Source organism: Lolium rigidum, chromosome 2 (genome assembly GCF_022539505.1).
Source record: "Lolium rigidum isolate FL_2022 chromosome 2, APGP_CSIRO_Lrig_0.1, whole genome shotgun sequence".
Classification (NCBI taxonomy): Eukaryota; Viridiplantae; Streptophyta; class Magnoliopsida; order Poales; family Poaceae; genus Lolium; species Lolium rigidum.
The window spans coordinates 270,664,773-270,736,237 of record NC_061509.1 but is presented as its reverse complement, the minus strand read 5'-3'; the positions used below and the strand labels follow the sequence as shown (position 1 = coordinate 270,736,237).

Genomic DNA, 71,465 nt, shown 5'->3' with positions numbered 1-71,465 from the left:
CAGATCCTGCGTGGCTCGCGAAGCCGCGTCAGATCTTTCACCGATCTCAGCGCCAAACCGGATCTTCAAGAGATCCAGATTTGTATGCTTGTTCCTGTGTCTCCTTATCTGCAGGTTTTCTCTACATCCTATCTACGCATCTCGTTTCTTCTTCATCTGGATATGTATCATTGTTCTTGTGTCTCCTTAATAATCATTGGTGTTCCTTTCTCATATTTGTGGCGAGGTCATCAGCCTAGGCATGAAGATGGCGTGCAGATGCGCGGATGTGATGGTGTCGTCATCTAGCCTTCGAATGATAGAATGTAGATTGAACGCGATAGAGAACTTGTGCACAGCAGAGAGGTGCTCAATAGATTAAGATTTTTGCTTTTTAGTTGTAGATCTGCTGAACAGAGAGGGGCTCAAGAGATTAGCTCATTTTCTCCTTTTTATTAGCAGAATTTACATTAACCCAAGGGGGTAAGTTGTTGCATTACAATTTGATGTAAGTGAATGAAATAAATTAATCTTAATAACCTGAATTCATTATTTGTTAACTGCAATGGAATAATATTTTTAGTGCTAATTGTGATTAACTATTTTTGCCATTGATTTGTGAAATGAAACACGTAAAGTTGTGCCGCATCTTATTTGTGCACGCACTGCCCTAAATCATCTGCCGCCTGTTAACGTATCAAGGCGGTTGTTCTTGTGTCTCCTTAATAATCATTGGTGTTCCTTTCTCATATTTGTGGCGAGGTCATCAGCCTAGGCATGAAGATGGCGTGCAGATGCGCGGATGTGATGGTGTCGTCATCTAGCCTTCGAATGATAGAATGTAGATTGAACGCGATAGAGAACTTGTGCACAGCAGAGAGGTGCTCAATAGATTAAGATTTTTGCTTTTTAGTTGTAGATCTGCTGACCAGAGAGGGGCTCAAGAGATTAGCTCATTTTCTCCTTTTTATTAGCAGAATTTACATTAACCCAAGGGGGTAAGTTGTTGCATTACAATTTGATGTAAGTGAATGAAATAAATTAATCTTAATAACCTGAATTCATTATTTGTTAACTGCAATGGAATAATATTTTTAGTGCTAATTGTGATTAACTATTTTTGCCATTGATTTGTGAAATGAAACACGTAAAGTTGTGCCGCATCTTATTTGTGCACGCACTGCCCTAAATCATCTGCCGCCTGTTAACGTATCAAGGCGGTTCAATCTTAGTGATGTGTACGAGAGGACGCGAAAGATAGTCATGTGCCATGTGAAAAAAGAACCGTTAGGTCTGTAGTTTCCCTGACACAGTTTTCCCTCACACGATGTTTTTATCGGGCTAGCGTGAGCATGGTGATTATGGACGTGCTTCAATATTTAAAAACGCTACACCGCATTTCTTGTTAAAGTGGACGATGAGTCAGACTGGAATTGGTCTAGCAAATTATTACCACGAAATATGGTAGATGTATATACCTGATTCATTATACAGATTCATGCTCCATGTAGTATATACAATGTTCAAGAAATCATTAATTGTAACTTATCAGTAAGCCCCAAATTAGAGGTTGATCGTTTATCGGCAGATTAATCGATTTTAATATCCCAGGTTTAGATGCTAGAAAAAGAGAGAACACCAGAGTGTGCATTTCATTCATGCATATAAAATCCAAGAAATTTTTGCGCGTTTGTTAAAACTGTCAAAGGGATCGAGGTTTCTCTTGCATCGGGGGAATTGAGTTAGTCATCGATGTGAGTGCGGCAAATTTTGACATGACCTTTGCGAATTCTGTGTTTTTTGGGGGAACAAATTTGAATTCAAATCAAATATGGATAATATGAATTCAAATAGAAATTGAATTTAATTTGAATTCCAAACTATAATATGAAATACAATATTTAAAAGTTAACACATTTGATAATTCAAAATAGATAGATAATTTAAATCTTAGTACAATTATCATAATTCAATCTTTTACAAGCTCCAAAAGAAATATAAGATTACAAAAGTAATAAAGAGGAAATCCTAAAATAAATCTTCATCTTCCAAATATCTCTCAATCTTCTTATCCTTTCCCTGCAAAAGAAACAACAAAGACAACGAAATGGGGAGTTATGTTAAAATGTATGTCTCCATATTTATGGAGACATTTTTAATATTGGAGTCTAGCTAAAGGGAATAAGAACTGTCTTGATCTCCAAATGGTGATTAGAGAGAATTTATTCATCTTAGGCAGCATTAGGGACAAATGAGATCATGCAAGGGACTTGGGTCAATTCTGGATCATGAGGCAACAATGATTAAAAACAACCAGGGACTAGAGCAACACTGCTTGATCCATATCAAAAGGAAACAAGAATTGGTTTACTGTTTGAGGCAACAGGGCAACCAATTTTATTCCCTCTAATCTAGCTAGAAACCATAAAGCCCACGTGTTTTAAATTAAGTAATCCACCATTGACATTAAAGTGAACCATTAGACCACATATTAAAATTCAGTGGTATAATGCTAAGCTCACATGCCAACAGACCAATACAAGTAATACATTTGGCAGTGTCAGAAATAAAGGACACCATGAGATAAGCATGAGCCAGTCATGCCTTGTACCTGAGGCAAAGGAAAGGAAAATTGGAGGCCATAAGATATATTTATATGGATAAGGAAGATCATAGCCGAAGCTTGCACTAGGGGAAAGACAAACCAGCATAGGTAATTGTACTATCACATGATGTCACTACAAGATCCTTAGTCATCACATGCAATCAATGTGGTGTCACAGCTAGAGCAGCAGTATAAATAGTACAGCAGTAGCACTAGTAGTTTTGCTAGCTGATACGTCCCAAACGTATCTATAATTTCTTATGTTCCATGCTACTTTTATGATGATACTCACATGTTTTATACACATTATATGTCGTTATTATGCATTTTCCGGCACTAACCTATTGACGAGATGCCGAAGAGCCGCTTGCCGTTTTCTCGCTGTTTTTGGTTTCGTAAATCCTAGTAAGGAAATATTCTCGGAATTGGACGAAATCAACGCCCGGGGGCCTATTTTTCCACGAAGCTTCCAGAAGACCGGAGGGGAGACGAAGTGGGGCCACGGGGCGCCGCCACACTAGGGCGGCGCGGCCTAGAGGGGGCCCGCGCGGCCCTAGCGTGTGGGGCCCCCGTGACTCCTCCGACTCCGCCCTTCCGCCTACTTAAAGCCTCCGTCGCGAAACCCTCTGTACCGAGAGCCACGATACGGAAAACCTTCCAGAGACGCAGCCGCCGCCAATCCCATCTCGGGGGATTCAGGAGATCGCCTCCGGCACCCTGCCGGAGAGGGGAATCATCTCCCGGAGGACTCTTCATCGCCATGATCGCCTCCGGATTGATGTGTGAGTAGTTCACCCCTGGACCATGGGTCCATAGCAGTAGCTAGATGGTCATCTTCTCCTAATTGTGCTATCATGCTCGATCTTGTGAGCTGCCTATCATGATCAAGATCGTTTCTTTGTAATCCTACATGTTGTGTTTGTTGGGATCCGATGAATATTGAATACTATGTCAAGTTGATTATTAATCTATCATATATATTGTTTATGTTCTTGCATGCTCTCCGTTATTAGTAGGGGCTCTGGCCAAGTTTTTACTCTTAACTCCAAGAGGGAGTATTTATGCTCGATAGTGGGTTCATGCCTCCATTAAATCTGGGACGATGTGACGTAAAGTTCTAACGTTGTGGATGTGTTGTTGCCACTAGGGATAAAACATTGATGCTATGTCCGAGGATGTAGTTACTGATTACATTACGCACCATACTTAATGCAATTGTCTGTTGCTTGCAACTTAATACCGGAAGGGGTTCGGATGATAACCCGAAAGTGGACTTTTTAGGCATAGATGCATGCTCGGATGGCGGTCTATGTACTTTGTCGTAATGCCCTGATTAAATCTCATAGTACTCATCATGATATTTGTATGTGCATTGTTATGCCTTCTTTATTTGTCAATTGTCCAACTGTAATTTGTTCACCCAACATGCTATTTATCTTATGGGAGAGATACCTCTAGTGAACTGTGGACCCCGGTCTATTCTTTACATCTGAAATACAATGTGCTGCAATACTTGTTCTTTACTGTTCTTCGCAAACAATCATCTTCCACACAATACGGTTAATCCTTTGTTCACGAGAAGCCGGTGAGATTGATAACCTCACCGTTACGTTGGGGCAAAGTACTTTGGTTGTGTTGTGCAGGTTCCACGTTGGCGCCGGAATCCCCGGTGTTGCACCGCATTACATTCCGTCACCATCAACCTTCAACGTGCTTCTTGGCTCCTCCTCGGTTCGATAAACCTTGGTTTCTTTCGAGGGAAAACTTGCTACTGTCTGCATCACACCTTCCTCTTGGGGTTCCCAACGGACGTGTGTCAACTGCACGCATCAAGCTCTTTTTCTGGCGCCGTTGCCGGGGAACTGAAGAAAAGTTACACCACAGAGAATTGCCTCCCACGGCAACAGCTCTTTTTCTGGCGCCGTTGCCGGGGAGATCAAGACACGCTGCAAGGGGAGTCTCCACTTCCCAATCTCTTTACTTTGTTTTTGTCTTGCTTTACTTTATTTACTACTTTGTTTGCTGCACTTAAACAAAACACAAAAAATTAGTTGCTAGCTTTACTTTATTTATTGTCTTGTTCTCTATATCAAAAACACAAAAAAATTAGTTACTTGCATTTACTTTATCTAGTTTGCTTTATTTACTGTTGCTAAAATGAATACTCCTGAAAACACTAAGTTGTGTGACTTCACAAACACAAATAATAATGATTTCCTATGCACACCTATTGCTCCACCTCGCTACTACAGCAGAATTCTTTGAAATTAAACCTCGCTTTATCGAATCTTGTCATGAGAGAGCAATTTTCCGGTGTTAGTTCCGATGATGTCTGTTGCCCATCTTAATAATTTTGTCGAACTTTGTGAAATGCAAAAGTATAAGGATGTAGATGGTGATATTATAAAATTGAAATTGTTTCCTTTCTCATTAAGAGGAAGAGCTAAAGATTGGTTGCTATCTTTGCCTAAGAATAGTATTGATTCATGGACTAAATGTAAGGATGCTTTTATTGGTAGATATTATCCTCACGCTAAAATTATATCTTTGAGAAGTAGCATAATGAATTTTAAGCAATTAGATAATGAACATGTTGCTCAAGCATGGGAGAGAATGAAATCTTTAGTAAAGAATTGCCCAACCCATGGACTGACTACTTGGATGATCATCCAAACCTTCTATGCAGGACTAAATTTTTCTTCGCGGAACCTATTGGATTCAGCTGCTGGAGGTACCTTTATGTCCATCACTTTGGGGGCGGCGACAAAGCTTCTTGATGATATGATGACAAATTACTCTAAATGGCACACGGAAAGAGCTCCACAAGGTAAGAAGGTAAATTCTGTTGAAGAAACCTCTTCCTTGAGTGATAAGATTGATGTGATTATGTCTATGCTTGTGAATGGTAGATCTAATGTTGATCCTAATAATGTTCCTTTAGCTTCATTGGTTGCTCAAGAAGAAAATGTTGATGTGAATTTCATTAAAAATAATAATTTCAACAACAATGCTTATAGGAACAATTCCGGTAACAACTATAGGCCATATCCTTCGCTAATGGTAATGGTTATGGTAATTCTTATGGGAATTCTTACAACAATAATAGGGGTGTACCCCCTGGTCTTGAAGCCATGCTTAAAGAATTTATTAGTACACAAACTGCTTTTAACAAATCTGTTGAGGAAAAGCTTGATAAAATTGATATTCTTGCTTCTAAGGTTGATAGACTTGCCTCTGATGTTGATCTTTTAAAATTGAAAGTTATGCCTAATAAGTACATTGATAATAAGATTACTACTACAGCAAATGCCATCCAAGTTAGAATTAATGAGAATATAAGATTAATGGCTGAATTGCGTGCTAGGTGGGATAGAGAAGAAAATGAAAAACTAGCTAAAGAGAATAATGTAGCTAAAGTTTGGACTATTACCACCACTAATAATGATAATGATTCACATGTTGCTACACCTCCTACTATCAATGGTAAAATAATTGGTGTTGGCGATGTTTCTACTCCTAGTGCAAAGCGTACAAACTGCCTGAAATTGCTAAAACTGCTGAAACTGCTTGTGATAAAACTGCTGAAATTTTTTCCAACATTGGGGATAATGATCCCATTGCTGTAGCTCATAATGATTTAGATTTTGATGATTGTCATATCTCTAAAGTTATAAAGTTCTTACAAAAACTTGCTAGAAGTCCTAATGCTAGTGCTATAAATTTGGCCTTTACAAAACATATTACAAATGCTCTCATAAAAGCTAGAGAAGAGAAACTAAAACTTGAAACTTCTATTCCTATGAAGTTAGAAGATGGTTGGGAGCCCATCATTAAGATGAGGGTCAATGATTTTGATTGTAATGCTCTATGTGATCTTGGTGCAAGTATTTCCGTTATGCCTAAAAAACTCTATGATATGCTTGACTTGCCACCATTGAAAAATTGTTATTTGGATGTTAATCTCGCTGATAATGCTAAAAAGAAACATTTGGGGAGAGTTGATAATATTCGTATTATGGTTAACAATAACCTTGTCCCCGTTGATTTTGTTGTCTTGGATATTGAATGCAATGCATCTTGTCCCATTATATTGGGAAGACCTTTTCTTCGAACCGTTGGTGCTACTATTGATATGAAGGAAGGTAATATTAAATATCAATTTCCTCTCAAGAAAGGTATGGAACACTTCCCTAGAAAAAGAATGAAGTTACCTTATAATTCTATTATTAGAACAAATTATGATGTCGGTGCTTCTTCTCTTGATAACACTTGATTCACACTTTCTGCGCCTAGCTGAAAGGCGTTAAAGAAAAGCACTTATGGGAGACAACCCATGTTTTTACTACAGTACTTTGTTTTATATTTGAGTCTTGGAAGTTGTTTACTACTGTAGCAACCTCTCCTTATCATGTTTTTGTGCCAAGTAAAGTCTCTATGGTAAAGTTGATGCTAGATTTGGATTGCTGCGCAGAAACAGCATTGCTGTCTGTCACGAATTCGCGCAGAAGTCTCTGTAAAAAAATCAAAAAAATCTGCAAATTTACGTGTGTGATCCTCAGATATGTACGCAACTTTCATTAGTTTTGAGTTTTTCCGTTTGAGCAAGTTAAGTGCCCCTTCCAGGTTCGTCTTTACGGACTGTTCTGTTCTTGACAGATTCTGCCTTTTATTTCGCATTGCCTGTTTTGCTATGTTCGATAGATTTCTTTGTTCCATTAATGTCCAGTAGCTTTGTGCAATGTCCAGAAGTGTTAAGAATGATTCTGTCACCTCTGAACATGTGAATTTTTGATTGTGCACTAACCCTCTAATGAGTTTGCTTAAAGTTTGGTGTGGAGGAAGTTTTCAAGGGTCAAGAGAGGAGGATGATATACTATGATCAAGAAGAGTGAAAGGTCTAAGCTTGGGGATGCCCCCGTGGTTCATCCCTGCATATTTTAAGAAGACTCAAGCATCTAATCTTGGGGATGCCCAAGGCATCCCCTTCTTCATCGACAACATTATCAGGTTCCTCTAATGAAACTATATTTTTATTCAGTCACATCTTATGTGCTTTGCTTGGAGCGTCTGTTTGCTTTAGTTTTTGTTTTGTTTGAATAAAGTTGGATCCCACAATCCTTTATATTGGAGATATTACGCTCCGCTGTTTCGTATGAACACATATGTTCTTAGCTTTATCTTTAATGTTCATTGCGAAAGTTGAACTACCTCATTCATTGATATATGGTTGGAAACGGAAAATGCCGCATGTGGTAAATGGTATAATGTCTTGAATAATGTGATACTTGGTAATTGTTGTGCTCATATAGATCATGTTTGAGCTCTTGCATCATGTACCTTGTACCCATTAATGAATAACTACATAGAGCTTGTTAAAATTTGGTTTGCATGATTGTTCTCTCTAAGTCTAGATATTTTCTGGTTGAGGTGTTTGAACAACAAGGAGACGATGTAAAGTCTTATAATGCTTACAATATGTTTATATGTGAGTCTTGCTGCACCGTTTTATACTTGAGTTTGCTTCAAACAACCTTGCTAGCCTAGCCTTGTATTGAGAGGGATTCTTCTCGTGCATCCAAATACTTGAGCCAAAATCCATGCCATTTGTGTCCACCATACCTACCTACCACATGGTATTTCTCCGCCATTCCAAAGTACATTACTTGAGTGCTACCTTTAAAATTTCTATTCTTTACCTTTGCAATATATAGCTCATGGGACAAATAGCCTTAAAAACTATCGTGGTGAAGAATATGTACTTATGTGTCTTATTTCTTAATAAGTTGCTTGTTGTGTGCTGTCCACAACTGGCGCGTGGTTGACGAGGGAGGAAATCCCTGTGTAGAAGCTTTTCGTTCCCCGGCAACGGCGCCAGAAAATAGCTTGATGTCTACGGGTGCTTCTATTCTTGTAGACAGTGTTGGGCCTCCAAGAGCGAGAGGTTTGTAGAACAGCGAGCAAGTTTTCCCTTAAGTGGATCACCCAAGGTTTATCGAACTCGGGGAGGAAGAGGTCAAAGATATCCCTCTCATGCAACCCCGCAACCACAAAGCAAGAAGTCTCTTGTGTCCCCAACACACCTAATAGGTGCACTAGTTCGGCGAAGAGATAGTGAAATACAGGTGGTATAAATAAGTATGAGCAAGTGGCAACGGTCACCGGAAAAGTGCTTTGCCCAGGACGAGTAAACAAGCAGTAGTAACGCAGCAGTAGTAACGCAAGTAGAACAAGTAAACAAGCAGCGATAGCGATATTTAGGAACAAGGCCTAGGGATCATACTTTCACTAGTGGACACTCTCAACATTGATCACATAACAGAATAGATAAATGCATACTCTACACTCTTGTTGGATGATGAACACCATTGCGTAGGATTACACGAACCCTCAATGCCGGAGTTAACAAGCTCCACAATTCAATATTCATATTTAAATAACCTTAGAGTGCATGAAAGATCAATACGACTAAACCAAGTACTAACATAGCATACACACTGTCACCTTCACGCTATGTAGGAGGAATAGATCACATCAATACTATCATAGCAATAGTTAACTTTGTAATCTACAAGAGATCACAATCATAGCCTACGCCAAGTACTAACACGGATGCACACACTGTCACCATTACACCGTGCAGGAGGAATAAAACTACTTTAATAACATCACTAGAGTAGCACATGGATAAATTGTGATACAAAACACATTGCAATCATAAAGGGATATAAATAAGCACTTCACTATGCCATTCATAACAGTGAATAAGTATTCTGTGAAATATAGCCTAAGAGACCCACACGGTGCACACACTCGTCACCTTTACACACGTGGGACAAGGAGTCTCCGGAGATCACATAAGTAAAACCCACTTGACTAGCATAATGACATCTAGATTACAAGCATCATCATATGAATCTCAATCATGTAAGGCAGCTCATGAGATTATTGTATTGAAGTACATAGGAGAGAGATGAACCACATAGCTACCGGTACAGCCCCGAGCCTCGATGGAGAACTACTCCCTCCTCATGGGAGACAAGCAGCGTTGATGAAGATGGCGGTGGTGTCGATGGAGAAGCCTTCCGGGGCACTTCCCCGTCCCGGCGGCGTGCCGGAACGGAGACTCCTGTCCCCCGGATCTTGGCTTCGCGATGGCGGCGGCTCTGGAAGGTTTCTCGTACCGTGGCTTTTTTCGTCTCGAGGTTTTAGGTCTGGGACCTTTATATAGGCGAAGAGGCGGCGTCAGAAGGTCGAAGGAGCGACGACACCATAGGGGGGCGCGGGCCACCCCCAGGCCACGCCACCCTGTCGTCTGGTGGCCCAGTGCCCCCTCTCTGGCGGTTCTCGTGTGTTCTGGATGCTTCCGGGCAAAATAGGAACCTGGGCGTTGATTTCGTCCAATTCCGAGAATATTTCGTTACTAGGATTTCTGAAACCAAAAACAGCAGAAAACAGCAACTGGCACTTCAGCATCTTGTTAATAGGTTAGTTCCAGAAAATGCACGAATATGACATAAAGTGTGCATAAAACATGTAGATATCATCAATAATGTGGCATGGAACATAAGAAATTATCGATACGGCGGAGACGTATCAGCATCCCCAAGCTTAGTTCCTGCTCGTCCCGAGCAGGTAAACGATAACAAAGATAATTTCTGAGTGACATGCCATCATAACCTTGATCATACTATTGTAAGCATATGTAATGAATGCAGCGATCAAAACAATGGTAATGACATGAGTAAACAAATGAATCATAAAGCAAAGACTTTTCATGAATAGCACTTTCAAGACAGGCATCAATAAGTCTTGCATAAGAGTTAACTCATAAAGCAATAATTTAAAGTATAGACATTGAAGCAACACAATGGAAGATTAAGTTTCAGCGGTTGCTTTCAACTTGTAACATGTATATCTCATGGATAATTGTCAACATAGAGTAATATAACAAATGCAATATGCAAGTATGTAAGAATCAATGCACAGTTCTGTTATCACCAGATTTTGGCCAAATCAGGAGATGGGCCGTAAGTGAAGATGGGCTTGAAGATTACACGCGAAGCATCTTTGAAGCGGCCTTGTGCGAAGAAGTTTGGGCTAGATTGCCCGTGTATCTGTAATATAGTAGATCGCATCGTGTTTAGAATTAACAGATAGAGTTTAGCCCGTGCACGGTTAGGTGCACGCCTCAATTAGAAAGTCCCTTGGACTATAAATATGTATCTAGGGTTATCGGAAAAGGAGGACAATCATCGTTCAAACAAACACAAATCAGGCGCATCGCCACCCCTTCCTTCAAGGGTTTCTTCCGGGTAAGCATCATGTCGCCTAGATCGCATCTCGCGATCTAGGCAGTATACGTTTATTCGTCTACCTTGTGCTACTCGTGCTGAAGCGTTGTTGATGGCGAGTAGCACTACTTATCTTTAGGTGTTTAGGGGCTTGCATTGATGCTTTCTTATGCATATCTGCTTGGCAATGCCGTCCCTCGACACCTAGCTGCCCTTACGCCTATCCAGGTGTAAGGGCAGCATCTTGCTTGTTCGTTACTTAGCAGATCCAATCCGTTATAGTTGCTCCTTGTTCTACAAGGATTAGTTTAATATCTGCATGATTAGGCCTTATGCTGGGGTCGGACGATCCGGTAGTGCGTTAGGTGTTGTTTACCGTTCTCGCAAGGGATGTTCCGGGAATTAACGTAATGTTGGTTTTTAGGCCTCTTGTAGGGGTAGTTTTCATCATCTTTCGTATCTGCTAGGCCCAACTACGCGTAGGACGTTCCGGTTATGCGGTGAAAACCCTAAACTGTCGTAGATTGGTTTAGCTTTGTTTTGATCAAGCAGGATCCCCATGCCATTGCAGATCCAACATGAACCATGGGGCGATCGGCTCTTTGAGCTGATCCACAGGGAAACCTGAGAGCCCATAGGGCTCGTATTTAATGTTTACGTGTCTACCATGCAGGAACAATCGAAGCAATCTAACACCTTCCTGATCGGGTCTAGGTCAGGTGGCACGCCCTAGCAACCGCTAGGACGTGGCTGGAAAACTTGCGGGACGACGCGAGGTGCCAGGGTCCACTAAGCGGCATTGGGAGCCTCCCGGCTCTTCGTGTTGCTTAACCATTGCCCGCCGGTGGGTTTTGGCAGGTAACACATTCTGGCACGCCCGGTGGGACCTCTTCCGCAACATCCACGTCAACACCGACACCCGAGATGGCAGAGGAACAGATCAAATACGAGGATCTCCCTGCGGAGCACAAGAAGAAATACGATGAGCTGAAGGCCATCTGTGAAGCCGAACTCATCGGCTCGTTTGAGAAGACCCGGTCGCACGGCATCAGGTTTAAAGGGTTCACGCCCCAAGGCATACTCGAGGGGTTAGATCTGTCTCTCCCTTCGGAGGAACGTACCAGAGCCCTGCGACAGGAAATCAATTACGTTGTGGCTCATTCGCTACATCGGCATTCTGAGAGCCTGCTGAATACTTTGGAGCGCGTCGCGCTTCATGTGGTGCAAGAAATCATGAAGCATCAGTACTCCCCCTCAGGACCTGTTCTAGGAACGCACCAGGGAGAGATGCAACTCCATACCAGGCCACCATTGCCGTACGCAATGGCAGCTCCACAGCAACAAGGTTCACCGGCATACGTTGTCTACAAGGTTGGAGGTGATCCTGGCGACTACCAGTTCTTATACGAGCCGCCCAAGGAAATCCCACACGGATACGTGTGCACATATGTGCCGGACTGCAACAACTGGACACAAGCGGTCCAAACTTCGGCAGGAGGGATTGCCGGAGCAGGAGCAATTGTTACGGCAGGAGGGACGGCTGTGACAGCAGGGAGTTTGGGAACAGACGCTGAGAAGCAGGCGTGGCTAACTAAGTATGCCACTGCACCAAGCCATGAAAGCTCAACTGCTACAGCCTCCACCGTGGACCAGATCAGTGCCGTTCTGAGAGATCAGTTCGGCATCCTGCCGAAGAAGAAAATAATCGGCTATTCCAAGCCGTATCCCAATGAGTTTGACCTGATCCCGCTGCCACCTAAGTATCGGCTCCCTGACTTCACAAAATTCAGCGGATCAGAAGGCTCTAGCTCCATCGAGCACGTAAGCCGATACTTGGCCCAGCCGGGCATGGTTTCGAGCATCGGACCAGCCTACGTGTGAGGTTCTTTGCGCAATCTCTCACGGGTCCGGCTTTTGGATGGTACACCTCGCTGCGGCCAAATTCAGTTCGATCATGGAAGTAGCCGGAAGAGCGAGTTTCACACACAATACCATTCGGAAGCTACTGAAGGCGGCATTGCCGAACTGACCCAGGTTCGGCAAAGGCGAGGAGAGACGGTGTCTGAATACATTCAACGTTTCAGAACTGTCAAGAACCGATGTTATTCGGTTCACTTATCTGAGAAAGAAGCAGTCGAGCTGGCCGTGGCAGGCCTCGCAGCGTGATGACCCTCAAGTATAGGGGATCGCAACAGTCTTCGAGGGAAGTAAAACCCAATTTATTGATTCGACACAAGGGGAGACAAAGAATACTTGAAAGCCTTAACAGCGGAGTTGTCAATTCAGCTGCACCTGGAAACGGACTTGCTCGCAAGAGTTTATCGATAGTAACAGTTTTATAGCGATAGCGTAGTGAAATAACAGCAGCAGAGTAACAAAGACAGCAGTTGTGATTATAGTAAACAGCAGGATTAAAATACTGTAGGCACAGGGACGGATTAACGGGCGTTGCATGGATGAGAGAAACTCATGTAACAGTCATAGCAGGGCATTTGCAGATAATAATAAAACGGTATCCAAGTACTAATCAATCAATAGGCATGTGTTCCAATTATAGTCGTACGTGCTCGCAATGAGAAACTTGCACAACATCTTTTGTCCTACCGGCCGGTGGCAGCCGGGCCTCAAGGGAAACTACTGGATATTAAGGTACTCCTTTTAATAGAGTACCGGAGCAAAGCATTAACACTCCGTGAACACATGTGATCCTCACGTCACTACCATCCCCTCCGGTTGTCCCAATTTCTGTCACTTCGGGGCCATTGGTTCCGGACGACGACATGTGTATACAACTTGCGGGTAAGATCATAAACAACGAATATCTTCATGAATCAATAACATGTTCAGATCTGAGATCATGGCACTCGGGCCCTAGTGACAAGCATTAAGCATAACAAGTTGCAACAATATCATAAAAGTAACATCTACGGATACTAGGCACTATGCCCTAACAATCTTATGACTATTACATGACCAATCTCATCCAATCCCTACCATCCCCTTCGGCCTACAGCGGGGGAATTACTCACACATGGATGGGGGAAACATGGCTGGTTGATGTAGAGGTGTTGGCGGTGATGACGGCGATGATCTCCTCCAATTCCCCGTCCCGGCGGAGTGCCAGAACGGAGACTTCTGGCTCCTGAGACGGAGTTTCGCGATGTGGCGGCGTTCTGGAGGGTTTACGGCGACTTCGACTTCTCCCCCGTGCGTTTTTAGGTCGAGACCAATAAGTAGTCCGAAGGAGAGCGTCGGAGGCCGGCCGAGGGGGCCACACCTTAGGGCCGCGCGGGCATCCCCTAGGCCGCGCCGCCTTATGGTGTGGGGCCCTCGGGCCTCCACTTGATTTGTCCTTCTGGCTCCGTCGCATTCCGGGAAAATAGGGCCTTCCGTCAAAATCCCGAGGTTTTTCCCGAAAGTTGGATTTCCGCACAAAAACGAGACACCGGAACAGTTCTCGCTGAAAACAGCGTTAGTCCGTGTTAGTTGCATCCAAAATACACAAATTAGAGGCAAAACAATAGCAAAAGTGTTCGGGAAAGTAGATACGTTTTGGACGTATCAACTCCCCCAAGCTTAGCTTATTGCTTGTCCTCAAGCAATTCGGTTAACAACCGAGCGATAAAAGAACTTTCACGAACACATTTGCTCATATGATGTATATATTCTCATGATATGGCTAATACTTAAGCGATTCATAATAAGGTACATGCAAATAAGATCATCTAACAGACTATGTCAATCATGAAGAGGTACCAACAATTAATAATAAGCATCATGAATCATGTATATAAGCAGGATTGCAATGTTCATAAATGAGTATGATAGAGTGGTATCTCGCTTGCCTGTATTTGATCGGCAAAACATAAATGCCCGGGCACCTCCGGAGTTCATAGAAAGACTAGAAGTAGTGATTGTCAAAGATAAAAGCATCAAAGTTATACCACAATCAATCATATTTTGAGACAAGCATATTATACTAAGAATGACAAGTTGTGCTCTCAAGAAAGTGCTCAAAGAAATAATGGAGACACAACATAGAAGTAAAAGATTGACCCTTCGCGGAGGGAAGCGAGGGATTAACATGCGCTAGAGCTTTTCATTTGTAAAGCGGGAGTAAAATTATTTTGAGAGGTGTTTGTTGTTGTCAACGAATGGTAATGGGTACACCAACTACCTCGCCAACCGGACTTTCAAGAGCGGCTCCCATGAATTATTTGCATTTTTATGTGGCACTCCTTCCAACCTTTCTTACACAAACCATGGCTAACCGAATCCTCGGGTGCCCGCCAACAATCACATACCATGAAGGAGCGCCTTTTTAGTTTAGTTTTATTATGATGATGACACTCCCCCAACCTTTGCTTACACAAGCCATGGCTAACCGAATCCTTCGGGTGCCGTCCAACAATCACAAACCATGGAGGAGTGTCTATTTAAGTTAATTAATTCGGGACCGGGAATCCCATTGCCAGCTCTTTTTGCAAAATTATTGGATAAGCGGATGTGCCACTAGTCCATATGAGAGTCCGTCAAAAGTAAATGACAAGGTTGAAAGCTAAACACCACATACTTCCTCATGAGCTTTGAAACATAAACACAAATTAAGAAGCATTTTGAAGGTTTTAAAGGTAGCGCATGAGAATTTACTTGGAATGGTTTGAAATGCCATGCATAGGTATTTATGGTGGACACTCTGGAATAACTTGGTTTTCATGTATTTGGAGGCACGAGCAGCATTCCCGCTCAGTACAAGTGAAGGCTAGCAAAAGACTAGGGAGCGACAAATCAAGAGAGCAATAACCGTCATAATCATGCTTGCGGCAAAATAAATTAACTGAGGCATAAAAGTGATACAAGAACTCTGAAGCAATGTAAATCATTGAGGCTTAATTGACTTTTGTTCAGTCATATGCATGCGTGAGCATGTGCCAAATCGAAAATGAATTATTCAGAGGAGGATACCACAATATCATACCTATCTATGAATAAAACAATGCAAGCAAATATCCATGACATGCTACTCATATTAATAAATTGGAGCTAATCATGAGAGATCATGAACTACTAGACTTTCTTAAATAACATATACCTCACATGAACCAACTAAGCATGCTCACATGGATGAGTATATGTACAAAAATGAAAACAAATAGAGTTCATACCAGCCTCTCACCACAATCAGATTGTCGTAGATCGTCATTATTGCCTTTTCACTTGTGTAGCTTGGATAATATGAAATGAAAACCACGCTCCAGCCACCGAAGACCGTTGAACTCATAAAGAACTTTACAAAACCAAAGAAGAACAGCAAATATTTTTGGTGTTTTCGAATTTGAGAACAAGAACAAAAGGAAACAAGCAAACAAAGCAAAATCTTTTTGGGTTTTCTTATAGCAAACTAGCAATAGCAAATAAAGCGAAACAAATGCAAGAAACCAAGATAAACAAATGGTGAAGAGAAACAACAGAAATATTTTTGGTCTTTTTGTGTTTTAGAAAAGAAACAAAACAAAAACAAGAGAATGAAAACTAGAAGAAACACAGAAAAGCAGGATGGCAGAAATCTGCCAAAACCTGACAGCAGTACAGAAATCGAAATTAACAAAAATCTTCCGTTGCTCAGATCAAAAAGTGTTCAACTAATGAAAGTTAGATAACAACCTGGGGCACATGCTCAAAAATTTGCAACTCAAAATAACGTTCTGGCTGTGCGCACGAATTTTTTTAGTAACAGCCCAGAATCTGTTTTCAGGCAGCACTTCCCCAAATATCATCTCCCTCTCATTAGAAAACCACTCAAAGATACTAAACAAGTATGTACAAGTATCCAGCAACCATAATATGCAAAGAATAAGTGATGCCGGTATACCTCCCCCCAAGCTTAGGCTTTTGGCCTAAGTGGAGTTCAATCCCATCGAGGGTCTGGGTTCCATGCCGGTGGATCATACATGGAGTAGTCATAATAAGGTACCGATGCAGAAGAAAAGCGTGGAGGCTCCTCATGCCCAATGTGTTGATGCGAAGAGCTTGCTGCATCAGACGACGAGTCGAGGTGTTCCTCGACCTCATCCGTGTTATCTCGTGTACGATGGCTTCCTCCCTCTATGTATGCATTAACTGCACTTTCCGTGACTGACCAATCCTCCCTGGAATCAAGGTTAAACAGAGAAGGTGCAGGTAATTCTACTAATTTTTCAACTTTCTTAGTCCTTGTCCAAGATTTCTTGTGAAATGTTATTCTGTAAAACAGGTTTCTCAAATTAGATGAATTAGAAACAAAATCATGTTTAATCATGGAGACTATGTCAAGTTTCTCTATGGGGAGCCGAATATCAAGATGGTGAGGTTCTACATTATGCATAGCTAATAAGCGAGAGGCGATGAGACCTCCACAAATTCCTCCCCTCTCACGGTTAGTGGCAAGTCTGTTAGCTATCAAGGCTCCCAAGTTATAAGTCCTATTACCTTGTAATGCAGCAGCTAGAAAGGCTAGATCCGGGATAGTTACTTTACCTCCATTCCTTCTCGCTAGAACGCACTTGGTGATGAAATAAGCAAAGTAACGAATAGCTGGGAAATGAATGCTACTGATTTTACCATCATCCTCTGAGAAACTTCTCCCATGACAAATCATCTTGAAAAGGTCCAAGAACTCTTGCGGCGATCCCCTTATCTTCTCGCATGATCCCCATTGCGGCACTCTGATTGCTGCACAAAAATCACTGAATGGCAAGTTGACAGTTTTATTATAAATTTTGTACTGAACCATGGGGTTAGATCGTGACCAATTGAATTTAAAATCTTGCACTACCGACATAGTCAGCTTCACATATTGGCATGGTTCCCCATCAACAAAATCATCCAATCCTGCACGAGAGATTAAACTTTGGACGTCCTGCAAGATCCCTGCACTTCTCATGAAATCCGCACACGGATAGTAAGTGGGATACACTCCTTCTTCTCGGTGAACTCTCATGACCTGTGGTACCTCCAACTCATGTTGGTTGAGTTGGTGCCTACCTCCTTCCATTTTCTGAAATTTTTCAACAAACAATATAAAACTTGATTTGGTGACATATAATTGAGGGAAACTACCATAGGAACTTGCTAGAATACTAATCATGCATCAAAACTAGTTTCTACCACTTAGAACAAGCATGCAAGCTCACTAAACATGTTACCTACAGCAGCTAAATATTCAAGATATACTTAACCAAACAAAATTCTATTTGGATAATCGAAGGAGTCACATACCAGAGAGTAAATGTGCCAAATTTCAGACAGAAATCTGGGCTGAGCAAGGAGATCGAGAAATCTGGAGCTCTTGAGCAAAAACGCGAGCGAGAGCAAATTGGTTCGAGTTTTTTCGGGAGAGAGAAGATGCTGGGAGAAAGAGATGAAGTAGTGGGGCAAGGAGGGGCCCACACCACAAGGTGGCGCGCCCACCTCCTTGGCCGCGCCGGCCTGTGGTGTGGCACCCTGTGGTGCCCCACAGGTCATCCTCTGGTGCTCTCAGGTGCCTCGTCGAAAAATAGGACCAACGGTGTAATTTTCGCGAATTTTTGAAAACTTTGAAAAACGCACATTTCTGGGTATTAAGTTTATTATTACTGGCCAGGAAAAATTTTGAAATCTCTAATCAACTAAGAAACTTTGCAAAATAAAAGTGCTACAGCAACTAGAGCAGGTGGAGGAAGAAAGAAATGTTGTTTACCTCCTCTATGCATATAAAAAGTATTCGTTAACAAGGTTGATCAAGTCTTGCCACCAAATAAATTTTACATAGCATAAGAAGAAATAAACCTCAAATCAATCATGTTACCTTGAATTGTATTGATATGGATCCAATCACAAGAGTTTGATATTCTTCTTTAGGCTCATATATAGGACAATCTATAGTTCCAACTTTGATAGTTCTCACAGTAGAAATAGTATTAACTCCGCATGCTTTTTCAATCCTCTTGGGGAAATAGACGGTATGTTCCTTGTCATCAACATTGAAAGTAACCTTTCCTTTATTGCAATCAATAACAGCCCCTGCGGTGTTAAGAAAAGGTCTCCCAAGAATAATAGACATATTATCATCTTCAGGCATTTCTAACACAACAAAATCAGTTAATATCAAGCAGTTATTAGTAACTTGAACAGGAACATCCTCACATATACCAACAGGAATAGCAGTAGATTTATCAGCCATTTGTAAAGATATATCAGTAGGTATCAACTTATCTAAACAAAGTCTCTTATAAAGAGAGAAAGGCATAACACTAACACCGGCTCCCAAGTCACATAGAGCAGTTTTAACATAATTATTCTTAATAGAACAAGGAATAGTAGGTATACCTGGGTCGCCCAACTTCTTTGGAACTTTGCCATTGAAAGAGTAATTAGCAAGCATAGTGGAAATTTCCTCATTGGGGATTTTCCTTTTGTTAGTGATAATATCTTTCATATACTTTGAATAAGGAGGCAATTTAATAGCATCAGTCAAAGGAATTTGCAAGAATAAAGGTTTCATCCAATCACAGAATTTATTATAGTGTTCTTCTTTCTTTGATTTTAGTTTCTTAGCAGGAAAAGGCATTTGCTTTTGCACCCAAGGTTCTCTTTCATTACCATGTTTCTCAGCAATAAAATCTTCTTTAGTATACTTTTTATTTTTAGCATGCTTTTCAGGTTCTTCTTCAACCTCTTCTTTATCGGGAGTATCATTCTTATCATTATCTTTATCATGTTCATTACCACTTTCAGTTTCAGCATCAGAAATAGAAATACTATTAGGATCATTAACAGGTTCAGAGGATTCTACAACATTTTTATGTTTCTTTTTCTTTTTCTTAGATGGAGCACTAGTTTGAGTTTGTTGAGAATCTTGTTCAATTCTTTTGGGATGCCCTTCAGGATATAGAGGATCCTGGGTAGAGACACCACCTCTTGTTGTTACCTCATAAGCATGTTTTTCTTTAGCATTATTTCCTAACAAGTCATTTTGCACTTTAGTGAGTTGATCAATTTGAGTTTGAACCATATGAAAATGTTTAACAAGCATCTTAACATCATTGGAGGTTCTCTCCACAATATCATGCAATTCACTAATAGCTCGAGAATTTTCCATTAAATGATTCTCTACTCTCATATTAAAATTTTCTTGCTTAACAATATAATTATCAAACTCATCTAAGCATTGTGCAGGAGGTTTCGAATACGGAATATCTTCCCTAGTAAAGCGTTGAAGGGAATTTACCTCAATCATGGATGAAGGGGAATTATCTCACATATATCTTCTATGGGAGGCAGATTCTTCACATCTTCGGATTTAATACCTTTCTCCTTGAGAGACTTCTTGGCTTCCCTCATATCTTCATCATTCAATTTAATTAAACCCCTCTTCTTCACTATTGGCGTTGGAGTTGGTTCGGGCGTAGTCCAATCATCATGATTCCGGCCTATTTTAGCCAATAATTCTTCAGCGTCGTCCGGAGTTCTTTTCCTGAAAACACAACCAAGCACAACTATCCAGGTATGCCCTAGACTCAATGGTTAGTCCACTATAAAATATATCAAGTAAATCATGCTTTTCCAAATCATGGTCGGGCGAGCTCTAATAAGAGAGCAAAATCTCGCCCAAGCCTCGGGCAATTTCTCTCCATCTTCTCGATTAAAATTATAAATTCTCTGCAAAGCAATATGTTGAGCACTAGCAGGAAAGTATTTCCGGAAGAAAACATCAAGCAATTCTTTTGGACTTTTAATAGAATTAGGTGGCAAACTATTATACCAAGTTTTAGCGTCATTCTTTAATGAGAATGGAAAGATTTTAGCAACAAAATAAGTACGCATCTTAACATCATCAGAAAACACACTACTCAGAGTAGATAACTCAGTCATGTGTTCAACAGCACTTTCTTTTTCAGTACCACAAAAGGGTGTTTTCTCAACAATAGCTATATGAGATAGATCAAGAGAAAAATCATAATCTTTATCCTTAATGTTTATAGGAGATGTGGCAAATTTAGGATCGGGAGACGGTTTATATCTAACGACATGGTCTGCAAGCAACTTTTTAATTTTTCTTGCATCAGTAGTAGCATTGCATTTTTCAATAAAATCATCATTAAGTTCCACATAATCTTCATCAAGATCATCACTAGAGTAATCAAGTTCAGGTGAATTAACAGGTGTAGTAACATTAGGAGTTTCAGTATTTTCAATTTGTCTAGACCTAGCAATTGTAGCATCTAGAAAAGATCCCAATGAACCACTATCATCAAGCACAGCAGAAACATTATCAATATCATAAGAGTTTTCAGATTCGGCGAAGTACCGGCATGTGAAGCATGTGGCGGTGAAACAAGTTTATCAATCACGGATGGTGAATCAAGAGCAGCAGAGGTACTCGGAGTTGTACCTTTTCTTGTAGTGGATGGTAATATGGCGACCTTAGTATCGCGAGGTTTACCCATGATGGAGAATTTGCAGCGAACAATATCAATCCAAGTGAACTTCCAAATAAAGCTATGCTCCCCGGCAACGGCGCCAGAAAATAGTCTTGATGACCCTCAAGTATAGGGGATCGCAACAGTCTTCGAGGGAAGTAAAACCCAATTTATTGATTCGACACAAGGGGAGACAAAGAATACTTGAAAGCCTTAACAGCGGAGTTGTCAATTCAGCTGCACCTGGAAACAGAACTTGCTCGCAAGAGTTTATCGATAGTAACAGTTTTATAGCGATAGCGGTAGTGAAATAACGACGACAGAGTAACAAAGATAGCGGTTGTGATTATAGTAAACGAGCAGGATTAAAATACTCGTAGGCACGGGGACGGATTAACGGGCGTTGCATGGATGAGAGAAACTCATGTAACGGTCATAGCAGGGCATTTGCGAGATAATAATAAAACGGTATCCAAGTACTAATCAATCAATAGGCATGTGTTCCAATTATAGTCGTACGTGCTCGCAATGAGAAACTTGCACAACATCTTTTGTCCTACCAGCCGGTGGCAGCCGGGCCTCAAGGGAAACTACTGGATATTAAGGTACTTCTTTTAATAGAGTACCGGAGCAAAGCATTAACACTCCGTGAACACATGTGATCCTCACGTCACTACCATCCCCTCCGGTTGTCCCAATTTCTTCACTTCGGGGCCATTGGTTCCGGACAGCGACATGTGTATACAACTTGCGGGTAAGATCATAAACAACGAATATCTTCATGAATCAATAACATGTTCAGATCTGAGATCATGGCACTCGGGCCCTAGTGACAAGCATTAAGCATAACAAGTTGCAACAATATCATAAAAGTAACATCTACGGATACTAGGCACTATGCCCTAACAATCTTATGACTATTACATGACCAATCTCATCCAATCCCTACCATCCCCTTCGGCCTACAGCGGGGGAATTACTCACACATGGATGGGGGAAACATGGCTGGTTGATGTAGAGGTGTTGGCGGTGATGACGGCGATGATCTCCTCCAATTCCCCGTCCCGGTGGAGTGCCAGAACGGAGACTTCTGGCTCCTGAGACGGAGTTTCGCGATGTGGCGGCGTTCTGGAGGGTTTCTGGCGACTTCGACTTCTCCCCATGCGTTTTTAGGTCGAGGCCAATAAGTAGTCCGAAGGAGAGCGTCGGAGGCCGGCCGAGGGGGCCACACCATAGGGCCGCGCGGGCCCCCCTAGGCCGCGCCGCCTTATGGTGTGGGGCCCTCGGGCCTCCACTTGATTTGTCCTTCGGCTCCGTCGATATTCGGGAAAATAGGGCCTTCCGTCAAAATCCCGAGGTTTTTCCTGAAAGTTGGATTTACTGCACAAAAACGAGACACCAGAACAGTTCTGCTGAAAACAGCGTTAGTCCGTGTTAGTTGCATCCAAAATACACAAATTAGAGGCAAAACAATAGCAAAAGTGTTCGGGAAAGTAGATACGTTTTGGACGTATCACGGCGCCATTCAAAGATCTGACGTTCCAGGTGGAGTACAATTCGCTGGCGCACATGGTCCAGAGGCTGACCTCATATGAGCAGTGCCACCCAGAACTATACCAAGACAAGTACAAGCGCACGATAAGCCTGGTCGGTGCTGATGAGGATGAAGACTCTACGGAAGACCAGGAAGTCACGGTAGCTGAATGGGCTCGGACAGCAGTGCCCGTGTCCTGCAAATGGGTAAACCCACCAGGGCCTCCAAGAGGATTTGACTTCGATGTGAGCAAAGCTGAGCAGATTTTCGATCTACTGCTGAAAGAGAAACAGCTGAAGCTACCCGAAGGCCACAAAATCCCTACGTCGCAAGAGATGAACGGTAGGCCATATTGCAAATGGCATCACACGTTTACTCACACCACCAACGACTGCAAAGTATTGCGCGCACAGATTCAGATGGCGATAGAATCGGGCCGATTAACTTTCGGACAGTTTGCCATGAAGGTTGACACGCGTCCGTTTCCTGGCGTCAACTTGGTGGATCTCAGCCACCCCATATGCGAGCCAGAGTTCTCCTTTGGTGTCAACATGGCAGGGCTTGGAAGCCGCCATGGCAAAGATGAAGCAGAAAGCAGCCACTCCCGTGGCAAGGATAAAGAGGAGGCCGATCCACGCGACCGGCCCCAAGATGATGATAGACGGTACCTGACCGAGGAGGAGGTGAGAAGCATACGGTATCAACGCCCACTCTCCGTGCATCTCCTCAACAAATATGAGCAGCAGTATGACCGACGTCGGCGCTACGACGTAGATGATGAAAGATATCGTCGGTCTGATGCAGAGGACAGAAGGTATCGTCAGCATGACGGAAACAACGACGGGTACAATCGCCACGCTAGAGGGAGGTCAAGGGAGCAAGACAACATGGATAGGCACTGGGACTGTCCTTTCTTCAAACATTGCTGGGACTCGGGAATGAGCCGATTGCCGACAATCGAGAACTGCCCAGAATGCAAACAGCAAAGGAAGAAGGCAAATGAGGTTTCAGTGTTCGAGCGTCTAGGACCCCTCCCACCGCAGAATAAACGAGCTGAGTCGTCTCAAGAAGAAGACTTTGACGAGTCAGATGGAGAAGAAGATAGGTATCACCGACCAAGGTGGTGCCCTGATGGACTCAGCCATTCTCAGAAGCGTAGGGTGCAGCGGCTGCGAAACCTGGAAGAAGCCGAGGCACAGTACCTGTACACGTTGAGGAAGGCACGGCCCGATCTGGCCGTGAAAATACAACAAACATTGGAGACAAAGGCGCGCCCTACCAAGAAAGTGTGGCGCCCTAAACAGACAAAAGCCGATGCAGAGGCATCGGCTGATACAAACATGGTGTCCATGATCCGGACAGAGTAGCAACGTCCAAGACAATGGACGTACGTGGCGAGGCCGATCCCTGCGATCGGCCCCAAAAAATGGAAAGCAAAGGTCTCATCTCAAGCATGTCACGTAGCTACAGCGGAAATCCAAGAAGTTGCAAACTATCGTCAAGCATTGCAATGGAAAAGGAGGCCGATTCTAGAAATCGGCCAAAATTATCCTCGACATACGTTTGTCTGTGTTCAGCATTGATCCAACAGATGCCTGAAGAGCCGATACCATCAATTACTTGACAGAATCGGCTCGGGGGGCACATAGACGGATAGAACACGAGGATACGAAGTTTGAAGTGGCTGTCAAATGCCCGGCAGCTCAGGATATATTCTTTGATGATGATGGGTATGGAAGTATGGGGGCCGATACATGAGTAAATCGGCCGTAAAAAAAAAATTTAAATTTTTTAAACACAGCCGATGCGCAGACATCGACTTAAGGATAAAAAGCCGATGCATGGTCATCGACTCAAGAGGCTCAGCGGTGCCAGCAGAAGCGTCAGTTTTGGTGACCAGAATCGCCTTTTTCTCATTGAAGACGCTAATGTTTGTCCGCAATATCAATTGGAGCAAGTCTGAGGGATCACAACCCTGACCAACGACAAGATCAGCATAAACATGCAAGTCAGGTTAAGGATGAGCCCAACGAAGGGAGCGTATCTCTTCTAGGACCATGAGGATAGCCGATGATGAAACAATCGGCTGTGGCATTTCTGCCTGAAGCTTGGCCAAGGTGGCGATTTGGTGGCTGTCACTTTCAGAGGTTGTTACTTCCAGAATTTTGGAGGGCATCAGGAATTCAAAACATCCTCACCGGAAGTTGCATCAGCCTGCCAAAGATGATGAGCCGATCTGATCAGCAAGGCGCAGGAATTGATCTGAAGAAGCTCGGGGGGCAGCTCACCCTGAAGGTTCTCTGCTTTTGGAAGCCGATGGGAGCCCATTTGGCTGGCTCATTGCGGTTCTCGCCTTGACTGAGGCTCGGGGGGGCAACTGACTTGGTTCTATCAAAGCCGATTGAGGTTCTATCGGCTGGCCCTCTATTATAATCTTCTTCAAAGGAACAGAGCCGAGTTATAAGGTATCACTGAGGAGATTTGCGAGCGGGTGACATCTGTTCTTCGGAAGTTTCGGCTTCAGCGTCAAGTTGTTTCAGCAGCGGTTCTGGGACTCTCTTGGAGGCATTGGTATTCCACATTGTCTACCAGAACTCAAAGTCATCGACCAGAAATGAAGGACTGAGGCGTGGACATCGGCTCATTGGACATTGACCAAGTTTACGGTCACTCCTCAATCGAAAGATGAAGGGTGGATTATGAGGGGCCGATGCGTTGTCATCGGCTCATTGAGCATTGGCTAGGTGACAATCGGCTAAATTATCATAAAGGAAATCGGCAAAATCAAATTGGGGAAATTCTTCAATTGACAAACGAGATTTCTTACATGAAGAGCTGATTGCTCTCAAAAGGAAGTACTAAGGGGATACATTGCCCCGTCTACTGCTACTGGCCCTATGATAAGATCCTATCTAGGGGCCGTTGCTGCCCTCGTCGTCGTCGTCGTCGTCGTCATCGCCGCTGCTGGCGCTGCTCCCGACCGGCTCGTCGTCGCTGCTGTAGCGACCGCCGGCAGGACCCTCGTTGTCCTCGTCCTCCTCGTCAGCGTCGTCGTCGTCGCTGTCGACGTCGCTGAGGTTCCCGGGCCAGAGGCAGTGGCGCTTGGCCGGCGGCTCGTCGGAGGAGATGTCGTCCTCCTCCTCCTCCTCCTCCTCCTCCTTCGCCTCCTCGGAGGAGGTGACCCCGTCCCAGGGGAGGAGATCGTCGTCGCTTTCCTCCTCCGATTCCCCATTGGCGAGGAAGCGGAGGTCGCTCTCCCCGTCGGTCAGGGACTTGTCGTCCTCTGACCAGATGGAGAAGTTGTGGCTCTGCTCGTCCCCGGCCTCGATGGCGCGGCGGATGTTGGCCGCATGGGCCTCCGCCGGGTTCCACTCCGGCGTCGGCTCGCGGAAGGGGGAGGACTGGGCAGAAAGACCTGATGAAGAGGAAGAAGAGGAAGACATGGTGGCAGAGAAGGGTTTTTTTGGGAGTGCTAATGCGAGGAGGATGAAGAGGAGAACTGTTCGATGCGGTTAAGTAAAAGGAGACGGAGATTTAATTTTCGAGCAGTTTTCGAGGATGTGGTGCCAAAACTGTCAAATCGTGCAGAGAAGTTGGGAAGGCAAGTCGTCATGATGAAACATACTGCGACGGTTCTGCTCTGCCACGACATGACCCTTCGAAGAAAAACAGATGGTTTTGAAATTATCATTACCAAAACCAGGGGGGCATGTGTTATCACCAGATTTTGGCCAAATCAGGAGATGGACCGTAAGTGAAGATGGACATGAAGATTACACGCGAAGCATCTTTGAAGCGGCCTTGTGCGAAGAAGTTTGGGCTAGATTGCCCGTGTATCTGTAATATAGTAGATCGCATCGTGTTTAGAATTAACAGATAGAGTTTAGCCCGTGCACGGTTAGGTGCACGCCTCAATTAGAAAGTCCCTTGGACTATAAATATGTATCTAGGGTTATCGGAAAAGGAGGACAATCATCGTTCAAACAAACACAAATCAGGCGCATCGCCACCCCTTCCTTCAAGGGTTTCTTCCGGGTAAGCATCATGCTGCCTAGATCGCATCTCGCGATCTAGGCAGTATACGTTTATTCGTCTACCTTGTGCTACTCGTCTCTGAAGCGTTGTTGATGGCGAGTAGCACTACTTATCTTTAGGTGTTTAGGGGCTTGCATTGATGCTTTCTTATGCATATCTGCTTGGCAATGCCGTCCCTCAACACCTAGCTTCCCTTACGCCTATCCAGGTGTAAGGGCAGCATCTTGCTTGTTCGTTACTTAGCAGATCCAATCCGTTATAGTTGCTCCTTGTTCTACAAGGATTAGTTTAATATCTGCATGATTAGGCCTTATCGTCGGGGTCGGACGATCCGGTAGTGCGTTAGGTGTTGTTTACCGTTCTCGCAAGGGATGTTCGGGAATTAACGTAATGTTGGTTTTTAGGCCTTTTGTAGGGGTAGTTTTCATCATCTTTCGTATCCGCTAGGCCCAACTACGCGTAGGACGTTCCGGTTATGCGGTGAAAACCCTAAACTGTCGTAGATTGGTTTAGCTTTGTTTTGATCAAGCGGGATCCCCATGCCATTGCGGATCCAACATGAACCATGGGGCGATCGGCTCTTTGAGCCGATCCACGGGGAAACCCGAGAGCCGATAGGGCTCGTATTTAATGTTTACGTGTCTACCATGCGGGAACAATCGAAGCAATCTAACACCTTCCTGATCGGGTCTAGGTCAGGTGGCACGCCCTAGCAACCGCCAGGACGTGGCTGGAAAACTTGCGGGACGACGCGGGGTGCCAGGGTCCACTAAGCGGCCTTGGGAGCCTCCCGGCTCTTCGTGTTGCTTAACCATTGCCCGCCGGTGGGTTTTGGCAGGTAACAAGTTCACACAAGTGTTTGCTTCTTGAGGTGGAGAGAGATAGGTGAACTGACTCAACATAAAAGTAAAAGAAAGGTCCTTCAAAGAGGAAAGCATTGATTGCTATATTTGTGCTAGAGCTTTGGTTTTGAAAACATAAAGAGAGCATAAAAGTAAAATTTTGAGAGGTGTTTGTTGTTGTCAACGAATGGTAGTGGGCACTCTAACTACCTCATCAACCAGACTTTCAAGAGCGGCTCCCATGAAGGACGTTATCTCTACCAGCAAGGTAGATCATCCCTCTTCTCTTTTGTTTATACATGTACTTTAGTTTAGTTTTTCTTTATTTATGGATGACACTCCTCCCAACCTTTTGCTTACACAAGCCATGGCTAACCGAATCCTCGGGTGCCTTCCAACATTCACATACCATGGAGGAGTGTCTATTTGCAAAATTAAGTTGCTTAATGATGAATCAGAGCAAAACATGTGAAGAGAATTATTAATGAAAGTTAATTAATTGGGGCTGGGAACCCCATTGCCGACTCTTTTTGCAAAATTATTGGATAAGCGGATGTGCCACTAGTCCATTGTGAAAGTCTGTCAAAAGTAAATGACAAGATCGAAAGATAAAACACCACATACTTCCTCATGAGCTATAAAACATTGACACAAATAAGAGGTGATAAATTTTGAATTATTTAAAGGTAGCACTCAAGCAATTTACTTTGGAATGGCGGAGAAATACCATGTAGTAGGTAGGTATGGTGGACACAAATGGCATAGTGGTTGGCTCAAGGATTTTGGATGCATGAGAAGTATTCCCTCTCGATACAAGGTTTAGGCTAGCAAGGTTATTTGAAACAAACACAAGGATGAACGGTGCAGCAAAACTCACATAAAAGACATATTGTAAACATTATAAGACTCTACACCATCTTTCTTGTTGTTCAAAACTCAATACTAGATATTATCTAGACTTTAGAGAGACCAATTATGCAAACCAAATTTTAGCAAGTTCTATGTATTTCTTCATTAATAGGTGCAAAGTATATGATGCAAGAGCTTAAACATGAGCACAACAATTGCCAAGTATCAAATTATCCAAGACATTTTAGAATTACTACATGTATCATTTTCCAATTCCAACCATATAACAATTTAACGAAGCAGTTTCAACCTTCGCCATGAACATTAAAAGCTAAGAACACATGTGTTCATATGAACCAGCGGAGCGTGTCTCTCTCCCACACAAGCATGTATTTATTCAGAGAATGAAAATCAAAACAAAAATAAAAGCACACAGACGCTCCAAGTAAAGTACATAAGATGTGACCGAATAAAAATATAGTTTCAAGGGAGGAACCTGATAGATTTGTCGATGAAGAAGGGGATGCCTTGGGCATCCCCAAGCTTAGATGCTTGAGTCTTCTTGAAATATGCAGGGATGAACCACCGGGGCATCCCCAAGATTAGACTTTTCACTCTTCTTGATCATAGTATATCATCCTCCTCTCTTGACCCTTGAAAACTTCCTCCACACCAAACTCGAAACAAACTCATTAGAGGGTTAGTGCATAATTAAAAATTCACATGTTCAGAGGTGACACAATCATTCTTAACACTTCTGGACATTGCTCAAAGCTACTGGAAGGTAATGGAACAAAGAAATCCACCCAACACGGCGAAAGAAGCAATGCGAAATAAAAGGCAGAATCTGTCAAAACAGAACAGTCCGTAAAGACGAATTTTAAAATGGCACCAGACTTGCTCAGATGAAAATACCCAAATTGAATGAAAGTTGCGTACATATCTGAGGATCACTCACGTAAATTGGCATAATTTTCTGAGTTACCTACAGAGAATTAGACCCAGATTCGTGACAGCAAAGAAATCTGTTTCTGCGCAGTAATCCAAATCTAGTATCAACCTTGCTATCAACGACTTTACTTGGCACAACAAAACACAAAACTAAGATAAGGAGAGGTTGCTACTGTAGTAAACAACTTCAAAGACACAAATATAAAACAAAGTACTGTAGCAAAATAACACATGGGTTATCTCCCAAGAAGTTCTTTCTTTATAGCCATTAAGATGGGCTCAGCAGTTTTAATGATGCACTTGCAAGAAATAGTATTTGAAGCAAAAGAGAGCATCAAGAGGCAAATTCAAAACACATTTAAGTCTAACATGCTTCCTATGAAAAGGAATCTTGTACACAAATAAATTCATGAAGAGCAAAGTAACAAGATCGGGAAGATAAAACAAGTGTAGTTTCAAAAATTTCAGCACATAGAGAGGTGTTTTAGTAACATGAAAATTTCTACCACCATATTTTCCTCTCTCATAATAACTTTCAGTAGCAACATGAGCAAACTCAACAATATAACTATCACATAAAGCATTCTTATCATGAGTCTCATGCATAAAATTATTACTCTCCACATAAGCATAATCAATTTTATTAGTTGTAGTGGGAGCAAATTCAACAAAGTAGCTATCATTATTATTCTCATCAAGTGTAGGAGGCATAGTATAATCACAACAAAATTTACTCTCCATAGTAGGTGGCACCAAAAGACCACTATCATTATAATCATCATAAATAGGAGGCAAAGTATCATCAAAGAAAATTTTCTCCTCAATGCTTGGGGGACTAAAAAGATCATGAAAACCAGCTTCCCCAAGCTTAGAACTTCCTATATTATTATCAACAATGGTGTTCAAAGCGTTCATACTAATATTACTACCAGCATGCAAATAAGATTCCATATGTTTTTTAATTTTCGCATCAAACAGTCCATGTTTTAAATCAGGAAATAGAATAAGAAGCTCATTCTTGTCCATTATGCCAAACTAGTGTAAACAAGAAACAAAAAGATGCAATTGCAGGATCTAAAGGAAATAGCTTCGAGTACTTACAACGGCGAAAATAGCTTAGTAGCCGAGATCCGGAGTGTGAGTACCTTTTACCTTTCCTCCCCGGCAACGGCGCCGGAAAATAGCTTGCTGTCCACAATCGGCGCGTGGTTGACGAGGGAGGAAATCCCCGTGTAGAAGCTTTTCGTTCCCCGGCAACGGCGCCTGAGAAAATAGCTTGATGTCTACGGGTGCTTCTATTCTTGTAGACAGGTGTTGGGCCTCCAAGAGCGAGAGGTTTGTAGAACAGCAGCAAGTTTTCCCTTAAGTGGATCACCCAAGGTTTATCGAACTCGGGGAGGAAGAGGTCAAAGATATCCCTCTCATGCAACCACCGCAACCACAAAGCAAGAAGTCTCTTGTGTCCCCAACACACCTAATAGGTGCACTAGTTCGGCGAAGAGATAGTGAAATACAGGTGGTATAAATAAGTATGAGCAGTGGCAACGGTCACCGAGAAAAGTGCTTTGCCCGGGACGAGTAAACAAGCGTAGTAACGCAGCGAGTAATGTAACGCAAGAGAACGAGTAAACAAGCAGCGATAGCGATATTTAGGAACAAGGCCTAGGGATCATACTTTCACTAGTGGACACTCTCAACATTGATCACATAACGAGAATAGATAAATGCATACTCTACACTCTTGTTGGATGATGAACACCATTGCGTAGGATTACACGAACCCTCAATGCCGGAGTTAACAAGCTCCACAATTCAATGTTCATATTTAAATAACCTTAGAGTGCATGAAAGATCAATACGACTAAACCAAGTACTAACATAGCATACACACTGTCACCTTCACGCTATGTAGGAGGAATAGATCACATCAATACTATCATAGCAATAGTTAACTTTGTCATCTACAAGAGATCACAATCATAGCCTACGCCAAGTACTAACACGGATGCACACACTGTCACCATTACACCATGCAGGAGGAATAAAACTACTTTAATAACATCACTAGAGTAGCACATGGATAAATTGTGATACAAAACACATTGCAATCATAAAGGGATATAAATAAGCACTTCACTATGCCATTCATAACAGTGAATAAGTATTACGTGAAATATAGCCTAAGAGACCCACACGGTGCACACACTATCACCTTTACACACGTGGGACAAGGAGTCTCCGGAGATCACATAAGTAAAACCCACTTGACTAGCATAATGACATCTAGATTACAAGCATCATCATATGAATCTCAATCATGTAAGGCAGCTCATGAGATTATTGTATTGAAGTACATAGGAGAGAGATGAACCACATAGCTACCGGTACAGCCCCGAGCCTCGATGGAGAACTACTCCCTCCTCATGGGAGACAAGCAGCGTTGATGAAGATGGCGGTGGTGTCGATGGAGAAGCCTTCCGGGGGCACTTCCCCGTCCCGGCGGCGTGCCGGAACGGAGACTCCCGTCCCCCGGATCTTGGCTTCGCGATGGCGGCGGCTCTGGAAGGTTTCTCGTACCGTGGCTTTTTTCGTCTCGAGGTTTTAGGTCTGGGACCTTTATATAGGCGAAGAGGCGGCGTCAGAAGGTCGAAGGGGTGACGACACCATAGGGGGCGCGGGCCACCCCCAGGCGCGCCACCCTGTCGTCTGGTGGGCCTGTGCCCCCTCTCTGGCGGTTCTCGTGTGTTCTGGATGCTTCCGGGCAAAATAGGAACCTGGGCGTTGATTTCGTTCAACTCCGAGAATATTTCGTTAGTAGGATTTCTGAAACCAAAAACAGCAGAAAACAGCAACTGGCACTTCGGCATCTTGTTAATAGGTTAGTTCCAGAAAATGCACGAATATGACATAAAGTGTGCATAAAACATGTAGATATCATCAATAATGTGGCATGGAACATAAGAAATTATCGATACGTCGGAGACGTATCATTGTGCGGTAACCATGTTTCTGGGGACGCCATCAACTTTTACCTTTGTTGAATATTATGTGAGTTGCTATGCATGTTCGTCTTGTCTAAAGTAAGGGCGGTTTTCACAACCAAATGGTTTGAGTATGCATACTGTTAGAGAAGAACATTGGGCCGCTAACTAAAGCCATGAATCATGGTGGAAGTTTCAGTTTGGACATAAAACCTCAATCTCTTATGAGAATATTAATCGTTGTTGAATGCTTAAGCATTAAAAGAGGAGTCCATTATCTCGTTGTCTATGTTGTCCCGGTATGGGTGTCTAAGTTGAAGAATGATCAAAAGCGAGAAATCCAATGCGAACTTTCTCCTTAGACCATTGTACAGGCGGCATAGAGGTACCCCTTTGTGACACTTGGTTGAAACATATGTTATGCAATGATAATCAGTGTTAACCCAAGCTAATTAGGACAAGGTGCGAGCACTATTAGTATACTATGCATGAGGCTTGCAACTTATAAGATATCTTATACATGACTCATATGCTTTATTACTACCGTTGACAAAATTGTTTCTTGTTTTCAAAATGAAAAGCTCTAGCACAAAAATAGTAATCCATGCTTCCCTCTGCGAAGGGCCTTTCTTCTACTTTATTGTTGAGTCAGTTTACCTATTCTTTCTATCTTAGAAGCAAACACTTGTGTAAACTGTGTGCATTGATTCTTACATGTTTACCTATTGCACTTGTTATATTACTTTGTGTTGACAATTATCCATGAGATATACATGTTGAAGTTGAAAGCAACCGCTGAAACTTAATCTTCCTTTGTGTTGTTTCGAAGCTTTCTACTAAGAATTTATTGCTTATGAGTTAACTCTTATGCAAGACTTCTTGATGCCTGTCTTGAAAGTATTATTCATGAAAAGTCTTTGCTATATGATTCATTTGTTTACTCATTATCTTCATCATTGTTTCGAATCGCTGCATTCATCTCATGTGTTTTACAATAGTATTGATCAAGATTATGATAGCATGTCACTTCAGAAATTATCTTTGTTATCGTTTACCTACTCGAGGGCGAGTAGGAACTAAGATTGGGGATGCTTGATACGTCCCAAACGTATCTATAATTTCTTATGTTCCATGCTACTTTTATGATGATACTCACATGTTTTATACACATTATCTATCGTTATTATGCATTTTCCGGCACTAACCTATTGACGAGATGCCGAAGAGCCAGTTGCTGTTTTCTGCTGTTTTTGGTTTCAGAAATCCTAGCAAGGAAATATTCTTGGAATTGGACGAAATCAACGCCCAGGGGCCTATTTTTCCACGAAGCTTCCAGAAGACCGGAGGGGAGACGAAGTGGGGCCACGGGGCGCCGCCACACTAGGGCGGCGCGGCCTAGAGGTTGCCCTCGCGGCCCTAGCGTGTGGGGCCCCCGTGACTCCTCCGACTCCGCCCTTCCGCCTACTTAAAGCCTCCGTCGCGAAACCCTCTGTACCGAGAGCCACGATACGGAAAACCTTCCAGAGACGCAGCCGCCGCCAATCCCATCTCGGGGGATTCAGGAGATCGCCTCCGGCACCCTGCCGGAGAGGGGAATCATCTCCCGGAGGACTCTTCATCGCCATGATCGCCTCCGGATTGATGTGTGAGTAGTTCACCCCTGGAACATGGGTCCATAGCAGTAGCTAGATGGTCGTCTTCTCCTAATTGTGCTATCATGCTCGATCTTGTGAGCTGCCTATCATGATCAAGATCGTTTCTTTGTAATCCTACATGTTGTGTTTGTTGGGATCCGATGAATATTGAATACTATGTCAAGTTGATTATCAATCTATCATATATGTTGTTTATGTTCTTGCATGCTCTCTGTTATTAGTAGAGGCTCTGGCCAAGTTTTTACTCTTAACTCCAAGAGGGAGTATTTATGCTCGATAGTGGGTTCATGCCTCCATTAAATGCTGGGACAGTGACGAGAAAGTTCTAAGGTTGTGGATGTGCTTGTTGCCACTAGGGATAAAACATTGATGCTATGTCCGAGGATGTAGTTATTGATTACATTACGCACCATACTTAATGCAATTGTCCGTTGCTTGCAACTTAATACCGGAAGGGGTTCGGATGATAACCTGAAAGTGGACTTTTTAGGCATAGATGCATGCTGGATGGCGGTCTATGTACTTTGTCGTAATGCCCAGATTAAATCTCATAGTACTCATCATGATATTTGTATGTGCATTGTTATGCCTTCTTTATTTGTCAATTGCCCAACTGTAATTTGTTCACCCAACATGCTATTTATCTTATGGGAGAGATACCTCTAGTGAACTGTGGACCCCGGTCTATTCTTTACATCTGAAATACAATCTACTGCAATACTTGTTCTTTACTGTTCTTCGCAAACAATCATCTTCCACACAATACGGTTAATCCTTTGTTCACAGCAAGCCGGTGAGATTGACAACCTCACCGTTACGTTGGGGCAAAGTACTTTGGTTGTGTTGTGCGGGTTCCACGTTGGCGCCGGAATCCCCGGTGTTGCGCCGCATTACATTCCGCCACCATCAACCTTCAACGTGCTTCTTGGCTCCTCCTGGTTCGATAAACCTTGGTTTCTTTCTGAGGGAAAACTTGCTACTGTCTGCATCACACCTTCCTCTTGGGGTTCCCAACGGACGTGTGTCAACTGCACGCATCACTAGCACACACCCAACCTCTCCAGCCAACATCCATCTAGTAGCTAGATGCAAGATCTAGCAGACATGATACATCTCTCCATTAGCACAATATCAAGAATTATTATAGCAACCTCTTGCACTAGTTCAACCAGCTAGAACAACAGGATCAACATGATCACCAGGAAGGATATGAAGAAGCTAGCAGGAGCAGGCTGTCCACGAGAAGGAGGTTTAATCATCATCCACAAGAACAAACTACCAAGAGCAGCTGGTAGGAACCATTATCAGGTTGGAGGTTGGACTAGATCAGGCAATATCTGTTCTTAGCTTTTGCATAATCACATCAGGGAAATAAGGGGAGTAATATAAAGCAGTCCAATCAAACTACCCTTCCACTAGGTTTTCACCTAGGAGGATTAGAGGGGCGCGGGTAGAGGGAGAGGTATGCTCGGGATGTAGGTGATGGGGGAAGCTATGCCTTGCGGGACATAGGGGTAGTGGTAGGGGAGATGGACCTATGCCCGAGGTGACAGCTGGCGAGGGGGTACGTGGAAGGTGGGTATGTGCATTGTGACGGTGGTGTAGGGGAGCCTATGCCTCCCAGATTGTCTGGGGTCCTAAAATGGGGCTGCTTGTGCAGCCCAACAAGTACTTTGCACTTAAATACTCTTGTTGTTCTTAATTGGATTAAATGAAGCACTGGAATTATGGTCTATCGGTTGAATGAGTTACAACATCTTCAGATGTAAAGTTTCGGCTAAGCGCTTAGGCCAAGCCACAATTACCAAGTTAGAATTGTATTTGCCAAGCTGAGTTCCGTTGATCTCTCCAATATATCTTTAATTATATAAGTAAATAAATTAGATCGGACATAATAATAATCAATGGCACCTTAGTCTTATTCCTTTTTTTTAATTGAGTTCGCAACGGCGCCTCAGTTCAGGTCCAACATAAATAGTACATATGTGTGATATTTCTCTTAGTTGAAAGCATGCTTTTGTCATATTTAGGAGAAGCGATATGTTTTCTTGTTCTCTCGTCAGCATGTTACATTGGAGGCAGAAATTGTGGTCAAAGCCACCAAGTGCATCATCTAGAAATTGTGGTATTCCGTTTATCTGTTTGACATAATCCCTCCGTTCCACGAAAGTTGTCTGAGATTTGTTAAAATTTGAATGTATCTAGCCACTATCCAGTATGTAGATACATCCAAATTTTATCAAATCATAGACAAGTTTCATGAAACGGAGAGAGTAGATGAATTAGGTTTAGTTTCCTTTCTATATTTTTGTGTGTGTAATTTTCTTGTGGGTCTAGTTTTCTTCCCCTTCTAATCTGTATAACTTTATCCATCACTTTGATTTTGTGTTATGCATATGGGAAAATCAACGACAGGTTATGTACTTATGTTAGATGTATTTACAGCTTTATCTTATCTTTCTTGTTTGCAAATCGGTTTATTGGTGTAAAGGGGTTCAACTAGCTCTTGTTTTTTATGTTCAAGAATATTGATGCGAGAATATCTAATATGAGTTACCTTTCTCCTCTATAGTTATCTTTTCTTATGGGTCAGTGAGGTTTAGCTATTTGATTGATTGTGTTGTGTCTATTTACTTCATAGTGGTGCGACACATCGGCACGGCATCTAGATGATGAAACAAAACAAAAAACAATTAGCCCACACATGCTTCTCGCTCTTACTATGCATGGGGGTGGACCCTGCCGAACTTCACCTTGCCGGCCTCACCCTCGTACACGTGCCCGAACAGCAGCGAGCCATGACCCATGCTCGCGCCCTGCTCCATCTGCACCATCTCCGGGTTCAGTAGGGAGCCCATTGAGTCCACGTAGACCACCTCCGCCACGGCCACCGAGGACCCCATCATCCGCATCCACGCCGCGAACAGCACGGACCCGCAGGTCAGCTCCGCGAAGTACTCCGCCGTCGCCTAAGTGTTGTGACGTCGGGCAGCTGGACAGAGATGTCGAGCCAGTTTAGCTTCCCGCTCCCCATGGCCGAGGTATGGTGCAATGCCGATGACCAAATGCCCTGACTGCCCATGCATCGCTTCCCTGAAGCGGTTGGTCACAACGTTGGAGAAGAATGATAACAATAGGGGCGAACTTGTGAAATGCGAGAGCAAGCTAGCAGCTGGGAAGGTTAGATCTGAGTTCTCCATTAGCCCTTTTCTCCGATTTTTTCCCTCGGATTTGGGATCTGAAGTAATGCAACCATTTTGAGTTGTTGGATGAGTACATTGGGAGGATTCAACTAGAGGACGAAGTTCATTTGAAGGGTGATGCATCCGAAGAGCTTAATTTACCGTTGGCGGTGGAGAAATTGGGGTCTAACATTGTTGTTGCGGGGGAGAATGTTGAAGTGAAGGAAGAATTGAAGAAGTTCAAAAAGAACTTAAGGCAGATTATCCAACTGAAGAAGCAGGCAAATAGGATACGATGGCTACAGTTTTTTTATGCTTGTGTAACTACTCTCAGCTTTATCTGTTTGCTGATCATTAGTCGTTAGATATTGTAAGTTTCGCAAAGCTTTGTAACCCTAATGACATGGATGATTTGTTGTATCGCTTAGCCCTGAATAGAAGGCAACACGTTTTTGGCCGAATTTTCTCGGTTTTGTTTCGTTTCTTCACTTCTTCATTTAAAGCATAGTGCAATGCATGGTCCAATGTTAAGTAAAAATTAGGTTGTTGGCCCTGGCACGACGACGAGTGTTAGAATAGGCAGGTCTAAATAGAAATGACGGGTGTTATAAAAGATCCAATGATAAATCAAGCCTCGGTCCTTGGGTAGGTAAGCGGATACACGACACGAGATTTATAAGTTCTTCAAACAAACGATGAATTTTCTCGTGTCGTCGTTTGGTTGGGAGAAAGCAAACAAAAATGGGGAAGTGAGCTAGTCTTCTAATAGAAGGTTCCGAACACAGAAATATTGGAGAAGTGAGGTAGTCACAAAGTCACGCACTTTTCGGTAGCCAGAATCTGCACAGTGGCGTCGCTATGAAAACTTCTAAAACAAGGGCTTAGAATCTGGAACTCTCTCGCTTAACTCGGTTTAAAACGCTGCTAAACAGTTTAAAATGCAATGTTCAAATAATCTAAAGTTCTTTTTTTGCGGGAGCAAATAATCTCAAGTTTGAAACACAGCTGAACATAGAAACGCCAAGAGCAAAAGAAACAAATGGTGATTCTTGGGCTTCTTGCTGGGTAAAATCCTGCATACTGGGCCTGAGCTGGTATCAGTTGGACTTCTCTTATCCATCACCCTCCTCCTCCACTCCTCTGCCAGAGCTCGCCGTCTCCGGCCAGGCCATGTGGTCCCCGCCGCCTCCGCCGCTCCCGCTCCAGCTCCGGCGACCGACGCTACCTCTCTTGCCCCAAGGCCGCCGTCGCCTCAACCGCATCGCCGCCTCGCAGGAGGACCCCCTGACCGCCCTGTCCCGGGTCCTGTGGGGCCGCGCGCTGCCGCCGTCGCAGCTCGTCCTCGCCGTCCGCCACGGCTGGACCGCCGCGTGGCGCCTCCTCATGCGCCAGCTCGCGCCCTCCGACCCCGCCACGGGCGCCTTCACCCGCACCCCGTCCCGCTTCCCCGCCGTCGTCACCGCCCCCGCCCCCGGCGCGCGCCTCCACCTCTACGTCGGCCTGCCCTGCCCCTGGGCGCACCGCGCCCTCCTCGTCCGCGCGCTCCTCGGCCTCGGCCCGCGCCTTCCGCTCTCCGTCGCCGTCCCGGGCGACGACGGCGCGTGGTGCTTCACCCGCGCCAGCCCCGACGCGCTCTACGGCAAGCGCAGGCTCCGGGACGTGTACGCGGCCCGGCGCGGCGGGTTCGAGGGCCGGGCCTCCGTGCCCATGCTCTGGGACGCCGACCGCCGCGAGGTCGTCTGCAACGAGAGCATCGAGATCGCCAAGTTCCTCTGCACCCTCGCCGACACCGGCACCAACGCCCCCGACCTCTGGCCGCCGGAGCTCCGGCAGGAGATCGACCGCTGGTACGGCGTCATCTACCCGAGCGTCAACAACGGCGTCTACCGCTGCGGCTTCGCGCAGAGCCAAGCAGCCTATGACACCGCCGCTAGCGAGCTCTTCGCCGCGCTGGACATGCTCGAGGACCACCTGTCCAAGTCCCGGTACCTGTGCGCCGCCGGCAGCGGCATCACGCTGGCCGACGTGTGCCTCTTCACGACGCTCATCCGGTTCGACCTGGTGTACAACCCGCTGTTCCGGTGCAGCAGGAGGAAGCTGGTGGAGTACCCCAGCCTGCACGCCTACACCCGGGAGATCTACCAGATGCCCGGCGTCGCCGAGACCTGCGACATGGCCGCCATTGCTGACGGCTACTTCGGCACGCTCTTCCCGCTCAACCCCGGCGGGATCCAGCCCGTCGTGCCGGCGAGCTGCGACCGGGAGGTGCTCATGAAACCCCATGGCAGGGAGGCATTGCTTCCTCCTGCTCCTCCTGGTAGGCAGCAGCAAGGAGCAAACGCTAGTGTTGGCTAGGATTACAGTTTACAGAGCTTCCTAGGGTAGCTGAATTGTGCAGCGCATCAAAATACTTACTGAATGATGACTGCGTGTATAGAGGATGAAACTGATACTTTCATGTCTTATAAATGATTTAGCAATATCTTCTGGTCGTGTTAGCTGACAAATCGTCAGTGACAACATAAGCAAGATTCGAGAACCTTCTACATCGCATCTACCGAGCAGCCAGACCCCTTTATTTCTTATAAGGGTGGTATCTCATCGTCTTCGGTACTCCGATTATATCAAAATATTGATACTCACAGCGGCGCGGCACCATGACCGCTAATCGTTTGAAAAGGCTTCCAACTGCATAGTTGTAAAAAGGAGTTTTAGAACCAAGGATTTGGATTGTGGGGACAGTGTATGCAATAAGAGTTCACAGATAATAGCGTGGATATGAAAAAATACTGAAAGACGGCTGGGTAGAGGCAAATATCACCATTGTCATGATCTGGTATCAGTCTCTTCAATTTCCATGTAAAGTTTGTGCTCCCTAATGTACTCGATTACTTCGTCACAAGTGAGGTACTTTATCGAGAGACATCTTCTTATACATCCTCTGCAATTTGATAAAATAAAAGGAATCAACACCGTGGCATCAAATAAAGGGAAATCTGAATCTGAAGGTGGTAATAGCATCTTGTTACACAGAAACCGAAGTGGATAAAAGAATACCTTACTCTGGATGAACTGATCTGATTTGGCACAATCTCATCAACCGAAATGATGTTATCCTAGAAACATATACATAGGCACACATTATGCATAAGTAAATTGTCATACTTAGTAAGAATACTAAGATCCTCAGGCTAGAAGTTTCACCCTGCATTCTTGCAGTGTCTCGCTTTTGGATATTAGCCTTTGAACATCGTTTCCTTCTCTGCGTATACAAACAACACCAAAGTCTTTGCATATGGCCCTGACCTGGAGACACAAGGATGAGTGTCAAAATTAATTTTCTGATAATATAAAATCAAACAAAAACTATATAGGGCACCATGATTTCAAATAAGGGGCGCATATGTTCTCTTCTCGAATTGTTGATGCCAAACAATGTTGTATTTCATACCTGATCTGGAATCCAAACTCCTGGGGTGCTGAAAGACTCAAGCAGGTCAGAACCACATAAGAGCATTACCTTGAGACTACCTGAAAAAAAAATGTCGTAAACAATTGATACATGTACTGGGTGAATGCACTGATAAACTGCATTTCAAATGGTCCAACAGTTTGAGAGAGGGCATACTGTGCTGTGCTGCAACAGGCACATCCCTCACCATATATACCTTGATCAGCTAAGCCATCCTTGCAAAGAGAGTTCTTAACCCTCGAGAGAACAGTCAAGGTGCGCTGATAACCTTTCTGCATTGCCTACATGAAGAACACAACAACGTGTCCATCAAACACCGCACTATCCAAATTTCAAATATCTTACTATGTTACAATGCAAAACCGAACTGTGTGAAAAAATCTAGTTACCTCCCATGGATCAACCATCACGAAAGATGAGCTCCCACACGCCAGTTCGCAAAGGCGGATTCGGTGAATAGCCGGTAAGAGGTCCTAACCCAGCCCCAAATTGCGAATTTAGTCAGGGAAACAGCGCGCGGCAGTATAAATCCGCGTATGTACTTATCCGATTCCACATGGTACCTTCTTCTTATACGCATCATTCACCGGGGACATGTACCCACCCAGCACGGAGTACCCCCGCTGCTGCAACTCATCCTTTGCCAGCTCTAAACGAACAAACATCGAAAAAAATGAGGAAGAGACAATAAAAAATTATGCTCTCATTCTCAGGCTGTTCTTATGTACTAACACACAGGTGTTAAGTGTAATTTTTGTTTGATAGGTACATAAACAGATTAGCTAACAAATGTTGTGGCCTTACCAAACATTCTCAGGTGCATGTAGGTGGGAGGGTTGAAGCTCCCGGTGGCCACCAACACAACTCCACCTTGGCTTGCCCCACCCCTGCCATCACCGAGGTGAATCGAGGAGTAAATTGTAGATTAGGGTGGCTATGAATCGAGAAATGCGAGCAAGATAAGATCGGATTGTTTCTACTGGTGCAAGGCAGCAGCTGCAGATTCTGCTCGAGTTATTTTTTTTTACGATGACTGCAGTCAGACTCTGGCTTTGAGCTTCACGAACTGTGCGTATGGGCCGTGAACGTGCTAAGGCCCATTAAAATAAGTGACCCATATTGCGCAATAGCAATACTACTATGTCGGTCCTGCAGAGAGAGAATGACCCGTAGCAACGCGACCGAATCAATTGCGCGCCCGTGCGACACACGGATGCCTGCCTCGATCGTCGCCTCGTCAACAATTGCCTCGATCCGATCGTCGCGTGTGAAACCAGCTCGACCAGCTCAGCCAAACCGATGATCCATCGGGAATTAAGCAACATCGCCTCGCCTCCCTTCCCTTTAATTAATTTCCTCGCGTCTCACCAACAGCCAGCCAGCCTTGGCGAATCAATCCTCCCCTTTCATTATCCTATTGGCCATCGCGCTCCCCGCCGGATTTTAATCAGCCGTCCGTCGCGCTCTCTTTTTTCCCTACTCGCGCGCAATATTTTGACATATACTATACCACTGTCGCGTGTGTGTGAACCAAAAGAAAGAAACAATCCATCGCAAATTTAACATCACCGGCACAAAAATAAACAAGACTATGCTTGAACGTATACTATACCACTGTCACGTACTGCGTGCATTTTCTTTCTCCAGGTTGAACGTACTGCGTGCATAAAGCGGTCAATCGGAAAGAGCCATCCAATTAAAAAATAAACAAATCCCCATCCATCGCTATGCTTTTTGCGCGCGTAGCGCTAGTCAAGTACTAGACCAGACGATGCGTACTAGGAATTTGTTCCGGCCGCTAGCTCTTCTTTCTTTATTATTTTCCAAGCGATGCGTGCATTTCCTGATACAGCTGGATCGATGAACCGGAAAATGAGGGGAATTCATTTACCAACAAAAGTGGTACAGTAATTACGTAATAATTAATAACACCAAACCTCAATTTACCTAGTATGAGTGCTCCAAAATTCCGTCTCACCTTTTCCTCTTTTTTTCACGTCACATAAATTGAGCAAACAATGACTCAACAAAGCACCACCAGGCGTCTCTCACGGCGCTCTCGCTGGCCGCTCGATCGTTCTCGAAACATTGTGCATGGTCTCATTCCAACCTCGCTAAACCGATGAGCCAACTTGGACCGCACCCGCTCGCCGATTTCGCAAGGTACCACAATATCAGGCGTCCGGTTGAAACCATGCATATGGACCATCGTCCACCTCCCCGACATCCTTGACGAGATATCATATGTTGATCTTCGTGAAATTGGCCGCTACGCTCCTCGCCACCTCCGGTTCACCACACTCCCCTCTTGGGCAAGGGTTCTTCTCCCACCGCTGAACATCATCATGTGGACACATCCACCGCCGTCCACCACGTGGTCCTCAACACACGCAAGGGTTGTGGGTTCAATGAGACCAAAACCGACGCCGTGTTCTCGGCCGACTCGTACAACTATGCAATTCGGCTCATCTACTCTGTGCTCTGCATAACTAGATGCCATACGCAATGGTCCGCGCTGGCTCTGGTCTGGCCAAAAAAATATGGGGCCTACACCACGGCCGATCGCATGCACAACTGGAAGCTCTGGACATCGCACGGAAGGGGAGCAGCTCGCCGATCTAAGCTTGGATCATGGACATCCATGACTTGGAGAGGCTTCCAAACAATCACGCAAACACATTGCAGGCGCTACACCACCATCCCATGGTGACTACATAAAAAAAAAAACGTGCCGAAGGCATCGACCCGACCCCATCTTGTAGTCCGTCAGGATGGCTAGTGGGAGAGCCCACGTGGAATAACTACGCCGATGGCCTGTTGTATGCCAAAGGCCATCCTCAGCCAACGCTGATGGGCGACTGTACGCCGACGGCCACACTTCTCCGCTCCCTTCCTCGACACCTATGCCGACAACCCCGAGAAAAAGCCATCGGCGTAGGATCAGTGCCGTTAGCATACATCGATTTTCCTTTAGTGGATCACAAAGGATATATTGATAGTTTGGTTTCAGTTGCTCACAAAAAGATGGAGGTATTTTAAGCGAACCGAAACTATATAACTGGAATATGTGTGGATTATATTTGTGTGAAAATAGAAAAATAACTGGAAAATGTGTGAAAGAGGAGCTGAACTTGTACGAACTTTTCTTACAAATTATATAAACCCATACTTAGATAAATATCTTGTTCGTTTGATTTTAGTTGCTCACAAAAAAAAATATTTTTTATTGAAATTCTGAAATGGAGTGAAACTATTTCGACAAAATATTTTAACTAGAACATGCGTGAATCATATTTTGCTATTCCTACTCAAATAGTTATACTCGTTCTTTACATTTTGGAACATGAAATAAATAGCTAGTTCAAGCAAGCGGGAAAACACAAGTCCAAATCGAAATTGAGCAGAGACGGAATCGAAAACAACTAGCCTGCTTTGCCGTTCGGAACCGTCAGTTCGACCGCCGTCGTATTGAGATCAAACCAAAAACCAAACAATTAGACCCTAACCCCCTCATTTCTCCTCCTTCACCTCCCGCCACACCCAACTCGATCCCCAACGAAACCCAGATCGAACTCCGCCGCCGTCGTCGCCGCCGTCGCTGCTCTTCCCCCTCACTTCTTCCATCCTCTCTCTCCGCCTCCTGCACCAGAACGACCGCCGCAGCCATGGCCTCGCGAAGGAAAGAGGCGGTGCCCGCAAGTACTACTGCGTCGCAGCGGCTCGTTCGCCGGCGCGCGCGTGCACCGGTAGGACGGTTTGCGGCTCTCCGTCGAACCTGATGCCTACCTCGCGCGCGCGGCTGACCGGGGCTGCTTCACGCCGGCGTGGTGGTGCCGGCCTAGCGGACGCGGCGGCGCAGCTCCGCCGTTCTGCCCTCCATCTCCGCCGAGGCCCAGACCGTGGAATTCCCCGCCCCCTGCTGCGGGACGCCGACATGCAGGTATGGTATCCAGTATCCAGTACCCTGAACCTATTCCTTTGGTTCCCCTGATTCACGTTGTTTTGACTGAAAAAATTGTTTCTTGGCAGAGCAACAGGAGGAGGGGCGAGGCGTCGTAGCTGTAATCCCGCCGGTCCAGCAGCTTCTCCCTCACATCGGTTGCCCCTACCTTGGAGGGGCTACAGTTTCCAGGTATGGGAAGCTCCTATATGCTAATTTGTTCAAGACGCTCTGATTCGTGGATTTGGATACCTCTATGCTGGCGGCGCTAGAGAATGAGCATATCATTTTGATATGGATTTATGGGGGCTGAAAGTGCAATTTGGTTCAAACTTGCTTACTTTTGGTGGTAATGCTGCCAGTGTATATGTGGTTTTAATTGATTAGACGACCAGTATGCTGGATAAGGGAAGTGCAGTCTCTACTTCACGTAATCTCAATCTGCCAATCACCATAGTATCCGCATCAAATTGGGATTGCTGCTTTACAACTCCGGTGTCAACTCGTATTGTTTCTTTGCCTGTCTTGAAGAAATAGCTTCAGAATCAGCAAGAACTGAAATGGGATCAGTAATATTGATTTTCATCCCTGGTTTATCTTGAAATAAATAATACATGTAGTCCTCCAAGTTTGATTCCTCTGTGTGATGTCAAGCAATTATCTTTGGTTTGAGTGTATGTGTTGGTCAAAAACTACAACTTATTACCGCTCAACTAGTTTATACGTGGATGCATAGCTTTGCTACTGGAGCATCTACTCAGGTTAAGCCAATTAATGAACACTAATTCTTTTGGTTCAACAAGACCTTACTACAGTACTGTAAAAAGAAGGGTAACCCTATAGCACACTTGCCCAATGCATTGTCAGGATTTCCGAGTCTTCTTATTTCTTCAGGCTGCATGTACGTCCTCATTTTTGTACCTTGTGGAGTGCTTGCACTTCAGACCATATGTTAGTTCGTAGTGATTATTTGGACCAGCATGTTCCTCTACTACCGAAGATCAACCTTCGCTTCTTCGTTGTGAACTCTGGCTGGCGTCTGATTGACCCTGTGCACTCCGCGTCCTCATTTAGGTGAAAAGTTCAGATTTTTTGGTGTCCATTTCTGTGTGAGCTAGCTGTACATTCAGATAAAAATTTAATTTAGGTTTGCTATAAACATTAACTCATGATATGCAAGATTAACTAGTTCGAGCTGTCAAGATGCATGCATACATGGTGCTATTGCTGCCTTCATTGCAGATTGATAAAACACATTCAAAATACTAAATGTTTATATGAATCTGCCGAATGAGATCAATCTTCGTTGATGGCTAATTCTTTTCTCGACTGACTTGTTTGCTACAAATATTTGTGGCATTTGTTATATTTCTGTGGACATGCTAGAATAGTTGGCAGGTGTGCAGGGTTTGTTCTGGTGTATTAGAAAACCTGGCGATCTTGTTTGCAGCCTTTGAACATGGAAGAGAAGGTTTCGGAAATTTTCGTGAATTAGAAAACCTGATGCTCTCAAGTCGTGCATTGATACAAAATCTGAATTTTATGATAAATGCATTTTTTTGCATGCATCAGGTTTCTGTGATATGCATCTCTGTTCATAATAGAGTTGGCTGGTTGTATGCATCAGGTTTTATGAACCATCTATTTGCAGAGTGCCAACAAAAAGATCTATGTGTGCATCTAGAATTTATAAAAGAAGTTAAGTCACCTGTTCACTCATGTATATATAAGTTAGTGCTTAGGTACTGATAGTGATAGGTAATCTAGATCAAATACATGGATAAGAATATGGATCACAAGGGAAAACAACTTTATTTCCAACCTTGCTCTAAACAATGGCTCATGCTGTGGAGACTTTGCTAGTCCAAGTTGGGCGAGATGCATGAATGCACCGTGTTGCCATTTCTGCCCATTTGCTCTTCAGTGCAGATTTATAAAACAAATTCGAAATACTACATTTTTATATGAATCTGCCGAATCAAGTTTGGAGATCAATTCCACTTATGTCTATTTCATTCCAATTGTGAAAGTTTAGCGCTATTTTAATGAATGAATTGGTTCGGAATTGTTTGACAGCAGTAATTTTTTTGTCCAAGGATTGTAAGTTCTCTTTATTTAGTTCATTTTAGGATATGAATTTCTCTCTTAGTTCTTTTGTGTAGGATTCGATTTGGTTTTGGTTCTAGATTTCTCTCTTGCCTAGTTAAGATTCTGAAATTTTTAGGAAAGTTATGTGAATAGTCAAGTGAATTACATAGCTTCCATCTACTTAGTGAATGTTCATGTCTAATTCTGTATTTAAGGATCGTTCTGGTGCATGCTTATATTATAGAGGAAGGACAGTTTTTATTTAAACATATTTAAGACTGGAAATTTAGGATAGAATGTTCTCTGGTTAATGGTCATTGCTTTTATTTTATACAGAAAGATTGAGCGGGTGGAGCTGTGCTGCATGCTGACGGTTGGTGAACATGTTCCACATGCCCTGCTGCTCAGGCATTCCTGCTGCCTGGGACCTAGACGACGACCCAACCCTGATGCTGCTGCTTTTAATTATTGAGTGCAGTTCTGCCATAATGAGGTATGGTTGCTGTGAGTGAGGCTCCTGCACTAAGATTCGTTTTTATTTACTACTTTGATGTGATGTGATGGTGTTTTGCATCATTGGTTTTTTGTTGCGCTTGATTTCGTATTCTGAAATCAATTGTAACATATTCCTTTACCTCTATTGCAGTGTTTATTTAAAATGTGGCATAGCATGTTGCGCTTGATTTCGTATTCTGAAATCAATTGTAACATATTCCTTTACCTCTATTGCAGTGTTTATTTAAAATGTGGCATAGCATTGCCCAGTTCGTAAAATGATTATTTTTAAGAGGAATAAAGAAGCTATTTTTTCACCTGGTTCCTATCAATTTTATCTTCTGAATATGTTTTGCATAATAAAATATCAGTGGCCTTTGCTATTCTACACCAGCACATACTTTGTATGTAATTGTAGTCCTTTGTATAGTTTTCAAGATAGTTCAGTACAGTACCTGCTACTTATTTCTGAAGTTAACATTTGTCGTCTTTACTCCAAAGTGCAATTTGGTTCAAACTTGCGTACTTTTGGTGGTAACGCTGCCAGTGTATGTGTGGTTTTAATTGATTAGGCAACCCGTCTGCTGGGTAAGGGAAGTGCACTTCACCTAATCTCCACCCCCACTCACGGTAGTACCCATATATATCAAACCGGGATTGCTGTTTTACAACTCTGGTGTCAACTCATATTGTTTCTTTGCCTCTCTTAAGGAAATAGCTTCAGAATCAACAAGAACTGAAATGGGATCAGTAGTATTGATTTTTAACCCTGGTTTGTCTTGAAATAAATAATAGGTTTGGTCGTCCAAGTTTGATTCCTCTCTAATTCTTTTGTTTTAGTGTACGCTTTGGTTAAAAACTAGAACGTGTAACCGCTCAACTAGTTTATACGTGGATACATAACTAATCCTCTGGAGAATCTACTCAGGTTAATACAATTCATGAACACTAATTCTTTTGGTTCAACAAGACCTTACTATAGTACTGTAAAAAGAAGGATAACCCTATAGCACACTTGCACAATGCGTTGTCAGGATTCCCGAGTCTTCTTATTTCTTCAGGCTGCATGTACGTCCTCATTTTTGTACCTTGTGGAGTGCTTATCATATGTTAGTTTGTAGTGACTATTGAGACCAGCACATTATGTTTTTGTACAGCCCTCTACTACAGAAGATCAATCTCCGCTTCTTCCTTGTGAACTCCGGCTGGCGTCTGACTGACCCTGTCCACCCCGTGTTAAACAACTAGCAGATAAGTAGAGAACTTTAGGTGAAAAGTTCAGATATTTTGGTGTCCATTTCCGTGTGAGCTAGCTGTACATTCAAATACGATTTTAGTTTAGGTTTGCCCTAAACATTAACTCGTGATGTGCAAGATTAACTAGTCCGAGCTGTTAAGATGCATGCATACACGGTGCTATTGTTGCCCATTTGCTCTTCATTGTAGATTAATAAAAAAAATCGAAATACAACATGTTTGTATGAATCTGCTGAATGAGATCAATCTCCGCTGATGGCTAATTCTTTTCTCGACTGAATTGTGTGCTGCAAATGTTTCTGACATTTGTTATATTTCGGTGGACATGCTACAATAGTTGGCAAGTGTGCGTGATTTGTTCTGGTGTGTTAGAAAACCTGACGATCTTGTTGCAGCCTGAAAACATGGAAGAGGAGGTTTCGGAAAGTTCTGTGCATTACCAAAACCTGATGCTCTCAAGTCTCAACTTAAATCTGAGTACATTGATATGAAAACTGCTGGTCTGAATTTTTATGATAAATGTATTTTTGCATGCATCAGGTTTGTGTGATATGCATCTCTGTTCATAATAAAGAGTTGGCTGGTTGTATGCATCAGGTTTTATGAACCATCTATTTGCAGAGTGCCAACAAAAAGATATATGTATGCATCCAGAAATTGTAAGAGAAATATCTTAATAAAAGAAGTTAACTCACCCGTTCACTCATGTATAGAAAAGTTAGTGATTAGGTACTGATAGTGATAGGTAATCTAGATCAATTGCATGGATAAGAAGATGGATCACAAGGAAAAACAACTTTTCCAGCTTTGCTGTAAACATTGACTCGTGATGTGGAGAATTAGCTAGTCTGAGCTAGGCGAGATGCATGAATACACCATGCTGCTATTGCTGCCCATTTGCTCTTGATTGCATATTTATAAAACAAATTCAAAATGCTATGCAGTACATGTTTATATGAATCTGCTGAATCATGTTTTGAGATCAATTTCAACTTATGTCTATTTCATTCCAATTGTGAAAGTTTACCGCTATTTTAATGCATGAAGCGGTTCAGAATTGTTTGACAACAGCATTTTTTTGCCCAAGGATTATAAGTTCTGTTTATTTAATTCAATTTAGGATATGAATTTCTCTGTTCTTTTTTTTTTGTAGGATTTGAGTTGGTTTTGGTTCTGGACTTCTCTCTTGCTTAGTTAAGATTCTGAAGTTTTTAGGAATGGGATGTGAATAGTCAAGTGAATTATTTAGCTTCCATCTACTCAGTGAATGTTTGTGTCTAATTCTGAATTTTAGGATTGTTATGGTGCATGCTTATATTATAGAGGAAGGAGAGTTTTAGTTTAAATTGAATATTTAAGACTGGAAATTTAGGATATAATGTTCTCTCTTTAATGGTCATTGCTTTTATTTTAAGACAGAAAGATTGAGTAGCGGGAGGAGCTATTCTGCGTGCTGACGGTTGGCGGCATGTTTGCTCAGGCATTCCTGCTGCCTGGGACCAAGACGATGACCCAAGCCTGATGCTGCTGCTGCATGTCATTATTGAGTGCAGTTCTGCACTTTGATCTGCCATAGTGAGGTATGATTGCTGTGAATGAGGCTCCTGCACCAAGATTCATTTTTTACGTACTACTTTGCTGTGACGTGATGGTGTTCGGCATCATTGGTTATTTGTTGCGCTTGATTTCATATGCTGAAATCAATTGAAACATATGCTTTAACCTCTATTGTTGTACTCGTTTAAAATGCAGCATAGCATTGCCCAGTTTGTAAATTGATTATTTTTAAGAGGCATAAAGAAGCTGTTTTTTTTTCACACGGTTCCTACTGAATATGTTTTGCATCTTAGAATATCAGTGGCCTTTGCTATTATACACCAGTGCACCACCACATACTTTGTATGTAATTGTACTCCTTTGTATAGTTTTGAAAATAGTTTAGCACAGTACTGCTACTTATGTCAGAAGTTAACATGTGTCATCTTAACTCCAAAGTTGTGTGAGTAAGCACTGAACTATTTGTAGACTATGCTGTCGTTCTCCAAAGTATGGACTTATTTTTATATTCCTCTTTTGCGAATCCGGTGACAGGCTCATGTCTATGCCAATTTCCAAGTTGTGCAGCACTTTGTCTTTTTGTTTCTAGCCGGTTCTAATCACTTGATGTATATAGACTGGGTTGCTTTTCCCAATAATGCAATATCTGTGCCAAGTTGGTTATGGTGTAGGTGCTGCGTGTTGTGAAATATTCTAGTTTGATTGATTCAACATTTAATCCTGGCATTTCTCTTGTGTTTTGGTTATTTTCTTTTCTTCAAAGCCATGATGTTCACAATAACTACACATAGGTGAACATGTAGATGTATGAGTGCTGCTGATTTGCGTGGGTTAAGTCGACCATTCTCTTTTTTACTTTGCCAATTTTACTGTACTAGCTGGTACTCCTTTTTTGTTGATATCATTAGTTGCCAAACGGGAAGCTTCAGCTGGCTTCTGAAAGCCGATTTGATCCTCTGAGACATGTTTATCTGCATGAAATCGCTTGTTGGACGCTACCATATTAACTCTGGAAAGTACGCTTACTAGATTATCCTAACTAGTGCCTCGTTTCTGCTTAGTAGTGTCAGACCCTCTGGTAACTCGACCTTTTACTATTTCCAGAAAAGAAACATTGATGTTTACATTTATAGTTTTATATATTTGACATGGTGCGAAATATTCGTAACATGTAGATGTCCAAGTGCTGCCATGTTTACAGTAAAAGTTCTGTACGAGTTTCTTGCCCCTTGTCAAGTAGGTAGCTGAAACGGTTACATTGGAAAGTTCTACTCCGTCCATAAAAAGATGCCAAAGATTTGTCCAAATTTAAATGTATCTACACACTAAAGAGTGTCTAGATACATCCAAATTTAGTCAAATTTCCGATATCTATTTATGGTCGGAGATAGTACATTTACATGCACTAATGATCATGTAGTCCTGTATGCCTGTCATCTACGACAGTTTCTTTATAGAAGTGTCCTGATAGTAGGATATATTTATCATAGTGCAGGGACTGAGCACACTCGGATAAAGCTGCCCTGTTTACATTTTTGAAATGATCAGCACTATTGGAAAAGCATAAACTGGTTTCTCTTTATAAGTAAGATAATAATGTGTGGGCAGCTTTAGCGGCCAGAATTGCAGAAGGTTAAATTTATGACCTGCTCTATTTTTGTGATTCATTTGTACAGAAATTTATGAGCATTAATATCTCTTTATTTGGTAACTGATTATGAGCTGCAAAATCTGAATTGTGGTATATAAAAGGAAATATAAAGTTGGATTCGACCAGTAGCACTCGCCACTGGGCTAAATATGAAGCCGGTCTATTGCCTAGTAGGTGTCAGCAGCAGTTATGTTTTAATAAATGATAATCTTCATTGTGTAGTGTAGTGTTTCTCACACAGTTATACTAGTATTGCGAAGCTGGCTTGAGAGCTTGAGAGGGTGTGCAGCAGGGGACAGTAAAGATACACGTTCATAGTTTGTAGATTTATTTTTAAAGCTTGATGTTATTTCTATGTGAAATAAGAAAATCATATATATGTTTGAACCCAATATAATTTGTTTATTTTGCACAAGAAGCAGTAGCATCTAAACCAACGGACATCACGAGCCAATCAAGCTACCTAACATTTGTTAGAACAGATTTTTTTTTATGAGGACCGAATTGTTGGGAGTGATGGATTTGACCAGTTTGGGAGCCAATCAAGCTTCCCGTGTAGTCCAGGAGACCAATCAGCATAAGTCCAAGTACTACATGAGAGATTGGGCGTCTGGTTTATTTCCAAAAGCATCAAAGTTTGTCTTTTTTTTTTCTGTTTGCCTTGTGTGCATCTGTAAATGGATTGTTTCTTAACACTATGTGAAAGATCCCAATTATGGTGTCAGGTCATCATTTATTTTTACCCAGCTTGCATCTAGTTTGCTGTTGTGATGCCATTAAGGTAACGCTCTGTTTGGATGTAATGAATTGGAGGGCTGGAATTGAATTGTTCCCAATACCAAATCAACCTTAGCTCGGCCTCAATGTTGCCTCCCACCGCTGTTCCGCCTCCGGCCGCCATTCGGCCTCCCGCTTTGGGATTTAGGATTAGGGGGTCTGGAAGAGAGGGGATGAGATAGGGAGGACGAGGGTGCAGACTTCCGTCGGAGTACCAAGTAAGTCCGCCGGAGAGCTGAGCTAGGGAGGGAGGGAGGGAGGGAGGGAGGGAGGGAGGGAGGCCTACCTGCGCCATGGTGCCTCCTCTGACCTAGCAGTTGAGCTTGCTTCTATTTTCTAGGGACGAAGAGGTGTGTACCATTTCAGGAGATGGCAAATTCCGAGCGATACCGAGCAGGAGGCATCCGTATTGCAGGAGGGCACAAACACCCGCATTAGTTTCTAGCTTGGTATTTGCATCAGTTTCCGGCTCTCAATATCGAGCACATCCAAACGGTGGAATTGGGCCCCTGAATTCCAAAAAGTCCAATTCCTGGCCCGAATGCATACATCCAAACAGGGTATAACTGAAATACTGAAATATTTATATTGTATCTGTATGAACAATGTTTAACCGTCCTCCAGGAGATCAATCCATTCATAATTCTAATGAAGAAACCAAAGATATGCATGATAAATGATTGTGCCTTGACTATATTAGTATTTCAGTTTCTCTTACCTTTTCTCGTCACATGTTTTGTTTGTTGACACATGAAAAGAATCTTGATGTGTCTGACAAATGCTATTACAGCTCAGGGCGTCTTTGAAGGCGAGGATGGGGTGCAGGAATAACGACTTGCTCCACCTGAACAACGCTACTGATGCTACTGGTGACCGGCCACCACTCCGAGCTGCTGCTGCTGGTGAGGTCTCTTCCCTTTTCATGTATTATTCGCTTCTTTTTTTTATCTCTGTTGAATATATAGGCAGTGCATCAAAGCATAAGCATATGTGGATGTAAGTTTGTTTCAATCAGTAAAAAAGTTGTGGTGTGCATATGCAGGGACAAAGACGGCGGGAGGAGCTGCGCCTCTTGCTGGTGGGCTGCGCCCACAGCCATGCTCTTGCTCGCAGTGGCCCCGGACCAAGACCACCGCGGCCGACACGCTGTGTGGACCCCTGCCCCGGCCTAGCGGCAGTATGGCCAAAGACTGCTGCTCCTTTTCCTTGGCGAGTTGGTATAAGTCATTCATTCTTAGGTCTTTTTCTAGTGTTGTTCTTTGTGATGATCAATCCAAAATTCAGGGGTCTTCCTGTTAGTGAGATGCATACCATATTTTTTTTTTGCAAAGCATCAAGTGGATCAGATCTTGGTTTGTACTAGATGATCATGTCCTGATTCTACCTGGTCACCGTTTAATTGTGTTACCATGTGCAAACACTAGTACAACAGCCACAGCCAGAAGTTTTTGGTTCCTGATTTGGTATTGCACCTAATGGATCCAGTTCTGGGCCCAATTCCCTTAAATTTGTATTGCATATGAACAATATTTTCTTATGTTTAGGATCACTTGTCTTTTCTTATGTTTTAGGATCACTTGTCTTTTCTTATGTTTTCATGTGAGCTCACGTGTTTTCTATCTCCTTTTCCTAAAAAATGTTGCTTGTAGCCATTTTGTTTTGGTATCTCTAAAAATACTTTTTTTCACTATTTACCAAAAAATTGAGTTATGCGGGTACTTCAATACACATGCTGTTCCACATTATTCACCATGGCTTGACAGAAGTACTGATATTTCTATCTTTTAATCCTCAGGACTGAAAACAGAAAGAAATTATCCTGTTGTGAGTGAGCAGCAGACTCCCCAAGGATGGATCAGTACGAGGTGTTCGCACAGATTGGGAAATGAGCATGGATAAGTACGAGGTGTTGGAACATATTGGTGATGGAGCATTTGACTCTGGTCTATTAGTGAGGCACGAGGTGGGGAAGAAGTGAGTCTCAAACTCTGAATAGCACCGCCCCTTTCACTTACCTACTGAGATCAGTTTTATTTCAGTCTTTTTGGTGGTAAGGACCTCCGTGTCTCATGTAGGTATTTGCTGAAGAAGATCCAGCTAGCGCCACAAACTGACCGCACTCACCGGTCTGCCTTGAAGGAGGTAAATCCTCTTCCGCTTCATCTTTACAAACTATAAGTGGACATTTGTAATGTGCAATGGTATGAGTGAGTTACCTGGCAAAATAAATGTTCAAGTGTCCAAAATAGAGGAAAGAGCTAAAAGTATCAGTACTAAACTACTCCAGAGAAGTGGCACCGTTCAATGTGGATGCTCGAGCAACTCCATGGCTCACGATTCTGGGCCTGTAGTACCATGTAGTACTGGTTGCAGGTTGCAGAACCTGGTTGCAGAATCTATGTGTTAACATTGCAGATTGCAATATTTTAGTTGATTCTTGTGTCCTATTGTGCGTTGACTTATTAGGAAAAAATAGATGATCTTCAGTTTGATGCTTTGTACATGTATTTTTAAATCAGACCATGATCATTACAACTTTGTGTTGCATCCCCATTTTCACAATCCTGGAGTATTCTCTCCTTTTTTATTAGCAGTTTTAAAATAAAGCACATGTTCACGTCATGCAATGCTCTGGTTGCTATTGGTTTGTTGGTTTTTGGTTGTTCTGGCCTAGCGTTTTCTTTATTTTGTTTAAGTGAACTTTGTTTTACTCATCATTCTAGCACTGGTCAAGAAACTTTGGCAGAAGTGTTGTGCATTTAACTTTCTAATTGTGTAATGTCTAATCATTTTTCCTAGAAAACCAAATAATAGACTAATGACTGATGATGATCGGCTAGATACACCCATATCTAGGAAACTTATTCGTATCTAGATAAAATTGATCAAGTTAGACATACCTGTATCTAGAAATAATTGAGCAACTTATTTTAGGCAAAATGAGTGTTAACATATACCAAGGTCCTTTTGGAGGGGCTGAACGTGCTTTCTGCCCACATATAGATAGGTAAAAATTGTATCTTTCTACCATGGATAATCTTCATGTGCAATACAATGCAAATCATCATAAACCCCGTCTACATAAGACTACCCACAATGGGAGTATCATATGTAGTATCATGTATTCTATGCATGCAAAATGCTGATGTGGCAGTGCAATTAAGGATGATAGAGAGGGTACTAGTATCATAGGTAGATACTGTATCATAGCACATACTACTAGAAAAATTAATGTCAAGTAAATCTTGTACATATATTTGCATTGAGATTCTACAAAACAATTAATATATGGACACTATGATACTAGTATATGATACCATGCATTGTAGAGATAGTAACATGTAGTAGTATCATACGCATGATACTTCTATATGATACTATGCATTATGACTAGTCTAAGATGTTGCGATGTCCAGGCATCAACCCTGCCTACGGCTGTCTGAAGGGGTCACTCACTGACAAATCATGGATGTGTTCTTTGAGATGGTAATCAGCCCAAAAATTATAATGCCTGTATTCAAATTGGATATCTCGAGAAGCTTTGTTTTCCACCTGTAGCATATCTATGAAGGATTCACGGTTGCAGCTGCCATTTGCTTGAAATTCAATTCTGCTAAGCACTTGTGCATTTAAAATGAAGAACCTGGCAAAGTCAACCTCTTCCTTAAGGCACAAATAACCTTGCAGCACCAATTCTTTGAGGTGGGAGCGAAGGCATTCAATTGGATGTAGTGGGTCATACCGAGGCTCAATGTTCTTACCCTTCTCGTGTGTGAAGTAGAACTACAAAAGAGGAAATAAGATGCATATCGTCAAATGTGCTACTTACTAACTAGACTAGATAATATACCAATGAAATCAGACATTTAAGTAAGCAAATGTGAATACTCACAATGACATAGAGCTTTTCCAAACAGGGGAACCACCCGAGGACAGTAAGAACTGCATTCAGTTGAGAAATACAGGAACCGAGGGACAAAATCTTTATGGTGCGCATCGAGTTTTCCAAGCTGACTGGGCTCAATCCCTGAAGAAGAAGAAAACAATGAACATGAAAACATGATGATCTGGATTCCTCGAAATAAAAATGACGATCTTTATGTACATACGAATGCTGCATGTTGGCTGCTGCTACCTGAAAGACATGGAGTTTGGAGAAGTCCGGTACGAAAGGGCCTAGTATCTCCAGTTTAGGTGCCCTCATTATCCTGATATACGGCTGCCAAGATGGTCTGTGAGTACCAAGTGATAATATCCTTTCAAGGTGAGGAGCGTCCTCGACGACCAGTTTTGCGCTGATCTCACGAGGGTTGCCCCGTAAGACGATGCTCCGAATCGTCGATGAGCGAACACGGAGGCAGCCGATGACGCGAACTTCAGACACGAATAAGCTCTCCAGGGCATGGCAGCCAGAGAGCAAGCCATGGAAGACGCTCTCGGAGATGGAAAGGTCGAGCAGGGAGAGCTGCTTGAGGAGAGGGAAACTCATGGACGGCGCGATCTGGTCGGGGAAGTCGATGTAGCTGATGCTGACAACGCGGAGGGTGGATGCGGAGTGGAGCACGGATGACAGCAGCCGGTAGCTGGACGAAGACGGCGAGGATTCGTGCGCGTATCGGATATCGAGCTCCCGGAGGTTGGCCAGGGCCCGGGAGTGGAACCAGCTCTCCAACTCAGAGCTGAGGTCGCCGCCGCCGGTTCTGAGGCCGGGGAAATAGAATCTGCGGGCGGGGCCAGGATGCTCGGAGACTATCTTGGAGACGGCAGAGGGAGGGACGCCGCTGGGGAAGAAGGCTGGCTGCAAGGTGCGGACCTCGAGGTTGAGAGGCGCCGTGCGCCAGAGGTGGCGCCATCGGCGGGAGAGCCCCTGCGTGCGGCCTCCGTCCTTCGTTGGGAGGAGCGAGATGATGGCGCCGAGGATGTCGTCTGGAAGGCGGCTGATCAGATCGCCGGTTCCATGGGATTCTTGCTCCTTGGGAGCCGCCGCCGTGCCGGCCTCCTTCTCCATTGCCGACGGCTGGCGCGCGAGGCGGAGGGTTTTGGGGGAGTCGATCGCAGGCGCTCGGTCGGTGGTGTACTATCTTTTTGCCCAAGAACACCGTGTCAATGACACGATGATTGGCAAGTCCAGTGTGATGCACATTTTGGGCTGTCAGTTCGCCTAGCCCGAAAGGTCCTAACCAGGATTCTCCAGCCCGGTGATGTAATATTTTTTAAAATTTATAAAAATCGTGTATTTGTTAAACAAATAAAGTAATAACAATATTTAAAAAATCGCGAATATTTCTATCTAGACTGACACATGATGATATGGAACTTAGTCACAACACTATACTTATGCATCTTAGAAGTTACAAGTGTCACATACTTCCTTTTGAAACTTTGAGGATAAGAACGATAGATGTTATCCCACCGACAACAGTCAATGGGATCATTGGGATCATTTTCTGCTCCAATTGTATCACCCTCTTTTGATGATCATCACTACGAGCTCCAATCCATGTTTGATCGGAGCCTCCAGACCCCACTCTATCACAGTCAAGCCATGAACCGTTGCTCTTTGCTTCCTAATAATGGCACAATAGCGCATATAGCGTGCAGGCGAGCAGGGCAAAATGATAGTCCAGCAAGAAATTAAGTGCACATAGTGATTTCGGTGATCCATCGGTAGTTCCTGGTGCCTTCTATGCCCATACCTATCAAACTAAAATCCCTAGTGTGCAAAGACTCAAAAAATAATCCATGAACTTAGGCTGCATAATTCTAACTTATACAAGTAAGATGCGAAATAAAGCTTTTCATCCTTTGCTCAGGGAAGCCTTGCTCCTTATAAAGACTTGAGTGGTAGACAATGACATGAAGCCATTTGTCCTTTTGTAGCTCAGTAGATAATTCCAACTTATACAAGTAAGATGCGAAATAAAGCTTTTCATCCTTTGCTCAGGGAAGCCTTGCTCCTTATAAAGACTTGAGTGGTAGACAGTGACATGAAGCCATTTGTCCTTTTGTTTAAAATCTACTAATGTTTAAATAATCTCATATTTGAAACATAGCTGAACAAAAATCGAAATCTATTTTTCCAAAAGGTTTTAAACCTAGTTGCAAAAAGAAGGCAGGTTTCTTGGGTTTGTTGCTGGGTAAAACCCGGCATACTGGGCCTATCGTTGGGCCTGGGCTGGTATCAGTTGGACATTTCTTATCCATCATGCCAAGTCGGACATAGGGAGTCTACGCCCTCCTCCTCCACTCCTCTGCCAGAGCTCGCCGTCTCCGGCCAGGCCATGTGGTCCCCGCCGCCTCCGCCGCTCCCGCTCCAGCTCCGGCGACCGACGCTGCCTCTCTTGCCCCAAGGCCGCCGCCGCAGCCGTCGCCTCAACCGCATCGCCGCCTCGCAGGAGGACCCCCTGACCGCCCTGTCCCGCGTCCTGTGGGGCCGCGCGCTGCCGCCGTCGCAGCTCGTCCTCGTCGTCCGCCACGGCTGGACCGCCGCATGGCGCCTCCTCATGCGGCAGCTCGCGCCCTCCGACCCCGCCACGGGCGCCTTCACCCGCACCCCGTCCCGCTTCCCCGCCGTCGTCACCACCCCCGCCCCCGCCGCGCGCCTCCACCTCTACGTCGGCCTGCCCTGCCCCTGGGCGCACCGCGCGCTCCTCGTGCGCGCGCTCCTCGGCCTCGAGCCCCGCCTCCCGCTCTCCGTCGCCGTCCCGGGCGACGACGGCGCGTGGTCCTTCACGCCCGACAGCCCCGACGCGCTCTACGGCGAGCGCCGGCTCCGGGACGTGTACGCCGCCCGGCGCGGCGGGTTCGAGGGCCGGGCGTCCGTGCCCATGCTCTGGGACGCCGACCGCCGCGACGTCGTCTGCAACGAGAGCATCGAGATCGCCAAGTTCCTCTGCACCCTCACCCTCCCCAACCCCAACGCCCCCGACCTCTGGCCGCCGGAGCTCCGGCAGGAGATCGACCGCTGGTACGGCGTCATCTACCCGAGCGTCAACAACGGCGTCTACCGCTGCGGGTTCGCGCAGAGCCAGGCGGCCTACGACACCGCCGCCAGCGAGCTCTTCGCCGCGCTGGACATGCTCGAGGACCACCTGTCCAGGTCCCGGTACCTGTGCGCCGCCGGCAGCGGCATGACGCTGGCCGACGTGTGCCTCTTCACGACGCTCATCCGGTTCGACCTGGTGTACAACCCGCTGTTCCGGTGCAGCAGGAGGAAGCTGGTGGAGTACCCCAGCCTGCACGCCTACACCCGGGAGATCTACCAGATGCCCGGCGTCGCCGAGACCTGCGACATGTCCGCCATCGCCGACGGCTACTTCGGCACGCTCTTCCCGCTCAACCCCGGTGGGATCCAGCCCGTCGTGCCGGCGAGCTGCGACCGGGAGGCGCTCATGAAACCTCATGGCAGGGAGGCATTGCTTCCTGGTAGGCAGCAGCAAGGAGCAACCGCTAGTGTTGGCTAGGATTACAGTTTACAGAGCTTCCTAGGGTAGCTGAATTCTGCAGCACATCAAAATACTTACTGAATGATGACTGCGTGTATAGAGGATGGAACTGATATTTTCATGTCATATATAAATGGTGTAGCAATATCTTCTGTTAATGTTACTCGACACATTGACAACATGAGGAAGATTTGAGAAACTTTTACATCACATCCATTCATGATGCTACTGAGCAAGACCCCTTTATTTCATATAAGGGTGGAATCTCATCGTCGTTGATACTCAGATTATATCAAAATATTGATGTCCACAGCAGCACGGCACCATGCCTAATAATCGTTTGAAAAGGCTTCCAACTGCATAGTTATAAAAAGGAGTTTTAGAACCAAGGATTCGGATTGTGGGGACAGTGTATGCAGTAAGAGTTCACAGATGATAGCATGCATATGAAAAATACTGAAAGACCGGCTTGGTAGAGGCAAATATCACCATTGTCATGATCTGGTATCAGTCTCTTCAATTTCCATGTACAGTTTGTGCTCCCTAATGTACTTGATTACTTCATCACAAGTGAGGTACTTTATTGAGAGACATCTTCTTATACATTCTCTGCAATTTGATAAAATAAAAGGAATCAACACCGTGGCATCAAATAAAGGGAAATCTGAAGGTGGTAATAGTATCTTATTACACAGAAACCAAAATAGATAAAAGGATACCTTACTCTGGATGAACTGATCTGATTTGGCACAATCTCATCAACCGAAATGATGTTATCCTAGAAACATATACATAGGCACACATTATGCATAAGTAAATTGTCATACTTAGTAAGAATACTAAGATCCTCAGGCTAGAAGTTTCACCCTGCATTCTTGCAGTGTCTCGCTTTTGGATATTAGCCTTTGAACATCATTTCCTTCTCTGCGTATACAAACAACACCAAAGTCTTTGCATATGGCCCTGACCTGGAGACACAAGGATGAGTGTCAAAATTAATTTTCTGATAATATAAAATCAAACAAAAACTATATAGGGCACCATGATTTCAAATAAGGGGCGCATATGTTCTCTTCTCGAATTGTTGATGCCAAACAATGTTGTATTTCATACCTGATCTGGAATCCAAACTCCTGGGGTGCTGAAAGACTCAAGCAGGTCAGAACCACATAAGAGCATTACCTTGAGACTACCTGAAAGAAGATATATGTCGTGAACAACTGATACAAATACAGGGTAAATGCACCGATGGACTGCATTTGAAATGGTCCAACAGTGTGAGAGAGGGCATACTGTGCTGCAACACGCACATCCCTCGCCATATATACCTTGATCAGCTAAGCCATCCTTGCAGAGAGAGTTCTTAACCCTCGAGAGAACAGTCAAAGTGCGCTGATAACCTTTCTGCATTGCCTACATGAAGAACACAAAAACGTGTCCATCAAACACCGCACAATCCAAATTTCAAATATCTTACTATGTTACAATGCAAAACCGAACTGTGTGAAAAAATCTAGTTACCTCCCATGGATCAACCATCACGAAAGATGAGCTCCCGCACGCCAGTTCGCAAAGGCGGATTCGGTGAATAGCCGGTAAGAGGTCCTAACCCAGCCCCAAATTGCGATTTCAGTCAGGAATAGTATAAATCCATGTACTTATCCAATTCCAAATGGTACCTTCTTCTTATACGCATCATTCACCGGGGACATGTACCCACCCAGCACGGAGTACCCTCGCTGCTGCAATTCATCCTTTGCCAGCTCTAAATGAACAAACATCGAAAAAAATGAGGAAGAGACAATCGAAAATCATGCTCTCATTCTCAGGCTGTTCTTATGTACTAACACACAGGTGTTAAGTGTAATTTTTGTTTGATAGGTGTTAAACAGATTAGCTAACAAATGTTGAGGCCTTACCAAACATTCTTAGGTGCATGTAGGTGGGAGGGTTGAAGCTCCCGGTGGCCACCAGCAAAACTCCACCTCGGCTTGCCCCACCCCTGCCATCACCGAGGTGAATCAAGGAACAAATTGTAGATTAGGGTGGCTAATGGGAGCAATCTAAGATCGGATTATCTCTACTGGTACCGATTTGGATCCACGGAGAGCTTCTCCGTGGGGAGAGCCACTTCCGCCACCTCCATGGTCATCCACCTCGAATCTTCAGCTGAGCAAGCACCTGGCACAAAATCCTTACCTCCCCGATTCAGTTCCTTCTACGGAGTCGGCGCGCCGCCCACCTCAAGTCCCGCCGCCGGCAGGACAGCGTCGAGGCGATCCGGCGTGCGGTACGGTGCAAGGCAGCAACTGCAGATTCTGCTCGAGTAATTTTTTTCCGATGGCTGCATTGAGCTTCACGAACTGTGCGTATGGGCCGTCAACGTGCTAAGGCCCATTAGAATAAGCGAACGGCCTACAGGTACCATCTATCTAGCGGGCCGGGTCCACTAACCTGGGCAGGCCCGCTCTCCGCCCTATAAAGTCTCCTCGCCGCGCCGCTAGGGTTCGGTGCGTTATTCTTCTCCACTTCCTCGGCGGCGGCGGCGCAGGCGCAGCGGCGACAAGGCAAAGGCGAAATGGTGAGCGAATCACGGCGGCTCACGTCGGAATTCCCCTCGCTCTCCTCCTCGCCGAGATCGGTGATCCTGACTCCTGTTGTTTTCTTGTGTTGCTGGCTCGCAGACGAAGGGTACGGGCAGCTTCGGTAAGCGCCGGAACAAGACCCACACGCTGTGCATCCGGTGCGGCCGCCGCAGCTTCCACCTGCAGAAGAGCACCTGCTCCTCGTGCGGCTACCCTGCGGCCCGCATCCGCAAGTGTAAGTTCGCCAGATCCTCGTTGGTTACTTCATATGCTCCTCCACCCTAGTTGCTTTAGCTAGAACTAGCTGTGATGTTTGATTATGTTGTGTGCTGCCTGTGCGAGACCGTGTTTGCTTAGCTTTTGAAGATGCTGTGATTCAATATGCGCGCGAATCTTGTGCTGTCCCATAGCTGTTGGCTTGAATCTTATGCTAGGTCTTTTGCTCATGCGAGAAAAGGGTGGCACGATGTGCTACGATCAGTTCCATGACCTTCGTTGTGATTAGCTCCTGCCTGTTTTATGTCTGTGCTGAATTAGGTTTGGATTGTGAGTATGATACCGAAGTAGTTGAAGGATGTCGTTGGACCAGCTAGCTATAAAATTGAACTGTAATCTCCATACTTTCCTAGAGTTACAATAGGGTTGTTTAATTAGTTTTGCTGTGTTACCAACCCCTGTATTGTCAATTGTTTGTGATGTATGTTGATACTGTTCTTGGATTGCACACGTTTGTTGCCAGCTTTCCCTTCCAAGTTTTATTTAGTACTTGTACCTGGGGTGATTGTCACAGTTGCTTTTGGCATACTTTTATATTCGAAACCCAGCTCACATTTTACTATCTACAAGATTAAGTATTCAGTCTGATAACAAATTCTCACGGCTGTTTTTTAGTGGAATTGTTAAGCTCATACCTAACCTGCTAACAAATTCTCACAACCTCAATTTGTTGTTGAAAAACAGACAACTGGAGTGTGAAGGCCATCAGGAGGAAGACCACTGGCACCGGGAGGATGAGGTACATGCGCCATGTGCCCAGGAGGTTCAAGAGCAACTTCAGAGAGGGTATGCTATTTTTTCCCTTTTGCATTCTGTCATGCTAGAATGCAGTTCGATCCACCCATTATGAGTTCTGTTTTGCTAAACTCCAACCATGTGAATGTGGTCTACAGGAACTGAGGCCGCACCAAGGAACAAGGGAGCTTCGTCCAGCGGCAACTAGGAGAGGCAGTGTCCACTTGTTAGGCTAATCCGGGCCCTGATCAACAAAGTTAGCTGTTTTGCTGCTTTTCTTTTCTACTGGAGAATTCTATGGTTATGTGTCGAGATGCAGACGATGTCACCTGGTTTCATATTATTTGCACTATTCTCGTGGACGTTAATCCTTCAGTTTTGAATGTTGAATTTCCGTGTCTTTGTGTTAAATCTGTTGATCAGCACGGTTTGTCGAATGCCTTGTTTTGTTGTTTGAATCTGCGGAACTCTGTTCTCAGAGGTGTTTCATGTCGTTTGATCGATTGCAGGTCTGAGCCATTCCGTGTGCTTTAGGATTTGTAGTATTGAGGGTTCTATCAATATTTGATAATATCAAAATACTCAGTGATCTTGCTTTCTGATATCTTGAAAATTCAACAAGGCATGTCGTTTGATCGATTGCAGGTCTGAGCCATTCTGTGTGCTTTAGGATTTGTAATATTGAGGGTTCTATCAATATCTGATAATATCAAAATACCAAGTGATACTATCTCTGTTTCTTGTTTAGGCTTTTGAATCCTGGGTCGTGTATGGAACTTACTGAGATTAGAGCTCTTTGGTTCATGGAATTTTCGCACGATTTGCAATGTCAAGACCCTCTTGAATATTTCAAGCAGAAGCTATTTGATTCAACGAAGTTATTTTTGTGAGAGCTCTTGAAATATAGGATAGTTGAAAATGAGATGGGGGACATGTTTAGAAATGACGATAAACGGATGTATTGTTGATTGGCTAGTTACTTATGTGAAGCCTGAAATGGAAAAATCATTTGGCTACGTTCGAATGAAAGAAGCCTGTGAAGCCTGAAATGGAAAAATTATTTGGCTACTTTCGAATGAAAGAAGCCTATCTACACCGCAGAAGTTGGAAAAATGAATTTCATGAAAGTTATCTTAGGTTTATACTCATCTATCTCAACAAGCTTTCATCGAAGATAGACCCATTAGTAACAATATTATTGTAGCTCAAGAAATTGCTCACTCTTTCTCTCTTAATTCTTGGGATGGCAAGGATTTCATGCTAACAATTTGATACATGCTTGCATCTCTTCTCCGACAATCTCAGTTATTATTAATGGCCAATCTTTTGCACATTTCAAAAGTAGCAGAGGCATACGGCAAGGATTCCCGTTGTCGCCCTCTCTTTTTATCCTTGCAGTAAATGAGCTTTCCCTCATGCTACAGGATGCTCTTCAGGCTAACCATCTTTCTAGCATTTCTATTGGAGCTGCTTAGTTTTTTTACCAGGTTCTGTAGTCGCTAAGGTAGATCGTGCAAACAATGCAGTTGCACACGACTTAGCTAAACTAGGACGCTCTAAAAATGAGCATGTGTTTGTTTCAGCTCCGCCGTGTGTGGTTGGTCTGACCAATAGAGATTGCAACTTTGTGCGTGGTTCTATTTAATATAAGCTGAAGTTTTTTTTAAAAAGAAGAGATGCTCTCCTGTTCATTCTTTGATGTTTGGAGATGACCTCCTAGTTTGTGGATAGGCTAGTATGCCAGGAAGCAACCACCATATCCAATAGCCTGAAGGATTTTTGTCACCAGTCAGGACAAGGTTCCAAACTGGAATAAATCAGGTATAATGTTCATAACAAAAATGAATTTACAGGTCAAACGAGACATAAAAAAAATTCCCTATCACTGACATCGACAACAACACCATTCATTTGGGGCATCCAGTCACACTTCCAGCGAATGACCGATCGGCAGCATACAACTTTGTCTACAACAAGTTCAAATCAAAGCTAAGTGCTTACAAAGCAATAGACTTTCGCATGCAGCACGTCTAACCATTATAAAATTTGTCTTTTCTTTTATCCCAGTCTACTATATGTTTAATATGCTATTCATAAAAAAATTCCTTGCAAAGCTCACCGTTATCATTAGGAATTTCTAGTGGACAGGGGTAGAAGAAGAACCAACTACAAAATCTCTTTGCTTAAGATTTTGGGCAGATGTTTGCATGGAAAAAAAGATTGGTGATCTAGGTGTTAGGAACCTTCAGGCTATAAACCAAAGTTTAATTCTTTCGGTGGCTTGGAGGCTAGAAAAGAACCCCAAAGTCATCTTGCACTCATACTCAAATCTAAGTACTACAGTGACACATGCCCATTTGGAGGGCCAAACAAAACTTGCCAAAATTTGTTTTCTGGACATCAATTATTAAAGTAAGACATTTGTTATTTTTAGCTTCTTTTTACCAAATTGTCGATGGCATCAGCTCCATTTGGAGTACTCCCTGGCTCTCTCAATGGTAAACTATTTACGACAACCTTAATATTCAAGAAACTCCATGCACTTACTCGGCTGTGGTTAAGGACCTTTGGGTCCCAAATCAAAAAACTTGGAATATTCAACTTGTCAAAACCCTTTTTAGTCCACATACTGCTGATGCTATTTTGCATACATCCATTGTTAATGCTAGTGGGCAAGATGTTTTGGTTTGGAAACTACCCCTGCAGGTGAATATACGTGAAAGCGTGCTTATAAACATTGCTTTACCAATCTGGCTCTACCGGCAAGACAAAGGCCAAAAATTATTCCTCCACGGGTTGTCAATCTTCTTAGTCAGGTTTCGAGAGAGAAGTCGATGGCACCAAGAGTGCAGGCTTTTTCTTGGAGGCTTTTGCGCAGAGATCTTCCAACAGGTAAGCGAGCTAGCAAATTCTCTAAACATATTTCTGAAAATTGTGCTAGATGTAGTAGCTTAGAGGATGAAATGCACATGTTCTTCCTTTGCCCCTTTACTAAGGCTACTTGGTTTTCTTCTCCATGGCACATTAGAACTGAAATGATTGCTATGCACAACCATACTAGCTATCCCTCAAATGGTTAAAGCTTTGCTAGATTCAAATCACCATCACCTTAATATAACGTGAATATATACATTCGTGTGGTGCATCTGGAAAGCTAGAAATGATGCCATGTTTAGTAGCGAATTTTGTAAGCCTTCACAGGCATACCTGGCGGCCAATGCGATCTTACAGGGCTCCAAGATTGAAGAAAAAATGGAAGGACGAGAACAATCATCGGGAGCCATAGCTCATCAAAAAACATCATTACAGGAACCACCATACTCTACATGACATCTAATCTTCTGTGACGCATCCTGAACAAAACAAGGTATCATGCAATCCTCTCCAGCAGGTATAGGAGTTATTATACAATGGTCTTCTTCTTGCTATGAAGCTTACAGACTCACTTCGCAGCCAGCAACCGCACTTCTACACAGATTGTTCGGTGCTAGCTTTAGCAGCAACATCAACATCCATCTTCAAAGAAGCAGGTCATTGGAACATCAGGTCCATTATAGCTTCAATCCAAGCGTCATCCTCCTTCAAGAGAAACAGGGTTACTTATATCAATAGGTGCTATAAGATAAAGGCACATCATCAAGCAAAGTTGGCTACTACAATTCCAAATAGACATGTAGCTCTTAGATGCCTCTCTTCTGATACAGGTCCATGCACTGAGTGGAACTATCTCGCTGCCTCAACTGTGGAACCTTTCACACTCCTTTCTGTAAAGTGTTGCTAAAGTAATAAAATCTTTTGTTGTTCAAAAAATCTAAATTTAGGATATAATTAAATTTAGGTAATCTAAGATAATTTTCATGGGATATGATAAAAAATAAGAAAGTTTTCTTAGGTTTGTATATTTGGTTTTGTTTACGTGGCAGTGGTATATGATAAAGAAAAAGATATGTCAATTGTCACGTTGGACTAGAGAAGATTAAAGAGATTCTCTACGTCGCGTTAGAGCAACACTTCTACGGGGCGGCGGCGGTTTTGCTCCATGCTTTTTTTGGAGTTCATCTTTGGTTGGCACACAACGCGTCAGTGACACATCCGCCGCAAGCCGGTGGCGCCTCGTTTTAGGGCATGAATTATGGGGCACGTAAGACGAAGCTAGAAAGAGCATGAAGCGGGGGTATCAAGAAAAATTGCTCCAATGCATGCCACTGCTTCATTGGTACCTACCATCCTTTTCTACGTAGATTTCTTTTCTTTCTATGGAGCGGTGTGTTGTAGGACCCCATATCCATCACTTTCCTAACTTTTCTGTTCCATGTCTTCTCTTTTTCGCGCTTTGCTCTCTTTCTTCTACCTTTGCCTGCCAAGAGACAAATTCATTTGCGGGGCAGCAAGTTACAGGCTCGGCCTGACATCCGAACCTAGTTGGCATGTAGGGAAGCGAGTTGAGGCAAGGCGCTGGCCATGCCCTTAGGAGCCTTTGGCGCATCCACGACTGGGCGGGAACCGACGCCGACACCGGTGACTCCGTTGGACGAACAGAGGTGCCTATATTCACGTGCTCCCCCTCGTTCTACTCCGTGAAGTTGATGTTGTTGGCCCACATGTGGTTCTACTCCGTGAAGTTGATGTTGTTGGCCCACATGTGGTTGTTGTTGACTTGAGGCTGTTAGGATTAGTTGCATCATTTGGGCACCTAACAGAGGGATTAGGAAAATAACTTACAGTTAATTGGAGGATTCCCGTTCCTACTCGATGCAGACGTGGTGTAGCCCATGTCGATAAACATGTTTAGAGACGTCGTTGGCACTTCGCTCTTGGTGGTCGCCGGTGGTCATTTGTCTTCTAATCCCACAACACCCTTTTAGGATCGGTAGTTAGGAGTAACGGGTCTTTCCTCGTACCGCCGTACGTGTGTACCCTTGGAAGTAGTTACTTTTAAATAGAAGAGTATCGAATCCACGAAGAGCTGAATTGATATGGTTTTAATGTATTTTGCTACATTTGCTTGGTTTGTGCTAGTTTCGTGCCCCTGGTTCGTTAGTTGTACTCAGTTTTCCCCAGTCCCTTAGTTTTTCCTCAGTTTTCCCCTCCTCTAGTTTGAAACACGCACAAGTGCTGGAACGGCCGGTAGCCGTCAGGTCAGAGGCCTTGACCGTTAGTCTGACCGGGTGGGGCCGCATAGGGGTCAGGAGACACGTCGGAGCAGCCATCCATCTATCGCTGACGTGTGGGCCGTTTTATTTCATGATTTTATACGCGGTGCTGCCAATGACAAATGGGGCCGCTCTATAGGGCTGCCGCAGCCAATGACCAGGTGGGGTCGTATATTTTTCAGGAAAACTCATATATTGCCGCTCTGTGGTGCCTCCACAGCCAATAACCAGTGGGGTCGTCTATTTTTCAGGAAAACTCACATATATTGCCGCTCTGTGGGGCTGCCGCAGCCAATGACCAGTGGGGTCGTCTATTTATTTAGAGAAAATCATATATTGCCGCTCTGTGGGGCCTCCGCAGCCAATGACCAGTGGGGTCGTCTATTTTTCAGGAAAAGACACATATTGCCGCTCTGTGGGGCTGCCGCAGCCAATGACCAGTGGGGTCGTCTATTTATTTAGAGAGAAAAAATCATATATTGCCGCTCTGTGGGGCCTGCGCAGCCAATGACCAGTGGGGTCGTCTATTTATTTAGAGAAAATCATATATTGCCGCTCTGTGGGGCCTCCGCAGCCAATGACCAGTGGGGTCGTCTATTTTTCAAGAAAACTCACATATTGCCGCTCTGATATATGTCTTTAGAGAATATCATAGAGAGAAGCAACAAGTTCGCTAATTAATTATTCTTAAGCTAGACCGGATAACCGCTGGCAGCTCGTTCCCCACCGTCGGACGGAGCAGCCATCGCCGGCGCCTCGTCGCGCCGCCGGCTCTGTCCCCCGGCGGCGTCGGACGAACTGCGGCGCTGCACGTCAACCACGGCTCCAACACTTCTTTCGTCCGCACGCATTGTACCCACCGCGGGAAAGTCCGCCGCAAGCAGATCCGCCGTCCACGACGACCGGGATTTGTTCCGCGCACCAATTGGTATAGCTTGGTAAGACCTCCGCTTCTGCCTCCCCCGCCCCCTAATCGATTCGGTTCCCGTAATTTATTGGAGTTTGCAGGTACGAAATAGTCCTCAATATCTCGGTCGTAGCGGGTACACCGGCGAGGGTGGCGATTCGATCATGTCGTGGCCACGTTCTACTTCTCCTACCTCGTCGGAAGTGCGGGTATCTAGCTTCAGCTCTCTGTACTACCGTTGAATTTGAAGTTCCGCCATGGCCTCGTTGGAGTGATTTCAGTTGTTCTTTTTTCCATTATTGTTACAGATTAGCCGAGCAAGCCGACGATCCATGGTACATTGCATACCAAGATGAATCAACCCAGTGGTGTAGCCGGAGGATGGATTTGGAGGAGAAGGTGGCCAATTTAGGTGATGAATTGGCCCGTAAAAACCCGATGATATTCGAGCTGAAGCGTATTGTGGAGGAAGAAAAGAAGAATTCAGAGCTTATTCGCAAGGAGAAGTTGAGAGTTGAGACAGATCTTGCCGTATTTGATCAAGTGGTAGAAAATCTAGAACATGAACTTAAAGTGATGGGAGAGGAGAAAAGTAGATTCATCTCGTGCAGTTTTATTAGGTGTCATCCCTGTCCTAGCAGTTATGTGGTTCCGGTAGACGATTTAGTATAGAATTGTTATTCAGTAGATGGCTCTAACCACTCGTATTTTGTTGTGGCTCTAAGCACTTGTATTTTGGTGTACAATTTCCTATTTGTGGTAAGTAATGCGCACGATAATTTTAGCATGCATGAACATTTTATAAAAGTGAAGGGATCCCAAAAGTGAAAGCATGTACCAGCCTCCGGATCAAATACATATCAATATCTTCCCAATCAAGTTGGGATAGAATTCAAATCATACATACGGATGTACATGGACACATCAAGAACGTGGAGAAGCTTTTTTTGAGACGGAGGTAGTAGTTCGAACAATTTTATCCCAATTGGAAATTGAAAAATACAAATTTATCATAATTTATCCCAATTTGCGGCGCCGAACACGGCCGCGCAGCGATGGGCAAGAAAGGCCGGGACGACGGGCGGCTGAGGGGTGGTCATCTGCGCCATCCGCCGTTGAAGCGATGTTATCGGCGATGGCTTCAATGTTCGTGGCATCGATGACCATTGTCGGAACCGCCGCTGTCTTGGTGTACTTCATCAGCCGACGGATCTGCGGAGGGCTGGATCGGCGGCTTTGCAGCGCGGTTGTAGACGATGGCTTCAATCGTCTTGGCATCGATTCGCACTCTCGGCACCGGAAGTGAGACATCAACGAGCTCCGACATTGAAGGCTGGGTCCGCGCCGTCGAAGCGATGTTGTAGGCGATGGCTTCAATGTTCGTGGCATCGATGACCACCGCTCGGCACGGCCGCCGTCTTGGTGTTCTTCATCATTCAACGGATCTGAGAATAGAATCGAAAGTGAGACAGAGAGAGACATTTCAACTATTTCGACGGTCGAGATCCTCACCGGCACTCTTAGATCCACGGCGCACGCACGGTTAGATCCGCGCCGCCGCACGCCGCCGCACGCACGGTTAGATCCGCGCCGCCGCACGCTCGCCGCACGCACGGTTAGATCCGCTGCCGCCGCACGCCGCCGCACGCACGGTTAGATCCGCGCCGCCGCGACCGCCGGAGTAAGAGAGGAAATACGAGAGAGGAAGATGCGGCCGGAATATGCGACCGCCAGGGTTGGTAGGTATGTGCTCTGCTCTTGTCTCCGTATGCGTCCATCGTGGT

The 71,465-nt window shown here is 44.1% G+C and overlaps 4 protein-coding genes and 1 long non-coding RNA gene across 9 annotated transcripts; 3 read left to right on the top strand and 2 right to left on the bottom strand.

Annotated features, from left to right (window-relative positions):
* Positions 1–38,486: 38,486 nt before the first annotated feature.
* Positions 38,487–60,222, top strand: LOC124693433 (glutathionyl-hydroquinone reductase YqjG-like). Its single transcript, XM_047226909.1, has 2 exons — positions 38,487–38,589; positions 58,932–60,222. Exons 1-2 carry the CDS (start codon positions 38,514–38,516, stop codon positions 60,041–60,043), a joined length of 1,188 nt encoding a protein of 395 aa, XP_047082865.1. The 5' UTR covers positions 38,487–38,513; the 3' UTR covers positions 60,044–60,222.
* LOC124685799 (nicotinamide/nicotinic acid mononucleotide adenylyltransferase-like) lies at positions 39,897–41,713 on the bottom strand (the record flags this gene model as incomplete). The annotated part of the gene is made up of 9 exons (XM_047219833.1): positions 39,897–40,031; positions 40,165–40,284; positions 40,401–40,459; positions 40,548–40,649; positions 40,795–40,874; positions 41,012–41,096; positions 41,205–41,288; positions 41,379–41,464; positions 41,620–41,713. Coding segments are annotated over 8 exons (705 nt in total), but the record flags the coding sequence as incomplete, so codon positions are not given.
* Positions 44,921–54,930, top strand: LOC124693437. 4 transcript variants are annotated; one of them, XR_007000015.1, is made up of 7 exons: positions 44,921–44,947; positions 47,180–47,336; positions 50,011–50,175; positions 53,371–53,482; positions 53,623–53,797; positions 54,376–54,554; positions 54,656–54,930. It is a non-coding gene; the product is annotated as an uncharacterized LOC124693437 (long non-coding RNA). The 4 variants fall into 4 exon arrangements; XR_007000018.1 differs by lacking the exon at positions 44,921–44,947 and having other exon boundaries at positions 46,944–47,336; positions 53,376–53,482; XR_007000017.1 differs by lacking the exon at positions 44,921–44,947 and having other exon boundaries at positions 46,944–47,336; positions 53,371–53,487.
* On the bottom strand, positions 60,139–62,265 carry LOC124693434 (nicotinamide/nicotinic acid mononucleotide adenylyltransferase-like). 2 transcript variants are annotated; one of them, XM_047226910.1, is made up of 10 exons: positions 62,116–62,265; positions 61,945–62,027; positions 61,705–61,790; positions 61,547–61,630; positions 61,345–61,438; positions 61,139–61,218; positions 60,892–60,993; positions 60,745–60,803; positions 60,515–60,634; positions 60,139–60,381 (listed from the first exon to the last, which is right to left on the bottom strand). In XM_047226910.1, the coding sequence occupies exons 1-9, from the start codon at positions 62,175–62,177 to the stop codon at positions 60,520–60,522; spliced, it is 765 nt and encodes a 254-aa protein (XP_047082866.1). In that variant the 5' UTR covers positions 62,178–62,265; the 3' UTR covers positions 60,139–60,381; positions 60,515–60,519. The 2 variants fall into 2 exon arrangements, with proteins under 2 accessions (XP_047082866.1, XP_047082867.1); XM_047226911.1 differs by having other exon boundaries at positions 60,145–60,381; positions 61,354–61,438.
* A 287-nt stretch (positions 62,266–62,552) lies between these two features.
* Positions 62,553–64,016, top strand: LOC124693435 (60S ribosomal protein L37-2). The gene is made up of 4 exons (XM_047226912.1): positions 62,553–62,606; positions 62,710–62,845; positions 63,571–63,672; positions 63,780–64,016. The coding sequence occupies exons 1-4, from the start codon at positions 62,604–62,606 to the stop codon at positions 63,827–63,829; spliced, it is 291 nt and encodes a 96-aa protein (XP_047082868.1). The 5' UTR covers positions 62,553–62,603; the 3' UTR covers positions 63,830–64,016.
* Positions 64,017–71,465: the final 7,449 nt, after the last annotated feature.

Bases quoted from the DNA above. Each gene is read 5' to 3' on its own strand.
- LOC124693433 (XM_047226909.1), top strand. From the start codon at position 38,514: ATGTGGTCCCCGCCGCCTCCGCCGCTCCCGCTCCAGCTCCGGCGACCG. The intron at 38,590-58,931 runs GTCGCCTCAACC...TCTTGCCCCAAG, and splicing joins TCTCTTGCCCCAAGGCCGCC to GCCGCCGCCGCAGCCGTCGC.
- LOC124693434 (XM_047226910.1), bottom strand. From the start codon at position 62,177: ATGACCATGGAGGTGGCGGAAGTGGCTCTCCCCACGGAGAAGCTCTCC. The intron at 61,791-61,944 runs GTAAGGCCTCAA...TTGTTCATTTAG, and splicing joins CATGCACCTAAGAATGTTTG to AGCTGGCAAAGGATGAATTG. The intron at 60,635-60,744 runs GTATCCTTTTAT...ATCAAATTGCAG, and splicing joins ATCAGTTCATCCAGAGTAAG to AGAATGTATAAGAAGATGTC.
- LOC124693435 (XM_047226912.1), top strand. The intron at 62,846-63,570 runs GTAAGTTCGCCA...GTTGAAAAACAG, and splicing joins TGCGGCCCGCATCCGCAAGT to ACAACTGGAGTGTGAAGGCC. The intron at 63,673-63,779 runs GTATGCTATTTT...TGTGGTCTACAG, and splicing joins CAAGAGCAACTTCAGAGAGG to GAACTGAGGCCGCACCAAGG.